This window comes from Thalassophryne amazonica, chromosome 17 (assembly GCF_902500255.1).
Source record: "Thalassophryne amazonica chromosome 17, fThaAma1.1, whole genome shotgun sequence".
Lineage (NCBI taxonomy): Eukaryota > Metazoa > Chordata > Actinopteri > Batrachoidiformes > Batrachoididae > Thalassophryne > Thalassophryne amazonica.
This window is the reverse complement of record NC_047119.1, coordinates 59336646-59408734: the sequence shown is the minus strand read 5'-3', so window position 1 is coordinate 59408734 and position 72089 is coordinate 59336646. Positions and strand designations below refer to the sequence as shown.

General features: G+C 41.3%; 1 protein-coding gene across 1 annotated transcript; it reads left to right on the top strand.

The window, feature by feature from the left end:
• The first annotated feature begins 24110 nt into the window (after nucleotides 1–24110).
• tacr1b (tachykinin receptor 1b) lies at nucleotides 24111–53752 on the top strand. The gene is made up of 7 exons (XM_034192167.1): nucleotides 24111–24371; nucleotides 30963–31138; nucleotides 32848–33042; nucleotides 44905–45055; nucleotides 49777–49973; nucleotides 50156–50252; nucleotides 53451–53752. Exons 1-7 carry the CDS (start codon nucleotides 24147–24149, stop codon nucleotides 53595–53597), a joined length of 1188 nt encoding a protein of 395 aa, XP_034048058.1. The 5' UTR covers nucleotides 24111–24146; the 3' UTR covers nucleotides 53598–53752.
• The last annotated feature ends 18337 nt before the right edge of the window (nucleotides 53753–72089 follow it).

The following is a 72089-nucleotide window of genomic DNA, read 5'->3' as shown; positions in this document are numbered from 1 at the left end:
TGTGCATCAGATCGCCTTGGGAATTCCATGAGTAATTCTGCCTGAAAAGGACGTGGGGAGATGCGCCAGCACACGGTCAATATTACGCCTTCCAAATACATTTGAAGAAAATGTCTAAGTCGCCAATTCAGTGCCAGACGCTGCACTGAATGCATGTGTAAAATAATTAATTAATTTTTAAAAATTTATAATTCCCCATGGAAAAGTTGTTGTGGGTCAACCGCTGCATTTACAGAACTTGGGGGAAAACGAGCACACACTGACATCATCACCCACCCATTGCGTGCATTGCATTGCAAGTTTTGAATGCAGATTTTTGGAAATTGGCCCAAAAAAAATGAGATTTTTGCCAGTCATTTTTTGTAAGCGCAAGCTAACTCCACCAGGGGGCAATAAACAAAATGGTGGCCAAAATCAATGTTATGCCATTTATCACTTCTATGTGACCTAGATGTAACCCACTTAATACAAATGGTTATTGATTTGAATTTGATGATGTTGTATTAAAAGAAAATAGTTAAATACATGCTCTTATTGTGAAAAGGAATTGTAGCGTGTATTTGGTTGGAAGGGAAGTAGATGAGTTTTATTTGGAAAATCTCAGGAAAGGAGGGAAGGTGAACTCCGCCCCCTTTGTGCAGGAGAGGAGAAAAGGAGGGAAATGCGATTGAGAGGAAGATTCCATTTAAACAAGGTGAGAGCAGGATGAACAAAGATGGTGCTTCAGAAAAGAAAAAAAAACAAAACACTGACAACTACCAGTGAGATGAGCATTGCTCTGAGGTTTTGTTTGTTTGTTTGTTTTTTGAGTCGTTGGTGAGTTGAACTCATTCTGAGACCACAAATTGTGATGTGAATTCATGACGATGCAGTAATGGCTACAATGAGCAGTGCTCATGGAAATGTTAAGCTTGTAACCATTTTGTGAACTTTTGGTTATATGTAATATGTGTGAAATACCATGTGGTGTATTTCTGTGCACCTACACAGCAGTGAGGTGTGTTGCTATCCACTAAAAGAAATGCTTCTTCTGTAGTGTGTCTGTGTCACATGGACGCCATTTTGAGGCCTCAGGAGAGCCCTGTTTCATGAACCTTTGGTAAGAAGCAGATTTTTGCAATTTTTTTTTTTTTTTTTTTTTTTTGTACTCTGAAAAACGTTAATGTATGATGTTCCCATACAAACTGGTACCTTACTTACGTTTACTGTCTGGTCTTATTATTCACCCATTCTGCTCCAGTAGCTGAACCTATAGTCTCTGAATTGAAATTGTCTCTTCAAAGAAAAAGTTTCCTTCTGTTTGTGGAAGGAGGTATTACATAAAATATTAATGTTGGTGTCTAAATCTATGTTTTTGGGGTCAAAGAATTCAAATATGACCATACAAGTAGAGAAGCTTGAATCTTCGACTGGACTGGGTTGCTTGACGCGAGGACGTTTCGCTTCAAATCGCAGAAGCTTCCTCAGCTAAAATTCTTGCTCTGGTAGTCTGACTTCTGTCTTGACTCTTGTGGAGAAGAATAAAACAGAAGCCAACAAAAGCTGGAGTTTTAAACCTAACCAGACCCCTCCTACCGAGAGGCCAACTGCTACAGGCTAGTGACTAAACAATAGCTCTAATTAGCACCTATTGTGCTCTAGTTAGCACCCTCCTAATGACAGGGCAGCTGTCCCTCCTAATGATGGCACGGAAGCCTCTCCTAATGACTCCCTTGATGACTCTCCTGATGACATGATTGATTCATTACCATGAACAAAGACAGAAACTGCTTTGACCTGAGTACCCCATTGTAAACAGGAGACAAAGCATGTCTCAGAGCCCCTCCCCGGGTTAAGGCTGGGTTTCAACCGTTTCACAAAGAATGCCTCCTTGACCCCTCTCTCAAACCATTTCTTCTCTCTGGCTAAGATTTTAACTTCCTTGTCCTCAAATGTGTGGTTAGTGTCTTTAAGGTGGAGATGAACTGCAGACTGAGGTCCACTGTCGCCCACTCTGCAGTGCTGGTATAGCCTTTTGTGTAAAGGATGCTTAGTCTCACCTATGTAGTGTTCATTACAGTTTTCCTGACATCTGATAGAATACACTACATTGCTCTGTTTGTAACTAGGGATCCTGTCCTTAGGGTGAACTAATTTCTGTCTCAAGATGTTAACCGGTTTAAAGTAAACTGGGATTTTGTGATGTCTGAAGATCCTCTGTAGTTTTTCCCCTACTCCTCCTAAATAAGGGAGAGACACTCCTCTTTTTCTTTTCTCCGTCTCCTGTCTATCTGGTCTCTTTGTTTTCTGGGACTTCTGCACTTTGTCCAGGGACCATTGTGGGTACCCACATACTGTGAGGGCTTTCCGTACAAGTTGTTGTTCTTTAGCCCTTCCCTCTGCAGTTGTGGGCACCTGTAGGGCTCTGTGTTGAAGATTCCTTATCACCCCGAGCTTGTGTTCAAGGGGGTGGTTTGAGCCAAAGAGCAGATATTGGTCAGTGCGAGTGGGTTTTCTGTAAACCCCTGTCTGGAGCTGCCTGTTCTCTCCAATCGTAACATCACAGTCCAAGAAGGCTAAATGGTTGTTTCTGGCATCCTCATGTGTGAACTTGATATTGGAGTCCACCGAGTTGATGTGTTCTGTAAAGTCCTCAACCTCCTGTTGCTTGATTTTAACCCATGTGTCATCGACATATCTGAACCAGTGACTGGGAGAGATGCCTGTGAAAGACATCAAGGCTGTCTTCTCCACTCACTCTGTTGGGTATTTTCTCCTCCAAACATTCTTAAAACCTTTAGCAAGACAAACAGAGTCAAGAACACCAGTGAGACAGAATATTAATTGAAGCTCGCGAGGAGTGCAGACAGTCCGTACACGTAGTACCACTGAGAGCACTGTGGATTGCTGCACGCTCACTCTTTTTATTAGGAGAAGCCCTACCCACATTGTGAAACTTGTCCTAAAGGTGGGGGGGGGACATCGCATGACAAGTTTCCTCCCGTAATACAAAACATCTTATGGCACATATACTAATGATTGCAGCTGTGTGGAGAAACAGTTTCGCTTCCTTTTGTTTAATCTTATCATTGAAGGTCAGCACATCCTGTTCTTGCAGGCTCGTCTGTTGCACTCCTCTGGGGACTCCTATCGCATCAATATATGTTGGATCTCCCACTCCTTTCCAATCTCTTTTACTCTATGCCAATTTTCAGGCACCACAGACTGTAGGTGCGACAGCAAGTCCTTAGCTAAAATGGGAATGACTTTGAATGAATGGGAGGAGTAGGGACACTAAGGCACAGTAGCCCGACACATTCCTAGGCAATCTATCAAAAAGCCTATTATCTCCACACCACCACCACACGTCACTTCTGCTTACTGGCTTAAAGGGCATGTTGGTTTGAATGGTGTTTTGGCACCAGGTACTGTAATTCAACAAACCCAACTGTTTTCCCGTTCCTGGGAGGTTTACACACGTATAATTTCCTAGTGCCACTTTTTCAGAGAACAGCGGTTTGCTTCGTGACATGGCAGACAGTGGATAGATCTTATCCCACTTTGAGCAATTATGTTCGGGTCTAATTGATGTACTAGTCATTACCAGTAGTACACAGCTTTGTTCTAAGGCTGCTGGTATGACTTGCAATATAGGTCTTGGACCCATGCATACTATGCAGTCCTGTTTTGTGGAATTTCCTGCTTGCTCTGCCATCAGGAGCCAATTATTATTCTGTCCGCTAATTCCAGTGGTTACTAGGAACCAGTCGTCTGCCGATAGCGGCCCTTTGTGCAGACGAGCCTGCTTTGCTCTTACTGACCCTGGTCCTGGCAGAAGATCGCCCGGTACTGTTTGATCGAAGGTGTTTCTTGAAACGTTGGTGTTCGGTGTTTTTGGACACAGCACAATCTTCCAGCAGGGATCATATCCCGCTTTGTAGGCGCACAGTGCAAATGTGTGGCAGACATGCACTGGGTTACTTATCGGGACTGCTAATGAATTTATTGTGAATGTCACTGTTTTGGTTCGGCCGCTGACTGTTAAATTTGATATGATATTTTTCCACTTAACTGCATCATCTGTCCACCCATACGAGTTTTGCGCCCAGTGGCCATTTGTTAGAAAGGTATTTCCCCACCAATGACTGGCTCGGGGAAAACCTGTAGTCATATAAAAATCATAATGCAGCCATTGTTCCGGGTCGCTAACCCAGCTGCTCTGCCTGAGGGCCAAAAAGGGTATCTGTACAACATAATAGATTCTGGGCGTGGTGTAACAGGCATAAACCCATTGGTAGGATGTTTCCTGGTCCTCGCAAGGATTTAGGCCGCATAGTATCTGCCTCCCATGATTGTAGCAGGTTACTCCATTTGAGGTAACCACATATCGTCTACCGCGGTGGATTGCATTACCAATTGTAATTTCATCTGTTCTGGTTGTGGTGTTCTCTACGTTCCCATTGTCAATTCCCTTTTTCCACACATGCATTCCCCATATAGTGACCGTTATGGCTCCCAACGCTAACGCCCAGCAGCACAATGCTGTTTTCATCCATAATGGTGTATGGCGCCCCATAGTCAGGATCTCCCTAAAGTCAGTGTCCTAAGTTTCTGGTCAGTGGCTTGTAATTGCTTCTGCTGATTTTCGTGTCTGCTCTGGATCTTAACACCCGAGCCACACACTATTATCAGACTTGCTCACCTTCCGTACTTACACTGGGTTTACAGAGATCACTTTCTTACAATGTGTTAAATGTATCCACGTTTGTCTTTCTCCTATTTTCAAGGCTGTGGGTGTTGTGAGTAGTACTTGATGGGGCCCTTCCCACTTAAGTGAATGCCAGTGTTTTCTCTTGATGCTTCTTATCAACACCCAGTCTCCAGGTACCACTTTAGGGTCATCCTGTGGAGAAATGGGATCATCAGTGTTTGAAACTCTCCCTTGTTGTCTTTCTAACATCTTCCTCATGTAATCTGCCAAATTGGCTTCCTCAGGTACATCCCAAATATGCCCATAATATGGTAGTCGATATTTTCTTCCAAACAATGTTTCATAAGGTGTCAAACCCGTGGTACAAGTTATGTTTATGTACATCTTCACCAAATCTATACAATGTGTCCATGGTCTGCCTGTTTCCTCCATTATCTTTCTAAGTCTGTTTTTTACTGTCCCATTCATCCTTTCCACTAATCCGGCACTTTGTGGATGATAAGCACAGTGATTTTTGAGATTAATCTGTAGCGCTTCTCATATGCATCAAACCCATAAAGACAAAAAATAGATTGTAATTGCAATATCATACCCCCTGATGAGACATGCGTCACGCCATGGCTCATGATAGCTGCCCATTTAAACATATTTTTTGGCAATATGGGTTTCTTTTGTGGTCATGAGTACAAATCATTTGCGAATGTAGCTCCTTTGTTTAACCACATTTGTTTTTCCTTTTCAGGTGCCTGTTGTTGCATGTCAGCAAGCAGGGTGTGACCTAAATGCAAATCTGGAGTGGTTTCCTGTACAACAAAAACAGAAGAAGCTGCTGCTGCCTTTGCGGTTTTGTCAGCGAAATCATTTCCTTTTGAAACGACATCAGAGCCTTTGGTGTGAGCCGCACATTTGCATATAGCAATCTGTTTTGGCAATTTGACAGCTTTCAGTAGTGCAGTTAGAAGAGTGGCATGAGTCACCGGTTTTCCAGACGACGTCACCATCCCACGCTCTTCCCACAATTTTGCAAACACATGCACTGTGCTGAAAGCGTACTGGCTGTCCGTATAGATTGTCACAGCTTTTCCTTTAAACAAATGACAAGCTGCAGTTAAAGCAACTAATTCAGCTGCTTGCGCTGAAAATGACGATGGCAATGAAGTAGAATCCAATACTTCTGAATTTGTGACAACAGCATATCCAGATTGTGTTTGTCCATAAGCATTTTTAGTGGAGGAACCATCCACATACACAATTGTACTGTGTGGGATGGGCGTATCCAGTAGATCAGCGCGGGCCTTCATACAAACTGTTGCTACATCGAGACAATTGTGCGGTTCACCATCCTCAGGTAAAGGCATCAATGTCGACGGATTCAATGTTGTACACCGTTCTACAGTAAGATGTGGTTGTGATAATAGTAACGACATACACGAAAGATGTCTTGCTGGAGATAAGGTCATGTTTGTTTGCAACAGAAGTGCTGAATCTGCATGTGGAACTTTCAATGTCAGCTGATGGAATAGAACAACATTACTGCTACTTTGAACAGCCATGGAGGCTGCAATAACAGCTTGCACACATGGTGGTAGAGCACTTGCCACTGCATCCAGTTTAGATGAGTAGTAGGCGACTGGCCTTAATTTTAAACCATATGCTTATACCAAAACACTAGTCATGAACTTATTCTTACAATCTACTGTTTGAATGAATGGTTTACTATAATCCGGTAGTGCCAAAACTGTGGATGACACTAATGTTTGTTTCACTTTCACAAAAGCTTCCTCAGCATCTTTGTTCCATTCCAACACGGTTGACATTGAAATATCATCTTTGTACATCAAATCAGAAAGTGGACTAGTCAGTTCTGCATAGCAGGGATCCATGCCCTGCAGTAATTAGTCAGTCCAAGAAATGACATCATCTGTTTTTTGGTTTGTGGTTTTGGAGCATGTAAAATCGCTTCCTTCCTGTCAGACAGGATAGTACGCCCTGTGGCTGATAATTCATGTCCTAAATATTTTACTTTATCCCTACACAACTGAACTTTGTTTTTACTCACTTTGTGGCCATTATCAAATAAGAAACACAATAATGCTACTGTGTCAGTTATGCAGTTTTCTCGTGTGTCAGAGGCAATCAAAATGTCATCAACATACACTAATAGTTGGCTATCTGCCGGTGGAACGAAATTGGCTAAACATGCTGACATGACTTGAGAATAAATAGTTGGACTTTCTGCATAACCCTGCGGTAATCTGGTAAATGTATATCGTTGTCCTTTAAAGGTAAAAGCAAACCAGAATTAACTATCTGGGTCCACCGGTACAGAGAAAAATGCATTACTGATATCTATTACAGAAAAACAACTAGAATTTGGTCTCAATGAATTTAACAGTGTGTGCGGATCTGGAACACATGGAGCTCTTTTCACTACAGCAGCATTTACAGCTTGGAGATCCTGTATCATTCTCCATCCTACTGAGGGCGGAGCCTTTTTTACAGGAAATATGGGTGTGTTACATGGTGAATCTGGACATGGCACTATTACTCCTGCTGTTAACAAATCCTCTATTACTGGTCTGATTCCTTCAATTGCATCAGGTTTCAACGGATACTGTCTTACACATGGTCTGTATTCTGTTTTTGGTCTTATAACTACAGGTTGTGCATTTTTAATCAGTCCTACGTCTGAAGGACCTGTTGTCCACAATCCTGATGGTACTGAAGAAAGAAGATCATCTTCTTCAGGACTCAACTGAAACACTCAGGACTGAAGTGGACACATTAATATGTGTTCCTGCCTTCAATAACAGACACATTAACTGGGATTTTGTACAATTTTGTTGAAGGGCTGTACTCAGTGTGTGGTCCCACTTTGTCCCAATCAGTTACTGATAGTGCTGTCATGGTCATTACACCTAAATCTTGCCACTCAGCCAAATATGGTTTACAAAGTGACACATGTAGTAGCATGCCTGTGAGTCTTAATTTTAGGATATCTTCAGTGGCACCTGTTACAGTTATGACAGCTGTTGAATTGCCATCATGAATCAAATCTGTCATTGTCAGCTTCACAGGTGAAATGTCTTTCAGTTTGTTTTCATAGTCACCATCAGGACCTGGAGTGTCTTTGTGCCACATTGTGACATGCAGGTCAGGTGGCGACATCTTTTGTTCAGGATGTTTCAGTAGGGCTGTCGCTTGCAAGACGACATCTTTACCCCATCCTGCAGCATCTTCTTCAGAAATGTCAAATGTATAGTAATAGTGGAATGTGGGGTCATCGCTTTCTTCTCTCACCATGTTAATACCTCCTGTGCGCTTAACAACTAATTTCCCTTGTTCCACAATTATGGACAAGCCCAATGCAGTCAATCCGTCTCGTCCCAGAAGATTTATGGGACACTGTGGCATGTTCAGCAATGGCAGTGTACACGTCATTCCAAATGGATCTTCCAAGGTTATGGGTTTAGTAATAGGGACGTCTGATGTTTGTCCATTTGCAGAGCGAACCCTAAAGGTTTCGTTGCTTAATTTATGGACAGGTATGTTGTCATTACATGTGGTTCTACATGCTCCTGTGTCACAAAGAAATACCACTGGTCGTCCATTTACTAACAGTCACTTCCGGTTTTGGTACCGGATTTCCCAGTAAGGCACATAAATCCATATCGCACTCAGACTCACTGTCTGAAGTGGTGTCATGGATTATGGAATCTAGTCATTGTGGATACTGTGGTTGTGGAGGATTATTCCGTTGTGGAATTCTTCCTGCTGCTCCATCAGCAGGTGGATTCGGACAATTTCTAGACATATGTCCCTCTCTTCCACAGTTCCAACAAATCAGGGGACCACGTGGTGGCCCTCCCTGTCTGTGCTGCTGTTGTGGTTGCAATGGTCCTTGACGTTGTGGCTGTCCACCTTGTCTGTTTTGCCATGGCTTTTGGGGGCGTTTCCACTGCTTCTGCTGTCTTAAGTTACCTTGTTGGTAATATATTTCATCATCTCCTTGTGCTACATACACTCCTTTGTCGCTGTTTCCTGTCTTTTTCTGCTTTAAGACTTCTTCTGCATGACAACAGTAGGTGTGTGTTTCTTCCAATGTGCCTGTTGGCAGTCCAATCCAATGTTTCTGTATCCAAGCTTTTATATCCTTGTTGGAGTGCTGGATCAGAGCGTTTTTCAATTGTTGTTCATACACTGGTGTTCCTGGCAATATGCCACTATGGACCCTAAATACACTCTCAAATCTGCATCTAAACTCTGTCCATGGCTCTCCTTCTTTCTGAGTTGTCCTGGTAATTTCAGTATAATTTATTTTTGGTCCTAACACACCTTTTGCTCGTGTAATCATAGCTTCCACTCGTGTTTGCAAGACTGGATCATCATGTGGCAACGGTACGCCATCCTGGTCTGCAGGATTCCAGTCTCCGCGTACCTGACTCCATTTAGGGCCACATGCTTTCATCCATACCTGTTGGACTTCAGGTCCATTGAGGTGGTAAGAATTTCTAATATTTTCTATATCTTGCATGAATCCTTCAATATCGACATGTGGTGATGGTATCATGTCGACTGCTGCTTTGATATCATCAGCATTCCATGTTCGATATACGAGCATGGTTGGTCGGTGCCCTGAAGTTCCTGCACGAGGATTTGGTACTTCTATCAAAGGATAGGCACCTTCCTGGTCACTGTGTTCCTCCATGGGAGGAGCTGTAGGCACTTTTGTTTGACTGCGTGTTTGTGGCTTTTCTTGTTTTTCACTTTTTACTTTAGGTCGCACTGCCATATCATACTGCGGTGGCGGCACATCATCATCCTCCGGTAGAGGAGGGTACAAATGCGTTGTTGCCGACGGTCCAGCCGTCGGTGGTTTCTGAGGTTGTTCAGGTTCTTTATGTTGAATTATCACATCTTCCTCTGCCTTACCTACCCCTTTCTTTTTCCTTGCTTTCTCTAATCTTCGTTTCTCTGCTCCTTTCTGTTTGTTCTCTGCTTCTTCCTCCCAAAATGCCACTAAATCTGCCCCTACTTTCTGCTTCTTTTTCTCATCACCTTTATGTTCCTGTTCTAACTCCTCCTTCAGTTTCTGAATACTGGTCAGGTTCAGTCGTCCGTCAAAGTCATGTTTATTTATCCAGGTCTTCAATTTCTTTGTTGCTTTTGGATTTTTTGCTTCCATAAATTTCCGGTCGTCAGTTGATAAATTTTCGTTCTTTTTAGACGTCTTTCCCCCCATTTTTATTATTCTTTGTTATAATTTGGACTTCAGATGGGGGCACACCTAGGGTGTTCTAAATCTGAAGTTTTCACTTTCTTTGGACGTGACAATTAACAGTCCGTCGTGTGGTTGATTCCTTTCACCTCCCCGTAGGAAGCGGAATCACTTGCCTCTGCTTCCACACACGGTTGTCACTTACTTTGTCCAAAGAATTCCACTTTCACACTTTTATTCCCTACCGGTACACGTATATAAACAGAGGAGTCCGCACCCTCCTTTGGAATTTAACTATGTGCGTTCCTCGCCATCGTAGAGGAGTCCGACCTCCTCGCAGAATTTAACTGTGTTTCATTAACAGACGATTCAACGTCATCACTTGCGGAATTTAACTGTTTATGTGATCTGATCACCACTCACTCAGTACTGTTACAAAGAAATTCTACTCACTGACTCGACCTCCTGTCTGTCTTCTTCGGGAAAATCTCGTCAACCAGACGATGCCAACGGCGGTCGACAATTGCAGACACGATCAATCGATCGGACCTTGGCCAAGGATTTTCGTCTGGACTTGACGACCTCCGCCGGACACCTCCGGTGTTGTTGAGATCCCGGGACGAGCCCCCAGTCAATGTTAGGTATTTTCTCCTCCAAACATTCTTAAAACCTTTACCAAGACAAACAGAGTCAAGAACACCAGTGAGACAGAATATTAATTGAAGCTCGCGAGGAGTGCAGACAGTCCGTACACGTAGTACCACTGAGAGCACTGTGGATTGCTGCACGCTCACTCTTTTTATTAGGAGAAGCCCTACCCACATTGTGAAACTTGTCCTAAAGGTGGGGGGGGGACATCGCATGACAAGTTTCCTCCCGTAATACAAAACATCTTATGGCACATATACTAATGATTGCAGCTGCGTGGAGAAACAGTTTCGCTTCCTTTTGTTTAATCTTATCATTGAAGGTCAGCACATCCTGTTCTTGCAGGCTCGTCTGTTGCACTTATCATCTGTTCTGCATCTGCTTGGAGTGTCCTGTTTTGCGCAGCATAAGGTCATAAAGGTCACAACAGTCAAAATAAACAATGTAACAGATACCACACAACAGGCCTGTACAAATAAATGAACAAAAGAGAAAGGTACAAATGTTTAACAGTGATAACTTATATACAAAATCTTTAACACACTCCATGTACAAATTGGCCACAATGGGGGATACCGGAGACCCCATCGCACAACCATGGATCTGCCTGTAGTAATTCCCCCTGAACAGGAAAACGTGGTGTTAAGACAGATCTCCAAGAGTTGTCAGATGTGGTCTGGTGTGAGTTTGGTCCTTTCAAGTAGGGACACATCATCCAGCAGTCTCTGCCTCACAGCTGAGATGGCCTCAGCGGTGGGGATGAGAAGACGCGCGAAGCCTCCGCTCCTCTTTCCATGACAAAAACTCCTGTAACAGTGGAATGTGCCATTCATTTCTACACTGGACGCTGTGTTTTACTAGCACAGGAATTGTGAAAAGACGTGGACATCAGCACTTTTTCGGCACATTGAGACAGACGTGCAGAGGAATTCCGCGCGTCACGGCGGTGCCGCATGGCGCAAAGCAACGCCGTGATGAAGCCTCACAGGACATGTTCTGGAATGTCCAGGCACATCCACAATTTCTCGGATAATCACTCGATGGAAAAACCATTGACAGCTGTCTGAACACCATCTCAAAGCTGTCCTGTGAGACCAAAACGGAGGTGGTTTTGTCTCGCTCCAGTAGCGAATCCATCGTGACGCGCAAAGCCTCCGCTCGGCTTTCCATGACAAAATCTCTTGTTAAAAGTGAAATCTGCCGGAAAATGGTTTATGTCCAGCTCTTGTGATAACCAGAGAAATTGCACACGATGGTCACGGATCCATACAGCCATCCGTTTAGAAATGAAATGGTCGCTCAGCCTGCCGATGGCGGCTTCGGAGCGCGGCGCACCACCAGTCGCTCGGCCGTCCTTAAAGCGACAGTAACACTCCGTAATCTCTTTGAAGCCCATAAAATTTTCACCAAAAACCATCTGAATTTCTCGAATGGTGTCCACTTTGATGTCCCTCACAGTTTCTGAAAAAATTTTGATCAAGCAAAGCGGCAGTCTCTGAGCCATTCCTAAATAATGAAAAAAACGACGAGAGGGGTGGACCAGTCCTCACTCAAAGCCTGCTCACAGGCGAATGACGCAACCGACAGGCGTGAAAAAACTCACGCATGCGCACGAAGGTTCAAGCTTGGCTGCCGCAATCACGCGTGATTAAAATCTATATGTTTTTGAAAAAAATATTAAGGTCGGATACTTTTCTAATAGACCTCGTGTGTGTGTATACATATATATATATATATATATATATAAAACATAACAGTACTTCCAGTCCATTTGTTTAAATTACAAGAAAAGACCACATTTCACAAATAAATAATGTATTGAAACTTAACTTTACAGGAATGGTATCAGGCATATATCAAGTTGTGTGAGCTCAATGTTCTGACATAGTGAGTACATGTTGAGTACGTTGTAACTACAGTAAGTCAATCATCAAAATCTCCATTTCTTTATAACACACATCTCATCAAAATAGCAGCCAGAATTTTACAATATCAAGTTCCTTATTGGGTTAAATATGTTTAAGTTCTTGCATTTAAATCAACCATAATATGAACATGACATCGTCTATCTATAAAGCAAGACGCTTCTGTGTGAGTGCGAGTATGTGGCTCGCATATCTCTCTGACTATTTGTCAGATCGGGCTCAGCTTTCAGATATGGTTTGCGCATGGCACGATGATGTGCATCCTTTAATATGAAAATTTGGGGGGATTAATTTTCAAAACCTTTATTTTGATTAACATTGTAACATTCGTACTTCCAAGATGGCACGGCTCGCTGATGTCACTGGTAGCAAAGTTAAACATCAGATAGTTTATGTTGCTTGCACCATTTCACAATAAAATGTTTAATGCCAGCATCCTACTAAATACTTTCACTGTGAAAGGCATGTGTTCCTTGTGACTGAGTTTAACTTGACAATACTGAGGAGACAGCTTAAATCTGTTTTTTGATACCAATAAATTTCCCACAATTTGTACAACGTTTCAGTAAGTACATGAGCTGAATAAAATCTTATATTTTCCCACAATTTGTACAACATTTCAGTAAGTACATAATAAAATTTTTATATTTGATGTGAGTTCAAGTTTAAATAAACTATGTTCAGGAGGTGGGGTACTGTGTTTAAAAAAATTCTAAATGCTCTGTTTAATTTTGTCTGAGTCTCTTCCAAAAGCCTTTGTAATAAATATCTTTTTATTTTCATATAATTGATAATAAAACATATTTTTTTTAAAACAATATGAAGTACTATATTCAAATAATAATATGACATATCAAAATATAGACCCGAATGACGTAAAAAGTGCTTATTATCAACTCAATTCTTTGTTACAAAGTTTTTTTGGGATTTAATTTCAAGAACTTTGAAGACATTTTTGGAACTACCGTCAACACACACACACACACACTAATAATGTCTGTTGCACGATTCTTCTTCAAGCATCAACACTTAATTCAATAACATATTGTGTTTCATTTGAATTCAAGAAAGCATGAAATTATTTTGTCGTTATCTTTACAAAACACACTCAGGGCCGTTCACACATAACACGAAAGATGCAGAAACCGGAAGAAAATCTGAGTCCCGTGGGGTGACTTCCTGCATGGCAAGAACTTCATGGCACGATATTCACCAGCATTGCTGTGTGCTGACATGGTGTGTTTTAATTAATTTCCACCTGAGGACAGCATGCTGACATCCACGCCTCACAGTACAGTTATGTGAGGTTGGCTCAGTGCACGCAACGGGAGTTGCTGGCCAGCGATCAGTTGACAGACGCTTTGCTGTGCTGTGTGCGCTCAGATGTGTGATCATGTCTGTACATACAGTAGTGTTCAGAATAATAGTAGTGCCATGTGACTAAAAAGATTAATCCAGGTTTTGAGTATATTTCTTATTGTTACATGGAAAACAAGGTACCAGTAGAGTCTCACAAATCCAACAAGACCAAGCATTCATGATATGCACACTCTTAAGGCTATGAAATTGGCCTATTAATAAAAAAAAAAAAAAGTAGAAAAGGGGGTGTTCACAATAATAGTAGTGTGGCATTCAGTCAGTGAGTTCATCAATTTTGTGGAACAAACAGGTGTGAATCAGGTGTCCCCTATGTAAGGATGAAGCCAGCACCTGTTGAACATGCTTTTCTCTTTGAAAGCCTGAGGAAAATGGGACGTGCAAGACATTGTTCAGAAGAACAGCGTAGTTTGATTAAAAAGTTGATTGAAGAGGGGAAAACTTATACGCAGGTGCAAAAAGTATAGGCTGTTCATCTACAATGATCTCCAATGCTTTAAAATGGACAAAAAAAAAAACAGATGTGTGGAAGAAAACGGAAAACAACCATCAAAATGGATAGAAGAATAACCAGAATGGCAAAGGCTCACCCATTGATCAGCTCCAGGATGATCAAAGACAGTCTGAAGTTACCTGTAAGTGCTGTGACAGTTAGAAGATGCCTGTGTGAAGCTAATTTATTTGCAAGAATCCCCCGCAAAGTCCCTCTGTTAAATAAAAGACATGCAGAAGAGGTTACAATTTGCCAAAGAGCACATCAACTGGCCTAAAGAGAAATGGAGGAATATTTTGTGGAGTGATGAGAGGAAAATTGTTCTTTTTGGGTCCAAGGGCCGCAGACAGTTTGTGAAACGACCCCCAAACTCTTAATTCAAGCCACAGTTCACAGTGAAGACAGTGAAACATGGTGGTGCAAGCATCATGATATGGGCATGTTTCTCCTACTATGGTGTTGGGCCTATATATCACATACCAGGTATCATGGATCAGTTTGGATATGTCAAAATACTTGAAGAGGTCATGTTGCCTTATGCTGAAGAGGACATGCCCTTGAAATGGGTGTTTCAACAAGACAATGACCCCAAGCACACTAGTAAACCAAAAAATCTTGGTTCCAAACCAACAAAATTAATGCCTTGCAGATGTGAAGAAATCATGAAAACCTGTGGTTATACAACTAAATACTAGTTTAGTGATTCACAGGATTGCTAAAAAAGCAGTTTGAACATAATAGTTTTGAGTTTGTAGCGTCAACAGCAGATGCTACTATTATTGTGAACACCCCCTTTTCTACTTTTTTTTACTAATAGCCCAATTTCATAGCCTTAGGAGTGTGCATATCATGAATGCCTGGTCTTGTTGGATTTGTGAGAATCTACTGGTACCTTGTTTCCAATGTAACAATAAGAAATATACTCAAAACCTGGATTAATCTTTTTAGTTACATAGCACTACTATTATTCTGAACACTACTTATCAGCATATCATGAACACTACTGTACATATCAGCATATCATGCAAGTGTGCTCTCCCCGCATACCACATGTGTTCCGGGGGGTAGAGCAACAGATACACATGCCGCATGTGTTGCAGGGGGGCAGAGGGGTCTCGCCACATGCACACACGTGCGATACATACGCAGGCCATATGTGCTGAGGGGAGAGCTAACACTGGCATGCCACATGCTGTTGCTCGATTACACCACAATCGTGGGGCACTTTGACACTTTCCACAGACCAGTCGAATGTGGTTATCTGTTGTCTACTCTTGTACCAGTACTAGTGCAAATAGCCCCACTTTTTCTAAGTGTCCAGCGAGCAATGTTGGATGTTAGTGTGTGTCACCTGGAATTTGGCCGACACCTGCCGCGAGAGGGATCGAATGGGCTCTCACAGGGCACCCTCTGTCTTTCCGCCGCTGGTGTGCGCGAATAGCTGTAGCGACAGGTGTACAAGGCGTTTTTCACGAATGACATGCAATTGCTTCTTCGTGCACTAGTTGGCTTCAATCGTGTTATGTGTGAAGGGGCCCTTAGGAACATTACCTTACTCTATCGCCAACTCCTACCAAGTTAGATAGTTAATGATAATAACCTTGAACAGCATGAAATTAATCAAACATCATTTTAATTTGATATTCCAACACCAACTAATCCTGTTCTTTATTATTTTGCAGTGCAAGAGATATTTCTGTTGTGAAAGTGTCGTGACACGGACCCACAACAGGGGGCGTTAATGAACGGACAATGGATAAGCCAAAAAGTAATTTAATGTTGTGAATCGCACAACGAAGTACAAACAATAACAATACGGTGGAATGTCAATTATACACAAGGTGACGTGTGGGCAGGCTCGAAGATAGAAGACGTCTGGCGAGAGAAGAGCCGGATCCCACACAGCTTCCACCACCAACGGATCTGAAGAACACCGGAGCCGCCAAGCCCTGCTCCCCAGGTGGCCACTGTCTTCAGCAGTCAGACCCGGTACTGCTGGCAGAGAACAGAAACAGTATTGATGAGTGTGAGTTTGCACACTCAGTAATCCCACAGTCAGTGTTCAGTTAGAAGGGAGCACCTCCACCTCCAATCACACACTCGTACAGCTCCTTGTGAACCCACTTATCTGGTTGGGGTGTGAGGCGAAGCCGTCGCAGTCCACACCAAACGCCAACACAGCAGACAAGGACACGTCACAGGAAAACGGCTGTAAATGAGATCAGACTCTTGTTCAGTTTAAGCAGAGAAATTACCTGACTGGTAGCTGATTTCTCGGCGGGGAGGTGGAGTTGCAGTCCGGCCTTTATGGTGGTGGTGATGTGTAGTGGATGAGTGACAGCTGGTACGGATGATGAGTGACAGCTGTCACTCCCGGTCGCTCCGACGCCCTCTCGTGTTTGAAGCCCGCACTTCAAGCAGGGCGCCATCTTGTGGTGGTGGGCCAGCAGTACCTCCTCTTCAGCGGCCCACACAACAATTTCCCCATAAAAGTTAAAAAAAAAAAAAAAAAAAACTTCTTACGGTCACTGCACTAGTAACTGGAATTCACTCAGTCATCCTCTGTATTACTGTATTCATCGTTCCCATCACTTCCATTAGATGTTGGCATGTCATCTTCAGCTAGATTCCGAAGGGCCCCTAGCACGTCTCTGATAGACATGGCTTACTGCACCTCAGGGGGACACATTGCCATTGTCAAGTGTCCAGCCATTGTTGAGCGGAGATGGAACCAGGTCTTTCTTGTTGAAGAAGAGATGGGACTGATAGTTAACTCTCTGCACTTTCAGGTTGTGGGTGTCTCTGTTAATAATTGGTTAATGCTTTTTTTTTTGCCTTTTATGATGTGTTGAGGTAATGAAATTAAATTTGGGTTGTCATTTCATCAACTTTAATGAAAAAAATTATTAAATTTAGGCTGGGCATTTAATCAACTTTAATGAAAAAAAATAATTTCATTTAGTGTAGGCATTTAAGCAACTTTCATTAAAACAGGCTGTTAGGGTTAGCAGATGCTCGGGTGGGGGGGGGGGGGGGTGGTGGTGGGTGTTCCAATGCACGAGTGTGGTCATTTTTCATGACCACACCAAAGGAAAATCATTGTGAAAATCACTGCTTAGCCCCTCATTTGTCCTGCCCAGGTCATAAATGAGCTCACCCAAATCTACAACTCTTCACCCATATATGGACTACATACACACACACACACATACCCTTCTTGTACGGCTACCAAAGTGAGGTCTTGGAAAATGCCCATTGGGGAGTGAGGACCACCCTTTCTGCTACACTTAGAAATACATTGATACTGCATTTACACTCTAGATGTCTCTCTAAGTCAAGTTGTCACCTCGGATTTTGCAAAATCACTTTGAGAGGAGCATTTTTCTTCTTCTACAGAGGCATAAAGGTGATCAGCCACAGCATGAAGTTATGGGAAAGAGTAGTAGAAGCTTAGCTTAGAAAACAGGTGAAGATCTGTGAGCAGCAATATGGTTTCATGCTGAGAAAGAGCACTACAGATGCAATGTTTGCTCTGAGAATACTGTTGGAGAAGTACAAAGAAGGCCAGAAAGAGTTACACTGTGTGTTTGTGGACTTAGAAAAAGCTTATGATAGGGTGCCAAGAGAAGAGTTGTGGTATTGTATGAGGAATTCTGGAGTGGCAGAGAAGTATGTTAGGGTAGTGCAGGACATGTACAAGAATAGTGTGACAGCGGTGAGATGCGCAGTCGGAATGACAGACTCATTCAGGTGGAGGTGGGATTACACCAGGGATCAGCTCTGAGTCCTTTCTTGTTTGCAGTGGTGATGGACAGGTTGACGGAATGAGATCAGACAGTAGTCCCCATGGACTATGATGTTTGCAGATGACATTGTGATCTGTAGTGAGAGTAGAGAGCAAGTTGAGTCTAGTCTGGAGAAGTGGAGATATGCTTTGGAGAGAAGGGAATGAAAGTCAGTAGAACAAGACTGAGTACATGTGTGTGAATGAGAGGGAGCCCAGTGGAATAGTGCAGTTACAAGGAGTAGAAGTGGTGAAAGTAGATGAGTTTAAATATTTGGGGTCAACTGTTCAAAGTAATGGAGAGTGTGTAGAGAGGTGAAGAAGAGAGTGCAGGTAGGGTGGAGTGGGTGGAGAAAGGTGGCAGGAGTGATTTGTGACCGAAGAATATCAGCAAGAGTGAAGGAGAACGTTTACAAAACAGTAGTGAGACCAACTATGTTGTATGGTTTAGAGACGGTGGCACTAACAAAAGGCAGGAGGCGGAGCTGGAGGTGGCAGAGCTGAAGATGTTGAGATTCTCTTTTGGAGTGACAAGAATGGACAAGATTAGGAATGACCATATCAGAGGGACAGCTCAGGTGGGACGGTTTGGAGACAAAAGTCAGAGGCGAGATTGAGATGGTTTGGACTTGTCCAGAGGAGGGACCCAGGATATATAGGGAGAAGGATGCTGAGGATGGAGCCACCAGGCAGGAGGAGAAGAGGGAGGCCAAAGAGGAGGTTCATGGATGTGCTGAGAGAGGACATGCAGGTGGTTGGTGTGACAGAGGAAGATACAGAGGACAGGGTGAGATGGAAACTGATCTGCTGTGGCGACCCCTAACGGGAACAGCCGAAAGACAAAGAAGAAGAAGAACTTTGAGAGGACCATTTTTACAGCCACTGGAAGGCTTTTCAATAAAAATCTTGTGAGGACCAACCTAAATGTCCTCACTTTCCAAAATGGTCCTCACTAAACATGTACTCTTCTACCCATGATGATCCTCACAAACATAGCAGTACAAACACACACACAGAGCCAGACAAGGCACTAGGATTACATACGCGGTGAGACCAAATGTTGGCCCACAGAGTGAATTTTACTCTGCAACTTTTACTGAGTATGACAGCGGGTGGAGCTGTTCCTTCAGCGAGATCAGTTCCAGCTTCAGGTGGGGCTGGTGTGACTTGCTGTCTATAGTCTGTTAATCTGCGAAGGTAAATACAATGTGTGCAGAATTATTAAGCAAGTTATATGTCTGAGGGTGAATTTTACTTCTGAACACAATAAAATACTCTGTCAGTCTAAAATGTTCAGGAACCGCAACTGAATGATTAAAGGAAAAGTGAGTTTTGTTTTCTCAGGTGAATAGATAATGTGTGCAGAATTAAGCAACTAATTGAAAAATTAAATTCCACATATCACTTATTTATTGTCATAGGTATAACAAATAACTCAAAATTAATAAGCAACATCACTTTTCTTTTCACTAACTAAGTAAAGTTTCTTTTAACAACTGGCAGCAGGTTTGGGAGTTGATTTTAACACCATCTTCAACCCAAAGAGGTCCAACTACAGCTCATCCACCTTGCTGGTGTCTGACTCAAAGTGCTGTTTGTGCTTTAGTGATCCAGCGCAGCTTCGTCCATCTGGTCCAATATCATTTCATCTGTCCATAAAATCTTTGAAAAATCTGTCTTCAGATATTTCTTGGTGCAATCTTAATGTTTCAACTTGTGAGTCTTGTTCAGCGGTGGCCGTGTTTAATTTTTCACAAGTCTTTAATTTGTGATTTTTTTTTTTTTTCTTCTCCATGCATTTGAGTGTTGAATCATTCTGAAAGGACTTTTAACGTTTTAGACTTTTGAATGAATGAGTTTTATTCAGCACGCACATAAACAAAATACCAACATAAAAATCTCGTACTAACATAACAAATCAAAAAACAAAAGAAATACAACAATAACTCAAACGATTTCCCAATTGGGTTAGGCCGAAAGGGCATGGACTGAAGCAAAAGCTTATAAACACCCACCCCGTACACTCAAAACTACGTAACTATCAGAAAATAACGTAACTGAACAGAACAATCAATAATATGATGTGCAAATAAACAAGAACCACAAAAACAATTAGCCTAATATAACATACTATAGTAAGAAATTGTATTGTTTTTATAGAGCCTTTTAACACCTACCAATGTACCACATGATTTAATGCTATCAGAACAATTATTCCAAATTCTAACAACTTTTACAGAAACACGACTTTTAACAGTAGTTCAAATCTTCTTCTTTCAAATATCAATGTTTCTCGCAAATGATAACTGCACTCCCTCATTTTAAACAACTCCTGAATGTGTAGAGGCAAAAGATTATTTTTAACTTTGTACTTGATCTGTCAATCATGTACAACATGACCAATGAATGTTGGGGGAGAAAATAATGTGCTTTGTACAAAATTTAAATAACTTTTGAAATTTTAGATTTGACATAATTTATGTGTTTTCTCCAACTTAATTTAGTTTCAGATACAATTTCACTTTCAACAATTCAATGATAAGTTTCTATTTAATTCCTGGCTTATTTCCAATATAATACACTTAGTCTTACCAAAATGAAGTAACAATTTATTAGAATCAAACCAATATTTAAAATTTAATAATTCCTTCTCCATCCTTTCCAAAAGATGTCCCAAATTGTCCCCACTACCGAACACAGTCGTGTCATTGGCAAGCAAATACAACGCACAGACATTGACACCAAACTTATATCATTAACATACACAAAAACAGCAATGGCCCAAGGACTGACCCTGGGGCACCCACAATGTGATCCTCAAGAATTCTGATTTGTCCCTCCAAAATTAACACACTGATATCTAAATGTCCACCTATTTTGTCCACTGATACCTATTTTTTACTGTCTGTTAAATCTCTTTTTCAGCCTGTTTGCTTGAGGTAAAGAAAGTGCACACTGTACACACAATGCACATACAAGGACTGTTTCAGCATAATTCACCAAGTCAGACGTTCAGAAGGAAATGCAGCCACTTGCAATAACACTGGGTTTCCTGCCTTAAGCCGTGGTCACAACCTGCCGTACTTCACGTGCGTGCAGTCTACTTGCAAAAATGTGGGCTAAATTTGGAGATCCGTACTGCCTCAGTACGAATTAGGAGCACGCAGACACACCGTAGAGGTTTAGTGCATGCAGAACTTTCGCTGCGGTCAGGCTGCGGATTCAACGCAATACAGATGATGCACGTTGTGAGTACTTGCCTCAGTACAGATTCAAAGCAGCACATTTTCATTCAATTACTATTTTTCATTCAATTATTATTGAATTAACCAAACTGAGGCAGTATGCTACTCACCACATACTATGGAATTAAATTGTAGGTATCAGATCTTGAAGACTGTGATACACATATATAAATTACAATTAAGTTGAAATCTAAAAAGCTGGTAATCAAGTGTGTAGTGAATATATTCCTCTATCAGTGTTTCACACCTTGTGTGACTTTTCACTAACAGGCTGGACATGCTCATGCATCGCCAACGCCGAAAAAAACACCTGCCGCTCCGGTCCCGCTCATAAACACACATCAAAAGAAAAGCCGACCCCACACACACACAGCTTTATTGTCAACTCTTTATCGTGACACTCCTAGAGGCGTACGTTGAACGTACTCCCTCCCTCCTCTTGCTACTGCCTCCGTACTTTTTCACAAAAACGTAGTGGCCGTGGCATCCGCAGAAAACGTACGGTGAAAAAAAACGCACGGTGGGTTGTGACCGGTGCTTTACACAGGGACATGAGTCACACCTCTGTGGATCAAACCAGATCACACATTAATGTCCATTGCTGCTGTGTTTTTTATTTTCCGTGAATAAAGTGTGTTTGAATGTAGAGCTCGTCTCCTTTTATTGCTCCCAACTCAGTTTCGACAACACCTTGATACAGGGGCTTAATTACTTGAGGTCATACACTCCCTCATTACACAAATACATATCACTTGAGATTGTTTAAATCCAATAAACAGAGATGGAAACTATTATGGGTATCACAGATCACAAAACCCACAATTCAGAATGGACATTTTTTTATGCAGAAAAAGAAACCTACTACATTGCTTTGCATTTTTTAAAAATAACCTAATGAGGAATAAAAAAAGACCTTTGTCCTGTAGTCTTGAAGTCTCAGGCTGTGATTTTACTGCAACTGCATTGACGTTAACACAGTTATCACTTCAAAAATAAGTCATCATAATACAAAATCACACTCATGTAAACTTAGTAATTATTCCGTGGTTCATATCCGTGCCAAACTGGGGGATCTGTGCTGATCACAGATCAGCTATGATGTGGTAAAATGGGAGAAAATAGACATAGAAATTATGTTAAGGTCAGAATACCCACTTGCCCAATAAGTGTGCAGGCAGTGTACTTACTCGCTCATCATAGTTTTCAAAATCTTTATTTTAAGGCAGTGGATATTTGGCGGATACGGCAAACACACACCTAGCGATATTTGACCGGATCTCCTCGCTGATTGGCTAGTTCAAATTACGTCATCGTAGAAGGAATTTCAACATGGCGGTGCCCTTTGCATTGCTAATTTTTCATCTTTAAATGTCGTTTTGGGTGCCATAAAGTTGTTTGAATCGGAACAGAAAATCACCTACTGGCGGAGGGATTCTCGGATGCTAAAAGCAGCTCAAAAATGTGGCATAGCTGGGTCCGAAATTATTTCCCCCATGTGGCGAAAATTATTTCCACCGTGCCCAAAATTATTTCCACCGGCGCTTTTCACCATGTGGTGGAAATAATTTTGGGCATGGTGGAAATATTTTTTGCAGTCTTGGTAATTTTCTGTCTAGGGCGGGGATGATAAACAATTTTTTTTTTTTTGGCCTTAAGTGGCCTCAATTTGTGTAGCTAACATGATAAAACATTCAAAATGCCATGGTAAACAGAAATAATCTCTTAGATGTGTGATTTCCAAAGCCTGCAAATTCAAAACAATAAAAACGAAAATACAGAAGTCCACGTTGGCACGTGTGTTTATCCTGTTTTTCTCTGTCAGTGTCATGTCTGCAAAACCTTTGATCAGTCCACCCCTGAAAATAGTGAATGGTAAAATATGCCAATTTTCAATAATGAAAATCACCAATATCGACCTACTATCATGAATGTGAAATAAGGAGATCTTAAACTCAGATCACCTTTAAGTTCCCGCCTGACCACGGCCATTCTGTCGTGAATACATTTAGACGGCTGGCTAAACAGCGCAAGCCGCGTACAGCGAAATATCGTCCAGTTCAAATTTGCCAGAGCTGATTTCATCACAGGTTCTGGTACGGATGACGTCATTTGAATTATCCAATCAGATAGGAGATGACGACAAACATAGCTAGCAGTAAGTTTGCTGGTTCCAGCAAAATGTCCACTGTCTTATTTTAAACACTAAAGCTTGTAATTCTGCAGGCAGCAGCGCTCAACAATCAGCCTTGGTTATGCAAAACCTTTCCTGTATTTTATTACACTGTTGGTTAGTAGGGGAAGGTGTGGTGTTCTGTCTGGTTGGTTAGTTGCTGAAAAAAAATGTATAATTTGACCCCTTTAACCTCCTTTCTGTGGTTGATAACTGGAGACTATGTTTTTGTTTTTGGCATCATCAGCAGAAAATCCTGCTGAGATGATGTTCAGGATTATTTTATGACGCATTAATTCAGATAGTGGGTTCGGTGTGGCTGAGGAGGTGATGGTGTGGTTGCGTGTGTGTTTGTGTGTTTAAACCTCGTGAAGAACGTCAGTAGTCGGTCCGCCGGTGCGTCGTGCGTACTGGAGCGCACACGTTCCAGAGCGCGCAGACACTCCGCAACTCCGCATACACACTGCGCCCCTTTTAAACTTTATTTTTCTAAACCGATCCTTTAAAAAGATAATTTAAGAAAACATTTTTCTCAGCCAAAGGACACTCCCCTGTTTTTTATGATCGCAGACAGCCAAGAGACAGGTGCGTAAAAGATGGAACTCGTCACCAACACCGCGGATCTAAACGCCACCAACGAAACAAACATTTGCGCCAACTGCAGCGACAACTACAACCAGTTTGTGCAGCCGGCCTGGCAGATCACACTGTGGGCTGTGGCTTACTGCGGCATGGTGGCCGTGTCTGTGGTCGGGAACGTGATCGTCATCTGGATCATCGTGGCGCACAAACGCATGAGGACGGTCACCAACTACTTCCTGGTAAATATTCATTTTAAATCCACCTATAAGTCTGCCAAGCAGAGAAAACTAACATCTTACAAGTGAGTCTGCTTTATAACAAACTTCTGCTGCCTTTGATTTTCATTGTGATTTTAATTTCAAAAGTAAATTGTATCATTTTAACATTTTCGAACCATCACCTGTAATGTGACCAGTATAGTGAACAGACAGGCGGACTATGTGTATGTCAATGAAAATGGACCTCAAGCAGTTTTTAGTAGGTGTGTCAACTGGTGACCCGTGGGCCACACACGATGGCTTTAACCTTTATTAAGTGTGAAATTCCTTAAGGCTTTCTACACTTTGGTACTTTGTACAAAATGACAGAAAATTTTAAAATGAATTGGATTTATGCTTGTACAACACATGCACACACTCATCTTCAACCACCAAGATCAGGTTGCAGGTGACTGGAGCCTATCCCAAGCAGTCACAGGATGCTGTTCTGTGGCAGACAACCATAAGTAATAAACTAAAAAATATTAAGAACGTTGTATTTTATTTTAAGTTAAACACTTTTCAAAATGCTTATTTCGGGGACACAAGAAGCGCATTCAGTGGATTAAAACTTTGGAAGTGGCTATTCGCATGGCAAGACTCTGGTGGTAAAACTTAGAACTACTTGTATAAACAAACATACTGCATTAAATGAGTGTTATGGACACAGCCGCCGTTCCAACAGGGTCGGCCTTTTGCCACCAGAGTCTTGCTGTGCGAATAGTGAAATGAGAGTTATGGACACAGCCGAATAAAAAAACAAAATCATGAAAATCGAAAAATATAAATGGAGTTATGACATCTTGAATGCAGTATGTTTGTTTATACAAGTAGTTCCAAGTTTTGCCACCAGAGTCTTGCCGTGCGAATAGCCAAATGAGAGTTATGGACACGGCGGCTGTGCAAATAGCCACACCTAAAATTTTATGCTGTTACTAAAAAATGCAAAAAACAACAAAAAAAACAAACAAACTTAAAAGCAACAAATTAAAAAACCTGGCATTTTGCCCAACACACAAATACAAAGAAAACCCATAAAAAATAATCACACATGCACACACACAAATGATATATATATTTTTTTTTTTTTATGTAAAGCCCTTCCAGAAGTGCCATCAGTGGAAATCAACAAAACTACACTTTAGAAGACTAAAAGACACTCTGTTATTCTTGTTGATTCACCCACAAAGAAAGTTGGATTGTCATAAAATATAATGATGGGCTCATTTTGTTTCAGAGAAGAGACGCTTTTTTGAAGATATTCATATATTGCTATTTTGTTGAGAAATAGTAATGATCAAATATTGTATGCACAGCCCAGTCTCGTTTTTTTTTTTTTTTTTCATCCTCCCGTCACAAAATGATTCAAATTTTCATGACGGGGTATTTTTTTTTAAACTCACTATTACTAACCCTACTCCTACCCCCAACCCTAACCATAACCACCCGACCCTCCCACTGCATGTTTAATTCCATGCACCCGTCATGGAATGAATTAGAATAAATTTGTGCTCCCATGACAAAAATTTTGCACTTTTCGTCACAATATGACAAACCAATAGATTAATGTATATTTTTGTGCTGCTGAATCATGACATGCCGTGAGACTGGGTTGTGTGTGCACTGCTCTACTAGGGTGCTCTGCTCGTCCAAACATCCAGTACACTTTTAAGGTCAATCAATCCTCAAATGTTGTCAGATAGTGACCCTTCATTGTATTTGCCACAGCTGCAGAGCCGTCATGGTGAAGCAAATATTAGAACATGCAAACATCAGAAATACAAGGTTTTTTTTTGTTTGTTTGTTTGTACAGCGGCATCATTTCACTCTGATAAGGAATATTCAGCTACCCTTGGATTATGGTTATTGCCATGGTTAAGGTTAGGGATAGAGTTAGGGTTGGTGTTTCAATAAAATGCAATGTCTAAGATGCAAAGGGGCTGCCCAGTTCGTCATTTGTTGTGGTACCTGCGCGCCCTATGTTCTAGTTTCTACACAGTTGAATGTTTGTGTAGTATCTAAGTTTGCAATTGTCCTGGATCAAGACTAAAATCTACACTTTTAATGATTTCCTGGACTCAGCCATCAGAATTGTATTTGTATTTGGTGAAAATGTTGAACTTGCAGAGACATTCACTGATCTCAGCAGTGACCTACATCTCTCTTGGTTCTTGGCCACAACAGATTGAGAGAAGAGCTTATAAAAATATAATGCAATGCTAAAATACCCATTGTCTTCTTTATAATTTGCAGGTTTTTTTGGTATCCCAGTGCAAAGTGTGTATATATATATATATATATATATATATATATATATATATATATATATTTATTTTTTTATTTTTATTTTTTTGCCCTTTGTAATATTCTTTGTATATCTTTGTAATATTGTCAAGGAATGTGGCAAAACTGTGGGAACTCAGTGCACGGACATTATGGACCTTTTTAAAACAAGGGTTGTGTCAAAAGCCAGGAAAATTATGGCCGATTCTGCACACCCTCTGCACTCACAATTTAAGTTTCTGCCCTCGGGCAGATGCCAGGTAATGCCCAGAACCAACAGACTAAAAAACTCTTTTATTCCCACAGCCATTGCTCTCCTAAATAACACCTAAGGACTCACTGTTGCACTTAAGTCTATACTGACTCGCACCTTATTTCTGGGCTCTTGTTTTATATATTTATTCTGCTGTGTTTTTATGTTTTTTTTATGTTTTTATGTTTTTTGTGAATTTGTATGATGTGGTTTTATGAATGTAATGTAATTTTTACTGCTGACTGCACCTGAATTGCCCCCATGGGGACTAAATAAATGATCAAATCAAAATCAAATCAAATATATATGCGCGCGCACACACACACACACACACACACACACACACACACACACACACACACACACACAGTGGCTTGCAAAAGTATTCAGCCCCTTGGTATTTCATGCAATTTAATTTGTTTATGGCATTTCAAATACAAAAAGTAAATCAGGCTTCTCAATATAAACATTTCTAAAATTATCTTCCTTAGACTCAAACTGAAAGTAAATCTCTACAACCTGACATAAATTAATTAAAAATATAAAAGCCAAGATGATGGGTTGCATAAGTAATCAACCCCTTTGGTATAATACCTGTAAATAATCAGTTTAATTGCCAGTTTTCTTCAGACAAGTCAGGGGATGGATACATGAACATTTCCAAGTCACTGAATATGTCTTGAATTTTATTTACATCAGTTATGAAGAAATACAAACGGTATGGCACTGTATGGTAAATCTGTGTGGAGTAGACAGTTCTCAAAAACTGTGTGACTGTGCAAGAAGAAGAGTGAGGAAAGCCAGCAAGACACCCAGACAACCCACAAGAGGTTTTAGGCTTCTGTGGCTGTGATTGAAAAAATTGTGTACAGTGCACGTTTTGCGTTTTGTATGTTATACAGCTTCATGATGAAGTGGTACAGAGGAGGGGTTTCTTTCACCAAAACATCAGATCTATGCTTGCATCTCAGATGTACCTTCTGGTAAATTGTAGCTGAACTTTCAGGTCTTCTTTTTAAGAAAACCCTCCTCTGTATGTACATATGTACATTTATTGTTATTTACAGTAATTAAGATCCTATTGTCTTACGTACATTTTGTACATGTTCATTAAAGCCCCTCTATCATTCAATAGATCAATCAATTATAAACAATATTTACATTTCAACAGCAAGAGGGTGTGTGTGTGCATACATGAGGTTTTGACAAGAGTGGAAGTTAGCTTTGAGTTAGCGTAAGTTAGCGTGCATGCTGACATCCATGAAATGTCTTGTAAATCACTCCAGAGGTGTTATCAGGTTAAAAAAACAGCATCTTCAGGTTTGGAAGTGTTTATTTCTCGCTAGCTTTTACATAATATATGACAAAGAGATTATATTTATATACAAACAAAACTGAGTTTGCAGCTAGGCTGCTTTAAAAATTCCACAAAGATCCAGTATAAGTAATTAGGGAGCAGGCGATTTATTTTATGTGGCTGCTTCTTCAAAGTTTGCAAAGATATGGACCACTGATGGATGTAGATCTCACCATGTCAAACCCTATAAATTTGCCATTGTTATTGCTGCTCAACAAATCAGTCAAATAATACAATTAATTTGTGTGGTGAACGGGTTTATTTATTGTCATCTTTGTAAGCTGTGGCCTGTGGGTGACTGATGATAACCATGGAAAATAAAACTGCTTCATCACTGTTGAATACCAGGTGTATTAGACAGTTATACTTCTCATTGTTTCCTTACAAAATCTTGAAATTATGTACACTTTAAGTTGTGGCTATAATCATATTTGACAAGTATGGTTTTATTGAATTTGAGTTTACTTTGAGTAGGTTATGGTTATTTCATCTAGTTTGTGAAATTTGCATGCTGTAATTTTAAGATAGTACATCCACCTGCAGGCCTGCAGGTGGAGCTGTTGAGTTGGGAAAGTGTGTGGAAGTTCGGCTGGCCGTGGAGTCACATGATTTTCATACTGTGTCCTGTCCTTACCTGATGGCCATCAGGTGTTGCGAAGACTTTGCGTCCATCCGTCCGTCCGTCTGTCTGTGCTCAGCATCAGTATGGTCCAATTACAGCCAGAGTCTTCAAATTCAGAGGAACATTCTTGGGACCCAAACCTTGGACAAGTTCAAAGATGACTAACCTCGACCTATTTTAAGAGGTTAAAAAAATCGCATTCTGGCACTGCAAATTTCCACCCAGCTCTCGGGTTCAAATTGCTGTGCCACCCAGCACAGAATTTCTGAAAAATGAACTGAAATGTTGCTGAAAATGTACCAATTTGATAGTATTTCAAGCTTATAGAATCATAGTTTTGCAATTTTAAACCAGTAATTAGTAATAAGAAATATATTTCTCATTTTCTTCATATCAAATCGCAAATAGCAGAGATCAGAGAGTCAGTGCGTTGTGTGTACATCTTTTCAGTCCTGCTTTTTGCATGCACAGTATTATTAAATGAGGCTCCAGATGTGTTAATTTGTATTATACCAGCAACACCACCAGGTCTTAATGATTGTCAATGCTTCTAATGTATTTTTTTAATGCATTTATTTTAATTTGTTATGATATGTCATATACATTTTGTATATTTTTATTTTACACTATAAAATTAATTATGTCACACAAAAATACAATGTTGAATGTGGCTGATTCACGAGAATGGAAGAAAGGTTAGGATTTGAAGGGTTTGCAGAGTTATGCACTCTGTTGAAGAATCTATTCTTACTGTTTGAGCTCATCTTAGAAACAAAATCATTTAAGGTTTATGTATAGGCACTTTGGGAGAAAAAAAAAATGTTACAGCTGCAGTTGATTGGAATTTTGAATCTGCATTGTATGTTTCCTTCAAACTTGTGCATCTTCACTGTGACAAACTATACTCAACAAAAATATAAACGCAACACTTTTGGTTTTGCTCCCATTTTGTATGAGATGAACTCAAACATCTAAAACTTTTTCCACATACACAATATCACCATTTCCCTCAAATATTGTTCACAAACCAGTCGAAATCTGTGATAGTGAGCACTTCTCCTTTGCTGAGATAATCCATCCCACCTCACAGGTGTGCCTTAGACTGCCCACAATAAAAGGCCACTCTGAAAGGTGCAGTTTTGTTTTATTGGGGGGGGATACCAGTCAGTATCTGGTGTGACCACCATTTGCCTCATGCAGTGCAACACATCTCCTTCGCATCATCCGTGAAGAGAACACCTCTCCAACGTGCCGAACGCCAGCGAATGTGAGCATTTGCCCACTCAAGTCGGTTACGACGCCGAACTGGAGTCAGGTCGAGACCCCGATGAGGACGACGAGCATGCAGATGAGCTTCCCTGAGACGGTTTCTGACAGTTTGTGCAAAAATTCTTTAGTTATGCAAAGCGATTGTTCCAGCAGCTGTCGGAGTGGCTGGTCTCAGACGATCTTGGAGGTGAACATGCTGGATGTGGAGGTCCTGGGCTGGTGTGGTTACACGTGGTCTGCAGTTGTGAGGCTGGTTGGATGTACTGCCAAATTCTCTGAAACGACTTTGGAGACGGCTTATGGTAGAGAAATGAACATTCAATACACGAGCAACAGCTCTGGTTGACATTCGTGCTGTCAGCATGCCAATTGCACGCTCCCTCAAATCTTGCGACATCTCTGGCATTGTGCTGTGTGATAAAACTGCACTTTTCAGAGTGGCCTTTTATTGTGGGCAGTCTAAGGCACACCTGTGCACTAATCATGGTGTCTAATCAGCATCCTGATATGGCACACCTGTGAGGTGGGATGGATTATCTCAGCAAAGGAGAAGTGCTCAGTATCACAGATTTAGACTGGTCTGTGAACAATATTTGAGGGAAATGGTGATATTGTGTATGTGGAAAAAGTTTTAGATCTTTGAGTTCATCTCATACAAAATGGGAGCAAAACCAAAAGTGTTGCGTTTATATTTTTGTTGAGTGTAATTCTGGTGTTTAACTGTTGAGTTGAGCCCTTAAACATGTTTGGTTTGAACTGACCGGCTGGCCGTGTTTCGCTCTGTTGCAGGTGAACCTGGCTTTTGCAGAGGCGTCCATGTCAGCATTCAACACAGTGATCAACTTTGTGTACGCTGTCCACAACGAGTGGTACTTTGGCCTTGTTTACTGTCAGTTCCACAACTTCTTTCCTATTGCAGCCATATTCACCAGCATTTACTCCATGACTGCTATAGCACTGGACAGGTGTGTGTGTGTGTGCCTTTTCTGCAGCAAATGTACTCTTTCAGTCAGCCCAGGCCAGAAATATTTATGTCCCAACGTGACTTTGAAGTCAAACTGACAGTGTAGCGAAGAGATATACCTTGAGGCTGGAGAGGCGCTAAACCACTGCAGCCAAATGGAAACTCTAAAGGGTTTTTTTTCCCTCACAGCATTCACTTGAATGTTGCGATGAAAGAATGATTTTGAAATTGCAGAGCTGATGCGGAATATGCCAACAGACCAGAGTCCAGGAATGTGTGACAAGCCTCGAAATTAAATATCTCTTAGGGTTTCAGACAAAACTGGCTGGACACAAAGGCAGGACTCGGACACAAAAAGGTACATTCAGAGGCTTTACTCGTTTACCAGGCAGGGTTCGGTACGCAGGATAGCAAATCGAGATAAGCAAAAGTGTCCAAAACATAAGGCGACAGGTGAGGCCAAAAAGCAGAGCGGAAAAACGGTACACAGCAGGGCATAAGACAAGAAAATGTGGACACTGTGGATAAAGGCTGGAAACGCAATACAGTACCGTGGTAACCGAAGTGTGGGAAAGCCCCGCTCCCCCCAAAACCCCTTAAAGGTCCACTTTTGTAGCAATTTTAAATACATTTCTTGCACATACTAATAATCAGATTCTAATACTTTGAAAAAAAAAATAGATATTATTTAATAATATATTACTATTATCTGACTTACTATTTGTAATATTTAAGAACAAAACAATTTTTGCCTAAAACCGAAGAGCTTCATACAGTAAACACTATAAGTATGTAGTGTATTATTTGAGAATGACTGTATGAATTAAACATACATATCGAGGTGAAATCCTAGAGAGATTTCACGTGACATCACTATACACAGCAGAGCTGCACGGTGCCATGACAGACCGCCCGCACTGTTGTTATAATGCAGACAAGTAGACAGTTAAAGTAAATTGGATTTGAATAAGATTTTAGTGCTACATTATAGTTTTATGCTTTCTTGTTTGACCCATTGTTCCCAAATACATGTACAAAGTACTCACTGATTATAGCACCATTTCCATTTATGTTGTTGAACAAAAAAGGAAAAAATATTTGCGGTCACTGGGACTCACTAAGTTAAATCTGCACTGCAACTTTTGTATTCTGTTGTTAGTAATATTGCACTGTTTTGTTTTGCTTGAACGTAGAACCTTTTTGTTATTCATATTGTGGGAGTAGTCAGGACTTCTAAAAATCTGAACAGGAAATCTGTTTTTTTATTTATTTATTTATTTTTTCATTGTTACTTTATGTTTGACCAAAAATTTAACTTTTATAAGGTCCATTAATGTTTGGTGTGTGTGTGTGTGTGTGTGTGTGTGTGTGTGTGTGTGTGTGTGTGTGTGTGTGTGTGTGTGTGTGTAGGGGCACTTTGAGTGACAGCTCATGTTGTCACAGCTTTTTTTTTTTAGCATTTTATTACAAATATCTGTAATAATATGGCTTGTTGGTTTGTTAAATCTTGTAACAGATCATTAAAGGTGTGTGTGTGTGTGTGTGTGTGTGTGTGTGTGTGTGTGTGTGTGTGTGTGTGTGTGTGTGTGTGTGTGTGTGTGTGTGTGTGCGCAGAAGGGGTTTTTGGCAGGCCCCCAGGCAGCCGGGGGGCGGCACAAGCACTTAAGAATAAAATAACTAATCAGTGTACTGTGTGTGTGAATTTGTCAGATACATGGCCATCATCCATCCCCTGCAGCAGAGGTTGTCTTCAACAGAGACACGGGTGCTGATCGGTGTGTTCTGGGCGCTGGCTTTGCTTTTCGCCTTCCCTCAGTACTACTACTCCTCCATCACCGTGCTGCCGGGTCGCACAGTCTGCTACATAGACTGGCCCGAATACTCTACTGTGGACTTCAAGAAGGTGTGAGTATTGGAAAGGCTCACAGTCCGATCAACCCACACAAGCATCTATATCAAGTCCCTGCTCGTGCAGGTGTGTCACTCCATGCAGTAATCACTCCCACCAAGAATACGTTAAAGAAATTAATAAAATTGTAAAAGACCTTGGGCCTGAAATGGTTTCTGTTAGTTCTTATGTAATTCATTGGTTCACAAAGGGTTCTAGCTATTTTTTATCTACAAGGGTAGGCTGAAAAGTTCTAAGGCTGACTATGATGCAGTGGCGAATTGAACAAATTTAGGGTTATTTTTCTACATAGTCTCCCTGTAACTCCACACACTTCTTCCAGCGGTGCTTGAGTGCTTTCATTCCCTTGGCATAGAAGCTTTCATCTTGAGAGTCAAAATAGTCCTCAATGGCAGCCATCACCTCATCATTGCTCCGATAGTGCTTCCCAGCCAAGTTTTTTTTCAGGTTTGGGAACAGATGAAAGTCCGAGGGTGCCAAGTCAGGGGAGTATGGTGGGTGATCTACCAGTTTGAATCCACACTCGTGGATAGTGGCCATGGCCACTGTTGACTTGTGAGCTGGGGCATTGTCTTGTTTCGTCAGCATTCCTGGTCACTTCTTTTTGATAGCCTCGCGTAACTGTCTCAGTAGGTTAGAATAGTACTGTCCATTTATGGTTTGTCCCTTTTCAAGATAGTCTACAAACACAATGCCCTTGGCATCCCAGAAAACCATGACCTTCCCCGCAGACGAAATGACCTTGGCCTTCTTTGGAGGTGGTGACCTTGGGTGTTTCCACTGCACTGATTGTTTTTTTGTCTCTGGTTCAAGGTGGTGAACCCAACACTCATCCTGGGTAAGGAAACGTTCCATGTAATTGGCTGGATCCTCTTCAAATTGCACCAAGTTTGCCTTCGACATGACTAGCCTGGTGCGTTTCTGATCAGGCATCAGAAGACGTGGCACCCACCGAGCCGACACCTTTGACATTCCAAATTCTTCATGCAGAATGTGTTCAATTCTCTCACGGGATATTCCCATAGCATCTGCTAGCTGATTAATCATCGATCGTCTGTCGTCCATCACCATTTCATGAACAAGGTCAATGTTTTTCTGGGTTGTGGCTGTTGCAGGCCGCCCAGACCTTGGGTCGTCTTCAAGGCTCTCTCTGCCCCTCTTAAATTCAGCTGCCCACTTCTGCACTGTAGATATGGAGGGAGCTTCATCCCCTAATGTGGCAACCATATCCGCATGAATATCCTTGGGCTTTAACCCCTTTTTATGCAGGTACTTAATCACACCGCAATGCCAGATTTTGTCCATTTTTGCCGTTTCCCTCTACCACAAACTTTCAAACTTGGCTATGATCCACGAACTACCTCACAACCTGGAAGAAAAAACACAGTTAGTCATCAGAAGAGTTGAACTTAATGCATGCCAAGATTTATTGAAATGGCATTTCTCCTCCTTGGTGAGCCTTAGAACTTTTCAGCCTACCCTCGTATTTCCTTCTGGTTAAATAATTCGGTACTTCAATGTTTCCCATAATCCACCAGCGCTTTCCCAGAATGCACCGCGTCACCAGCAGAGTTCCTGCATTTCAAAGCCATGCAAGTGATGGCTAGCGAGGATGTGGACGGCACCATTCCGCGAGTTCACGAGCGATTATGATGATGACGCGTTCTCCCAAGTTGAGAGGGTTATCTAGAGGAGGTGTAGCACCTGTGATGGACTTCTGCCATGCCTCGGTGTTGTCTTATCGTCCATACTTCACGAGATGTGTTTACATTGTGCCTTAAACCGGAACTCTGCTGAAACTGACCTCTCGCGTGTGTCACGGACAACGAGATGGCGCGACATTCACTACTGCAAAACAGTGAATGAGACTGCCCACCTAAAAAAGGGAATCAAACATCCAAATTCAAATTAGCCTCAAATATAATAATAATAATAATAAGAATAATAAGAATAATAATAAGAATAACCTTTACTTAACCAGGTAGAATTCCATTGACATCAAAACCTCTTTTGCAAGGATGACCTGGCCAACAAAGACAGCAGCACACATCATCGTGGACAAGTTAACATCAACATGACAACGCTGGTGGTGAAGAAAATACAATCAACCTGGTCATAATTACATTGCACATGAAGTAAAGTCTCCAGCAGGTTTGGATTAGAAACATAGGCAGTGAGCAAAAGAATCCCATTCATGATCTCATAAAATAGGCCGGAAGGTGTTCAATATTAATTCCTTAATATTGTATTTCTCAGCCAGGCCAACAAATCCTGTTTCAGTCAGTTTAATTAATATTAATTTGTTCAGTCAAAACTTATGACAGAGGAAGAGTCCAGAAATCTGTTCCGGACGGATTGTCCTGAGTGTAACGTGGTCACTTCAATGAAGTAGCCAATTACCAAGTACAATGCCAATTTCAGGCAAGGTGATTTTATGACAAGTAAGTCTTTTTTAGTTTTTTTTTTTTATTATTATTATTATTATTATTATTTCTATTATTGTTGTTGTTGTTTGTTTGTTATTTTGAAATTGTAAATGAGCTCACAAGATCTTGGTGGAACCTTGGGTGGAATAATTTTGTATCAAACAAGCAGTTACTTAGGGAGGCTCTGATGAGAAATGTCACTTACATTGTAAGGGATTATGAATGAATGAATGAATTTTTTTTTCTGCACACAATTCAACAATAACAAAAAAAAAAACTCATAACAAAACAACTACAATTAACCCGTGTGGCCGAAAGGGCGAGGGCTGAAGCAAAACTTAGAAATGCCCACCCCTTATACTATAAAAATAAGAAATACATACTGTATATACACACACATATATACATGCATGCACACATAAACACAATTTAATAAATACATATCTACACATATCTACACATATCTATATATATATCTATATATATATAGATATAGATATATATATATATACACTCAACAAAAATATAAACGCAACACTTTTGGTTTTGCTCCCATTTTGTATGAGATGAACTCAAAGATCTAAAACTTTTTCCACATACACAATATCACCATTTCCCTCAAATATTGTTCACAAACCAGTCTAAATCTGTGATAGTGAGCACTTCTCCTTTGCTGAGATAATCCATCCCACCTCACAGGTGTGCCATATCAAGATGCTGATTAGACACCATGATTAGTGCACAGGTGTGCCTTAGACTGGCCACAATAAAAGGCCACTCTGAAAGGTGCAGTTTTGTTTTATTGGGGGGGATACCAGTCAGTATCTGGTGTGACCACCATTTGCCTCATGCAGTGCAACACATCTCCTTCGCATAGAGTTGATCAGGTTGTCAATTGTGGCCTGTGGAATGTTGGTCCACTCCTCTTCAATGGCTGTGCAAAGTTGCTGGATATTAGCAGGAACTGGTACACGCTGTCGTATACGCCGGTCCAGAGCATCCCAAACATGCTCAATGGGTGACATGTCCGGTGAGTATGCCGGCCATGCAAGAACTGGGACATTTTCAGCTTCCAAGAATTGTGTACAGATCCTTGCAACATGGGGCCGTGCATTATCCTGCTGCAACATGAGGTGATGTTCTTGGATGTATGGCACAACAATGGGCCTCAGGATCTCGTCATGGTATCTCTGTGCATTCAAAATGCCATCAATAAAATGCACCTGTGTTCTTCGTCCATAACAGACGCCTGCCCATACCATAACCCCACCGCCACCATGGGCCACTCGATCCACAACATTGACATCAGAAAACCGCTCACCCACACGACGCCACACACACTGTCTGTCATCTGCCCTGAACAGTGTGAACTGGGATTCATCCGTGAAGAGAACACCTCTCCAACGTGCCAAACGCCAGCGAATGTGAGCATTTGCCCACTCAAGTCGGTTACGACGACGAACTGGAGTCAGGTCGAGACCCTGATGAGGATGACGAGCATGCAGATGAGCTTCCCTGAGACGGTTTCTGACAGTTTGTGCAGAAATTCTTTGGTTATGCAAACCAATTGTTTCAGCAGCTGTCCGAGTGGCTGGTCTCAGACGATCTTGGAGGTGAACATGCTGGATATGGAGGTCCTGGGCTGGTGTGGTTACACGTGGTCTGCGGTTGTGAGGCTGGTTGGATGTACTGCCAAATTCTCTGAAACACCTTTGGAGACGGCTTATGGTAGAGAAATGAAGATTCAATACACGAGCAACAGCTCTGGTTGACATTCCTGCTGTCAGCATGCCAATTGCACGCTCCCTCAAATCTTGTGACATCTGTGGCATTGTGCTGTGTGATAAAACTGCACCTTTCAGAGTGGCCTTTTATTATGGACAGTCTAAGGCACACCTGTGCACTAATCATGGTGTCTAATTAGCATCTTGATATGGCACACCTGTGAGGTGGGATGGATTATCTCAGCAAAGGAGAAGTGCTCACTATCACAGATTTAGACTGGTTTGTGAACAATATTTGAGGGAAATGGTGATATTGTGTATGTGTAAAAAGTTTTAGATCTTTGAGTTCATCTCATACAAAATGGGAGCAAAACCAAAAGTGTTGCGTTTATATTTTTGTTGAGTGTATATACGAGGGCTGTCCGTAAAGTATAGGTCCTTTTTATTTTTTTCAAAAACTATATGGATTTCATTCATATGTTTTTACGTCAGACATGCTTGAACCCTCGTGCGCATGCGTGAGTTTTTCCACGCCTGTCGGTGACGTCATTCGCCTGTGAGCACTCCTTGTGGGAGGAGTCGTCCAGCCCCTCGTCGGAATTCCTTTGTCTGAGAAGTTGCTGAGAGACTGGCGCTTTGTTTGATCAAAATTTTTTCTAAACCTGTGAGACACATCGAAGTGGACATGGTTCGAAAAATTAAGCTGGTTTTCAGTGAACATTTTAACAGCTGATGAGAGATTTTGAGGTGATTCTGTCGTTTTAAGGACTTTTCACGGTGCGAGACGTCGTGCAGCGCTCTCAGGCAGCGTCATCAGCCTGTTTCAAGCTTAAAACCTCCACATTTCAGGCTCTATTGATCCAGGACGTCGTGAGAGAACAGAGACGTTTCAGAAGAAGTCGGTTTCAGCATTTTATCCGGATATTCCACTGTTAAAGGAGATTTTTTTAATGAAAGACGTGCGGACGGGTCCGCGCGTCGGGACGCAGCCGACGCGGCGCGGCGGCACAGGAAAAACACCTCCGTGTTGATAACCATTTGTTAAAATCCAGTTGGCTTTTGATGGCTTTCATTGGAGTGAGTATATGAGAAATTGTTTATCAGCTGGAGATGTTCTAACTTGTCCTCAAGGCTTCCAACAGAGGTGTTTTTCCTGTGGCGGAGCGTCGCGGCGGCTGCGAGCCGACGCTGCAATCCGCCCGCACGTCTTTCATTAAAAAAATCTCCTTTAACAGTGGAATATATATATATATACATATATATATATACATATACACATATATATACATATATATACATATATATATATATATATATATATATGTACACACACACACACAGTGGGGAAAATAAGTATTTGACCCCCTGTCAGTTTTGCAGGTGTTCCCACCTACAAAAAATGGAGAGGTCTGTAATTTTTATTGTAGGTACACTTCAACTGTGAGAGACAGAATCTAAAAAAAATCCAGAAAATCACATTGTATGATTTTTAAATAATTAATTTGGATTTTATTGCATAAAATAAGTATTTGATCCCCTACCAACCAGCAAGAATTCTGGCTCTGACAGACCTGTTAGTTTTTCTTTAAGAAGCCCTCTTATTCTGCACTCTTTACCTGTATTAACTGCACCTGTTTGAACTTGTTATGTATAAAAGACACCTGTTCACACACTCAATCAATCACACCACCATAGCCAAAACCAAAGAGCTGTCTAAGGACACCAGGGACAAAACTGTAGACCTGCACAAGGCTGGGATGGACTACAGGACAACAGGCAAGCAGCTTGGTAGAAGACAGCAACATTTATGATTATTTATTAAAAAGTGGAAGAAACAAAAGATGACTGTCAATCTCCCTTGGTTTGGGATTCCATGGAAGATCTCACTTTGTGGGGTAAGAATGATTCTGAGAAAGCTCAGAACTACACAGGAGGACCTGGTCAATGACCTGAAGAGAGCTGGGACCACAGTCACAAAGATTACATTAGTAACACATGATGCTGTCATGGTTTAAAATCCTGCAGGGCAGCAAGGTCTCACTGCTCAAGCCAGCACATGTCTAGGCCCGTTTGAAGTTCACCAGTGACCATCTGGATGATCCAGAGGAGGCATGGGAGAAGGTCATGTGGTCAGATGAGACCAGAATAGAGCTTTTTGGAATCAACTCCACTTACCATGTTTAGAGGATGAGAACAACACCAAGAAAACCATCCCAACCGTGAAGCATGGGGGTGGAAACATCACACTCTGGGGGTGCTCTTCTGCAAAGGGGACAGGACGACTGCACCATATTGAAGGGAGGATGGATGGGGTCATGTATTGCAAGATTTTGGCAAACAACCTCCTTCCCTCAGTAAGAGCATTGAAGATGGGTCATGGCTGGGTCTTCCAGCATGACAATGACCCCAAACACACAGCCAGGGCAACTCCGTAAGAAGCATTTCAAGGTCCTGGAGTGGCCTGGCCAGTCTCCAGACCTGAACTCAAGAGAAAATCTTTGGAGAGAGCTGAAACTCCAAACCTGAAAGATTTGGAGAAGATCTGTATGGAGGAGTGGGCCAAAATCCCTGTTGCAGTGTGTGAAAACTTGGTCAAGAACTACAGGAAACGTCTGACCTCTGTAATGGCAGACAAATGTTTTGTTAAGCTCTGTTTTTCTAGGGGGTCAAATACTTATTTTATGCAATAAAAAGCAAATTAATTATTTAAAAATCATACAATGTGATTTTCTGGATTATTTTTTTTTTAGATTCTGTCTCTCACAGTTGAAGTGTACCTATGACAAAAATTACAGACCTCTCCATTCTTTGTGGGTGGGAAAACCTGCAAAACTGACAGGGGGTCAAATACACTCAACAAAAATATAAACGCAACACTTTTGGTTTTGCTCCCATTTTGTATGAGATGAACTCAAAGATCTAAAACTTTTTCCACATACACAATATCACCATTTCCCTCAAATATTGTTCACAAACCAGTCTAAATCTGTGATAGTGAGCACTTCTCCTTTGCTGAGATAATCCATCCCACCTCACAGGTGTGCCATATCAAGATGCTGATTAGACACCATGATTAGTGCACAGGTGTGCCTTAGACTGCCCACAATAAAAGGCCACTCTGAAAGGTGCAGTTTTATCACACAGCACAATGCCACAGATGTCGCAAGATTTGAGGGAGCGTGCAGTTGGCATGCTGACAGTAGGAATGTCAACCAGAGCTGTTGCTCGTGTATTGAATGTTCATTTCTCTACCATAAGCCATCTCCAAAGGCGTTTCAGAGGATTTGGCAGTACATCCAACCAACCTCACAACTGCAGACCACGTGTACCCACACCAGCCCAGGACCTCCACATCCAGCATGTTCACCTCCAAGATCGTCTGAGACCAGCCACTCGGACAGCTGCTGAAACAATCGGTTTTCATGACCAAAGAATTTCTGCACAAACTGTCAGAAACCGTCTCAGGGAAGCTCATCTGCATGCTCGTCGTCCTCATCGGGGTCTCGACCTGACTCCAGTTGGTCGTCGTAACCGACTTGAGTGGGCAAATGCTCACATTCGCTGGCGTTTGGCACGTTGGAGAGGTGTTCTCTTCACGGATGATGCGAAGGAGATGTGTTGCACTGCATGAGGCAAATGGTGGTCACACCAGATACTGACTGGTATCCCCCCCAATAAAACAAAACTGCACCTTTCAGAGTGGCTTTTTATTGTGGGCAGTCTAAGGCACACCTGTGCACTAATCATGGTGTCTAATCAGCATCTTGTTATGGCACACCTGTGAGGTGGGATGGATTATCTCAGCAAAGGAGAACTGCTCACTATCACAGATTTCGACTGGTTTGTGAACAATATTTGAGGGAAATGGTGATATTGTGTATGTGGAAAAAGTTTTAGATCTTTGAGTTCATCTCATACAAAATGGGAGCAAAACCAAAAGTGTTGCGTTTATATTTTTGTTGAGTATACTTATTTTCCCCACTGTATATACACACCCATGATGACTAAAAAATAAATACCAAATACTATAAAAAAAAAATGTGCAAAATTAATCAGTGAACTCACAATGGCTCACAACACACAATACTGAAAGCAATAACAAAATCAAGTCTTCAAACTATAGCAAGCAATTTTATTACTCTTGTAATGCCTACTAAAGTACCAAGTACATTAATATTGTCAGAACAGTTGTTCCAGATGTTGACACCTTTAACAGAAGCACAGAGACTTTTTGCAGTAGTTTAGATCCTTAATTTCTCAAAAAATAAAATTCCTCTCAAATTATAACTGGAGTTCGCCAGTTTAAACAGATGCTGGACATGTGCCAACAGTTTATTTTTTAACTTTATACATGATTTGTATTGTGATGTACTCAACCAAGTCCCAGAATTTTAGAATATGTAAACAAGCAAACAATGGATTTGTTGGCTCGCAGTATAATTTGTTACAGATCATTCGTATAGCTTTCTTTTGCAACAAAATACTGGATTAGAATTAGTTTTATAAGTATTTCCCCAAACCTCAATGCAATAGGTCATATACAGTAGTGTTCAGAATAATAGTAGTGCTATGTGACTAAAAAGATTAATCCAGGTTTTGAGTATATTTCTTATTGTTACATGAGAAACAAGGTACCAGTAGATTCAGTAGATTCTCCCAAATCCAACAAGACCAAGCATTCATGATATGCACACTCTTAATGATATGAAATTTGGCTATTAGTAAAAAAGTAGAAAAGGGGGTATTCACAGTAATAGTAGCATCTGCTGTTGATGCTACAAACTCAAAACTGTTGTGTTCAAACTGCTTTTTTAGCAATCCTGTGAATCACTAAACTAGTATTTAGTTATAAAACCACAGTTTTTCATGATTTCTTCACATTTGCGAGGCATGGAGTCAACCAACTTGTGGCACCTTTCAGCTGTTATTCCACTCCAAGATTCTTTAACAACATTCCAGAATTCATTCACATTTCTTGGTTTTGCTTCAGAAACAGCTTTTTTGATGTCACCCCACAAGTTCTCAATTGGATTTAGGTCCGGGGATTGGGCAGGCCACTCCAAAACATTAATTTTGTTGGTTTGGAACCAAGATTTTACTCGTTTACTCGTGTGCTTAGGGTCATTGTCTTGTTGAAACACCCATTTCAAGGGCATGTCCTCTTCAGCATAAGGCAATATGACCTCTTCAAGTATTTTGACATATCCAAACTGATCCATGATACCTGGTATGCGATATATAGGCCCAACACCATAGTAGGAGAAACATGCCCATATCATGATGCTTGCACCACCATGCTTCACTGTCTTCACTGTGAACTGTGGCTTGAATTCAGACTTTGGGGGTCATCTCACAAACTGTCTGCGGCCCTTGGACCCAAAAAGAACAATTTTACTTTCATCAGTCCACAAAATATTCCTGAGCCTTTGCCATTCTGGTTATTCTTCTATCCATTTTGATGGTTGTTTTCCGTTTTCTTCCACGCGTCTCTGTTTTGTTTTTTGTTTTTGTTTTTTTGTCCATTTTAAAGCATTGGAAATCATTGTAGATGAACAGCCTATAATTTTTTGCACCTGCGTATAAGTTTTCCCCTCTCCAATCAACTTTTTAATCAAACTACGCTGTTCTTCTGAACAATGTCTTGAATGTCCCATTGTCCTTAGGCTTTCAAAGAGAAAAGCATGTTCAACAGGTGCTGGCTTCATCCTTAAATAGGGGACACCTGATTCACACCTGTTTGTTCCACAAAATTGACGAACTTACTGACTGAATGCCACACTACTATTATTGTGAACACCCCCTTTTCTACGTTTTTTACTAATAGCCCAATTTCATAGCCTTAAGAGTGTGCATATCATGAATGCTTGGTCTTGTTGGATTTGTGAGAATCTACTGAATCTACTGGTACCTTGTTTCCCATGTAACAATAAGAAATATACTCAAAACCTGGATTAATCTTTTTAATTAATCTTTTTAGTAATGAATGAATTATAATGTGAGTTACAACATTTTGGCCATGTGATGCACTTTTCAGGATGCATTTGAAGATGACCCAAGTTATAACAGAAAGCCACTAGTAATTATAATGACTATTTATATAGAACGTCCCAAGAATCAAAGCGTGAAACAAAATAAACTCCAATAATAAAAGAACAAATACCAGTAATAAAACATACACTACAACACTGCACAAAAATCCCAAATTAAAGAGCTCATAACACAGAGTGATGAGCTCGTAACACTGCAGTGATGCGGTCGCTGTATCGGACCATCGTGGTGAAGAGAGAGCTGAGTAGGAGGCCAAAGCTCTCGATTTACTGATCGATCTACGTTCCAACCCTCACCTATGGTCGTGAGATTTGGCTCATGACGGAAGGAATGAGATCGCGAGTAGAAGCGGCCAAAATGAGTTTCCTCCGCAGGGTGGCTGGGCGCTCCCTTAGAGATAAGGTGAGGAGCTCTGTCACTCGGGAGGAGCTCGGAGTCGAGCCGCTGCTCCTCCACGTCGAAAGGAGCCAGCTGAGGTGGCTCGGGCATCTTTTCCAGATGCCCCCTGGACGCCTCGCTGGAGAGGTGTTCCGGGCATGTCCCATTGGGAGGGGTCCCCGGGGAAGACCCAGGACACGCTGGAGGGACTACGTCTCTCGGCTGACTTGGGAACGCCTCGGGGTTCCCCCGGAGGAGCTGGGGGAGGTGTGTGTGAATCAGGAGGTCTGGGCGGCTTTGCTTGAGCTGCTGCCCCGTGACCCGACTCCGGATAAAATGGATGGATGAATGGATGGATAACGCAGAGTTAGGGAATAACCCTGTTGTGTCTGATGATTTGCTGATGTTAATGCTGGATTTTAATTGAGTTTTGCCGGCGACACGTTAACGGAGCTGGTAAAAAGGAGTTTTAGTAAAACGGCTATTTGTGACCATAATCCAGCATTAGCATCCGCAAATCAGACACAGGGGGCTTATTCCCATTCTAATCCAATTCCAACATTTGCACAGATCCATGTCCACCACTGAAGGCTACATCTTAATTCACATAATATATTTCGGTAAAAATGTTATGCAGACAAAGGGTGTGATTAAAGCTTACCATGGCAACAGTGTCTTCATGCCAAACTGGAAATTCTCTGAGCAGAATCCACATCACTACTTTCGTATGGTAGCTTAAATGAATCCATTTCGCTGTCGTCACGCCAGCAGTTTCTCTGCATTACTGTCATCTGCGTAGCAATGCACGCAGACAGGGCATGGAGTAACACATCAAATGTGAAACAGTTTTAATATTTCTCCACCATTTACACGATATTTTATTGTCTGAAATCTCACACAATTAACCAATTAGATTTGCAGAAAAAAATGTAATGCAACTTATACTCCAGTGCAACTTATATATGTTTTTTCCTCTTCAAGAGGAATTTTTTTGACAGGTGCGACTTGTACTCTGGAAAATACGATAACTTAAAACAGAAGACACTGTGACATGTTTTATTTTATGTGCATCTTTAACTCTATTGTATATTGGTTTTATTTTTTATGAATTCTATGTCTTTGATTTTATTGTAAAGTGCTTTGAACACCATCTGGCTGTTCTAAAGGGCTATAGAAATAAATGATTGATTGATTGATTTCATTATCACTAAATCAGTTTTTTCCGTTCTTTTCATCCATTTCTGTCTCACCTCTACTCTGGATCCACACTGACATCCTGTAGATACTATGTTAGTGTGACAGTGCTGAACTATTTCCTGCCGCTGTGTATTATGGGTTGTGCGTACATAACCGTGGGCATCTCCCTCTGGGCAAGTGAGATCCCCGGAGACTCGTCTGAACTCTACAAAGAGCAACTTATTGCCAAACGCAAGGTGATGCAAACTCTCACACACTGACACAAGACCTTCTGTTCGTGGTGGTCTGAAACTCATATTACTGCACTGACACTGATCAGATGCCAGTCTGTGTATTTTACAATGGCTCTGCCTTATAAGCCGTACTTTGATTTAGGCCAGTGTTTCTCATAGTTTTTCAGACCAACGAACACTTAACCAATAAGAAAAACATCTTGCAGACCACCTAACTCCCCAAATATACAAATACAATACGTCTGCTGAGCACTCCAACAGTATATTACAATCTGTTAGTCTTTGTAGTACTTTTTAAACAGTTTGAGAAACACCTTTAAGTTAGAATGTACAGCAGGTAAAATAAGTATTGACCACGTCACCATTTTTCTCAGTAAATATATTTCTAAAGGTGCTATTGACATGAAATTTTAATCAGATGTCAGTAACAACCCAAGTAATCCACACATACAAAGACACCAAACCATAGATGTCCATAAATTGTCATGTGTAGTAATGTGAAATGACAAGAAAAAAGTATTGAACACCTGAAGAAAGGGAGGTGCAAGCCAAGACACCAGCTGAAATCTATCAGTAATTAGAAAGCAATCTTGCCCCTTGTCAGTGCAAATTAATATCAGCTAGTTCAGTCCCAACTGATGGCCTATAAAAAGGTGTCTCATTACCAAGGTGTCACACTAGAAACATCTCATGATGGGTCACAGCAAAGAGCTCTCTCAAGATCTTCCCATCCTCACTGCAAAACATACTGATGGCATTGGTTACAGAAGGATTTCTAAACATCTGAATGTTCCAGTGAGCACTGTAGGGGCCATAATCTGAAAGTGGAAAAAACATAATTTCACCATAAACCGGCCACGGCCAGGTGCTCCTCCTAAGATTTCTGACAGAGGACTGAAAATAATTATTAGAAGAGTTATCCAAGAGCCAAGGGCTGCTTCAGAAAGACCTGGAGTTAGCGGGTACAATTGAAAATACTAAACCACTGTGGCCTGTATGCACGCTCACCATGGAAGACTCCATTGAAGAAAAAGCATGTTAAAGCTCATTTAAATTTTGCTGCACAAGATTTAGACAAGCCTGTGAAATACTTGGAGAATATAGTGTGGCCAGATGAGACCAAAATTTAGCAATTTGGATGCCATAATACACACCATAAATGGCGCTGCCCATCAGCCCAAAAACACCATACCAACAGTGAAGTTTGGAGTTGAGAACATCATGGTGCAGGGCTGTTTTTCACCATCCAGCACTGACAAACTTCATTATAATTGATACATTATAATTGATGTCTCGGTACATTGAACATGTACCGAGACATTCTTGCTAAAAATCTACCAGGATGATGAAGATGAATTGGGGGTGGACATTTCAGCAAGACAGTGATCCCAAACACACAGCCAAGGAAACTCTCAGTTGGTTTTTGATAATGAAAATAAAGACTCTAGAATGGGCCAGCCAGCCACGTGACTCCAATCTAATAGAAAATCTGTGGAAAGAACTAAGGGCCCTGTCCCACTGGCGTTTAGGAGGATTTGCGCATGAAGTGAGGAGACAAAAGCTGAGCGTCCGCAACAAAGGTGGGCAGAAATGACAAATGTCCCGGGGTGGATCAGTGAATACATGAGGAAGAAAAGCGGATATAACAGGGAACAGAAGCTAAGGCGACCACGGAGGCGCCCCCATGAGGGGCACAGCGGCCGTGATGCACTCGCTCCATCTGTGCCCACTCTGTCTGCATGCGCAACATACCATTTGCGATCGTGATGTGGCCGTGCTGGGCACGCGTCATATCTGTTTTGCATGCTGTCCCGGTCCGCCGCCAAGCCGCGCCAACCCGTCGGTTGCGGATATCAGCGGATGACAGGGGATATGCGACGCGTTGGTTGTGTATGTCCTGCGTATGTCTTCAGTATGTGTTCAGGCAGTGATGCGGATCTCAAAAATCCTGGCTGCGGACATGCGTGCCTCTGTGGATGATCACGGACGTGTTCGGATGGCGGCCGACTCATACAGGAATGTTACACGGTTATTGCGGTTGTTTGGCGGATGTGGGCCACTTTTGTGCGCATTCCATCTGCAAATCCTCCTAAACGCCAGTGGGACAGGGCCCTAAGGATTCAGAGTTCATAGAAGAGGTCCACAGAACCTTCAAGGTTTGAAGACTGTTTGTGTGGAACAATGCACCAAAATCACACCTGAGCAAAGGATGTGACAAATTTCTCCATACAGGAAGAGTCTTAAAGCTTCATTACCAACACAGACTTTTGAAGAAAGTATTAAATCATTTTCAGTAAACGTGTTCAGTATTTTTTTTTTCCTTGTGTCATTCTATTTTATTACACATAACTTAATTTCTGTACATATTTGTTTTGGATTCATTGCATGTATGGAATACTTGGGTTGTTATCAACATCTGGTAAAAATTTCATGTCTATGGGGCAGCGCAGTCTTGTTTGAATCCCTGCGTGATATTGCGGGATTTGGCCACTTCTGCGGACAGCCTGCCAGTGCTAACCACTAAGCCAACAAATGCATTTGGGTGCAGATTCTCTTTTTCATGTGTGGAGTTTAAAAAGGAGGGTGGAGACTACGCTAGCAAGGATAACTCAGTATCAACAATAGCTTTCTATGCTAGCATGGCTAGTTAGCACACAACTGAGTCCAAAAGTAGGCTGTTCAGAAACTGTCCACTAGTCCTAGGATCCAGTAGTCCTAGGGTCCACTAGCCCTAGTACTAAGGAGAGCAGATTGAAGTTGTTTTTTTTTTCTTTTACATTTATGGTAGGCTATATGTTGCACTAAAGTGGGTTAAGTAATGTTACAAAAGTGTGACAAATAAAACAATTATGGTGAATTACCATTATTTGTTGATTTTCAATTCGACAGATTTACAGACAACAGTACAAATAAAGGTGATTAATGGTGTATGTCAACAGAATTATATGTTATATTTTTGTAAATTGAACAAAACTGGATCTGGTTTGTTATTTGAAAGTATTACATTTATTTGTGAACTTTAAAGTCAGTTTGGGGTTGTAATTTACACCTTCAAATAATATAAAGAGCTTAACACCAGTGGACCCTCCTCAACTCTTCAGTTTATTTGTAAGCAAATCGTGTTCATTTAATGTGTTCACCAGGTAATGCCAGGCCCCTGCTTACTTGGTGATTGTGTTGAAGACTGTAGATAAAAGGCTGGTTAGGCCTGGTGGTGGGTCAATAAAACTCAGAGGATAGCTTAATACCAAAACTGCTTGATGCTTAACACAAAATTTGATGTTGCCCATTTTTCTCATTATTTTACGGTTTGCTGATGCGCAATTTCAATGGGGTATGATAAACCCTGCTTTTTGACTTTGTAATTCGCTTGCATTATTACCAGGTCAAAAAAAAAAAATCATAAATATGTTTCAAATTGAGAAGTAAATGAAATGCATTGTTCAAATAATAAACATTCTTCTAAAGGGCTCATAAAGAACACAAGGAGCACAAAAATATTATCACAATAATAAAGACTCCAATTTAGTAGTGCTGAAAGACTATGCCAACAAGATGAATCAAGCTTTTTTCGGAAATGTTTGTTATGGTTCGGCGTGGATGAAGGACGAACCCAAAAGCAGGGAGCAGAAAAGGTGCGTAAGAAAAGAGATTTATTTACAATGAGTTCAAGTACTGAGATTAATGAGTCAAGTGTGCGGCAATCTAGCCGCGTGGAGACCGGCCCGCTCAGCGGTGGAACCACAGGAGCCGCAGCCCAGATGTCTTCAGTTCAGTTGCTTCTTAGTGTTTGTTGTCAGGAAAAGTTCATAGTTTAGTTTGTATGATATTCCAAGCAGAGTTCAGTGTGAAGCGGCTCATGTGAGCAGAGGTGAACAAACACTTAGTAGAAGCAGAGTGTGAGAGCTCTGCGCACAGGCTGCAGGTCAAGCTGGTCTCGGTGCGGCAGCAACGAGGATGAAGTCAGCTCTAAGCTGAGGCTCAGACAGGTGGTGTGTGGAAACACCCAAAAAGTCAGCAAAATTCTATTTCTGGAAAAATAGAGAGGCCAAGCTTACCGTGGAAGAACTTTGAAAAGTTATTTTTTTAGTTACTTTTTAGTTGCTTTATACAGTTACTTTATGCAGTTACTTCATTAGCAGCTTTATGGAATTACTTTATTAGAAGCTGCCGAAAACTTAGAAAGATACTAAAGATATTAGAAAAACAAAAAATTTCACTGATAAACAATCGGTTAACAGTTATTATGGATTCAGAACCAGTGTTGCCACAGTTACTTTGAAAAGTTACTTTATGCAGTTACTTCATTCACAGCTTTATGCAGTTCCTTTATTCGCAGTTGCCAACAGCTTGTAAGTAATAAGTAATGTAACTAATAAGGTAACTAGTAATATAACTTGGTTACTTTTAAGATTGAGCAATCAGCAAAGTAACTAATAAGTTACTTTTCTGAGTACTAAATTTTAAAATAACCAAGTTAGATTATGAGTTACTTTGTTAATTACATTCAGCAGCTGCTGACAAGTAGCTGCTAATGAAGTAACAGTAAAATATAACTGTATATACTAACTAATGAAGTAACTTTTGTTGTGGGGGGGGGGGGCGTTACTATGTAGTTGCAAAACAGTGTTATTTCATTTAATGGATGTTTTTAAAATCTGAAAATCAAACCAATAATTCATATTAATTTCAACCCACTCTTCATCCTCGTTTGTCCACGGCAGGTGGTGAAGATGATGATCGTGGTTGTGTGCACGTTTGCTATCTGCTGGCTGCCGTATCACATCTACTTCTTGTTGCACCAGTTCTTTCCTGATTTGTTTGAACAGCGTTACATCCAACAAGTGTACCTGGCGGTTATGTGGCTCGCCATGAGCTCCACTATGTATAACCCAATCATCTACTACTGTCTCAACAGCAGGTATGCTTCTTCTTTCATGTCTGACTGTTCGCTTCATATTTTTCTGTTAAAATGACCAGTTGTTGGCCTGTATTTATCTCTTTGTGTAGGTGATGTGCTCTGTAATCTGCATTTGTGTTGCTAATCCACTGTGCCATTTCTAATCCTCCCTGTTATGAAATATTGAATTTTTTTCCCCACAGGTTCAGAGCAGGTTTCCAGCAGGTGTTTTGTTGCTGTGCTCCTAAAGTCACCAAAGAAGAGCTTGAGCTGAAATTGCCGTGTTACCTACAGACCCAGGTGTGTCTTAGAAAGGCAACTGGTCACATCAGACTACAGCTGAGGCACTTACTTGGCAATAAATTTGATTGTGATTCTGATTGGTTAACATACACCCTGACTAAACACATTCACAAGAGCAAACTGAGATTTCTGATGTCCACTAATCCAGATCCGGATCACCTCCAAATTGCAGTGGCGTCTTCCATGGCCTACAGTTGTATGCAAAAGTTTGGGCATCCCTGATGGTTTCCATGATTTTCCTTTATAAATCATTGGTTGTCTGGATCAGCAATTTCAGTAAAATTTATCATATAACAGACAAAGAGAAATGAGAAGTGAAATGAAGTTTATAAGATTTACAGAAAGTGCGCAATAATTCTTTAAACAAAATTAGGCAGATGCATAAATTTGGGCACCCCAACAGAAAAATACATCAATATTTAGTAGATCCTCCTTTTGCAGAAATAACAGCCTCTAAATTCTTCCTATAGCTTCCAATGAGAGTCTGGATTCTGGTTGAAGATAGTTTGGACAATTCCTCTAGATAAAACATCTCAGGTTTGTTGGTTTCCGAGCATGGACAGGTCGCTTAAAGTAGACCTGCATTGAAATAAATGTGGTCAGATTTCAGAAAGAAATAGCTGATATGTATTTATAAGACCCTTGTGAATGCAGTAAAGTAAATCTGTAAGCCCAAATTTGTAATTCAGCAGAGAAATCTTTGTTTAAAAATGACAAATTTGCAGCTAAAATTTAGCCCTCTGTGAAAACAGTTTGTACAGCCGTATCATTTCCATGATGTCAGGGACAAGACGACGCGCTCCCGCCTTCAGTCTGATCCCGCATTGAAATTGATTTTATCTGTTAGTAATGTTACTTATACACGTCCTTGTTTCACCATCCAAAAGTAAGCTACAATGAATGTGAGATACAGATCTGTGTGCTCAGATCAGCAACGACATCGACAGTGGGCGCCATTCTTCCTCTCCCGCTCTCTGCCTCCGCTGCGCTTATTAAGTCTGCGGGCTCATTAACGAGCTCGTTAACCGCCGACGCGGGCCACTCACACCGCCCGTGTCTGCTTTGCAGCCGGTGTTGTGCCAGATTCAGCGCACAACAACGGCATCACCTCTCTGTCTACTGAATGGAGCTGCAGCACACTTGGCACAAGTCCTGAGATTACGCTCGCTGTGTTAATGCGAAGCGTCCGGTACACCTGTTGCTGCAAGGACAGACTTCTTGCGGCAAAATCCACAGCACCGCACGTCTCGGCAATCGGAGCCCCAGAGCTCCATGGACGCTGAGAGAGGTTTATATATTTTTAATGACTGGGATTCTTTGCGGGTCTCACCTCCATATCCCGCGATGGTACCGGAGGTGAAAGACAGTAGATTTTCATTGCAACACCACTCAATCAAACGGGCGTATGAAAAAGTCCCCCAAAATAATTTTCAAGCACAAATAAAAGAAATGTGTACTCACCAAATGTGTCGCAAGACAATATGAAGTTTTAAAAAAAGTAGATCCTTCTGTATAAGACAAGAAAAAGGTGCAGATGCAAACTGACGTACATCCACAAATTACAATTGGCGCAATACAAAAAATTTGCGGAGGGCTAAATGTTAGCTGTAAATTTGTCATTTTCAAATGAAGATTTCTCCGTTGAATGAAAGATCTGGGCTTGCAGATTTACTTTACTACATTCAGAAGGATCTCATGTGTAAATGTAAGTCATTTTTTGTTCAAAAAATCTGACTGCATTTTTTTCAATGCAGGTCTCCTTTAAAATCACACCACAGATTTTCAATAATATTCAGGTCTGGGGACTGAGATGGCCATTCCAGAACATTGTACTTGTTCCTCTGCATGAATGCCTTAGTAGATTTTGAAGAGTGTTTAGGGTTGTTGTCTTGTTGAAAGATCCTGCACAAAAATTGAGTAAAACAGTGCTCCTACCATGAAAATGGTATAAATGCATTAAAACCATAAATAAATAAATGACTACATCATTAGAAAAGTACAGAATCAAACCATTCATGAACATTGTTCTCAAGAATCTGCTGATATTGACTGGAATCCATGTGACCCTCAACTTTAACAAGATTCCCAGTATCTGCACTGGCCACATAGCCAGACAGCATGATGGAACCACCTCCAAATTTTACTGTAGGCAGCAACTGTTTTTCTTGGAAAACTGTGTTCTTTTTCAGCCATGCATGCCGCCTCTTGTTATGTCCAAATAACAAAATTTTTGTTTCATCAGTCCACAGCACCATATTCCAAAACGAAGCTGGCTTGTCCATATGTGCTTTGGCATACCTCAAGCGACTCTGTTTGTGGCGTGTATGCAGAAAAGGCTTCCTCTGCATTACAGCATCATACAGCATCTCTTTGCGCAAAGTGCGCTGTATAGTTGAATGATGCACAGAGACACTAGCTGCAGCAAGATCATGTTGTAGGTCTATGGAGCAGGTCTGTGGGTTGACTATGACTGTTCTCACCATCCTTCACTTCAGCTTATCTGAGATTTTTCTTGGCCTGCCACTGCAGGCCTTAACTAGTACTGTGCCTGCGGTCTTCAATTTCCTCACTATGTTCCTCACAGTGGAAACTGACAGCTGAAATCTCTGAGATAGCTTTTTGTATCCTTCCCCTAAACCATGATGTAAAAACAATCGTTATTTTCAGGCCATTGGAGAGTTGTTTAGAGGCTCCCATGTTGCCACCCTTTCTCATGATTCCATTCACCTGTGTAAGGATGTCAAGGGTCAGTGAGCTCACAAACTAATTTTGTGTTCCAATAATTAGTGCTAAATGTATTCAAATCAGTAAAATGACAAGGGTGCCCAAATTTATGCACCTGCCCAATTTTGTTTAAAGAATTATTGCACACTTTCTGTAAATACTAGAAACTTCATTTCACTTCTCAAATATCACTGTGTTTGTCTGGTATATGATATATTTAACTGAAATTTCGGATCCAGACAACCAATGATTTATAAAGGAAAATCATCAGGTGTGCCCAAACTTTTGCATACAACTGTACATGAGCTGTGTATGACCATAAAAAAGGTCTGAAGCCACCGTGGCTAAAAGCAGCCAAATTTTGTTCGGTACATCATGTCATTTATCTTAGCATTTAGCTATGTCGCTAATGGGTAGTGCTACCCCACTCAATTGTATGTATGATTTGTCATCCATTTTCACTGATTCCAGGTAAGCATTTATAGAGCCACTCGGATGGAGACTGTTGTTACCTCCACCATCCAACCCAAAGGAGTGGAGCAACAGAAGGAGGAAATACCATCGTACACTGCTTACAGTTGGTCCCAAAGCGAGATCACATCCAACGGCTCAGGATAGGAGACCTTCACCAAGACCTCTAACAGTCCATCAGATAGAACAAGCTCCACCAAGACAAATGTGGTTTTAAAATAATGTCCAGCACTGGCTAGCTTTTAAGCTAGCAGGATGCGGGCTTAAAATAGCGTCCGGCACTGGCTAGCTTTTAAGCTAGCAGGATGCAGGTTTAAAATAGCGTCTGGCACTGGCTAGCTTTCAAACTAGCAGGATGCGGGTTTAAATAAACATCTGGCACTGGCTAGCTTTTAAGCTAGCAGCATGTGTCATAAAAAAGCAAAGTGATCTTGCAAGAATGTAGCGAGATTATGGAGAAAATCAACCTGCCAGACAGTTTTCATCACAACGTCATAAAAAAGATTTTCAAGGAACTCTCAATGCAACTTTGCACTTCAGTTGTTCAGTGACTGTTAATGCGTTTTGTCTGTCGCCTCTCAGCTTGTGTTTCATGACAGAACAAGTGTTTTTAGTGCCTCCTCTTGTGTTCCTTTAAATGTTTACTCGTATGGATTTAATTCAGCTTCATAATAATGAAGATTATTTTGGTTTTGCAGTACTGTAGATAATCAAGTAATTGTTTTAGTGTTGCTGTGACTTTCAAACTCCACTTGGTGTGGAACATCAGTTAGTGCATTGTGTCATATGCAACTCCTATGAACATAATGATTTGTAATTAGAGCTGTTAGAATTGAAAGGATCAGTATGGGACTCATACTAACACTTTTCCCAGTAATTGGTTATGGACTATATGAAGGCCAATCCATATTTCGTCCTTTGTGTTTTACTTTAGCTGCTCATGGTAACGTCAATCACTCCATTATGGCTTCAATACAGCCAGTTTTTAAGGGGGTTTTTTTAGCATTTCAGTCAGTCTTGGAACTTACAGTGCCCTCCAAAAGTATTGGTATTTCACACATTTTAATTTGTTTATGTCATTTCAAATACAAAAGGTAAATCAGGTTTCTCAATATAAATATTTCTAAAATTATCTTCCTTAAACTCAAACTCAAAGCAAATCTCCACAACTTGATATAAATTAATTAAAAATATGAAGCCAAGATGATGGGTTGCATGAGTAATGGGTCTCTTTTAGTATAATACCTGTAAATAATCAGTTTTATTGCCAGTGTTTGACAGACAATTCAGGGGATGGATACATGAACATTTCCAAGTTACTGGATATGTCTGCAGCCAGTCACTTTTCTGCAATGTCATGCTTACAGTGCTTTTGGAGGCACTGTAAGCATGACATTGTGGCACGACCACTTTTTCCACCCTGAATGTGTTATTGCATATAGATGCAATACAATCTACCTGGTAATGATAAAGATTTTACATTTCCACTTGAGTTTTCACAAAATTGAAGTTTGCTCCCACATGTTTATGATACAGCCTGTGACATTATGTGATTAATAAGTGTAAAGCAATGTGAGAAAGAGAACTGATTTTTGGAGAAATAGAAATCCTGAACCTGATGTGCAGGAATAGGACATGTAGTAAAATGTGATAGACCAGAACAGATTAATATAATACTGTCCGGTTATGTATTCATGTATGTGTCCACACACATACGTGTTTCTGCTAGACATTTTTAAAGTCAATAGAAGTAAGTCCTATATAGGTCCAATGGTGCCACTACCAATCTCCAGATTCCATAGCATGAAGTAGATGAGAGTCTACAATTCCACCTGGCCAGGTAAAGCAAGTCACTTTTCCGGCGGAGCCCAGTACCCATTGTGTAGACTGACACAATGTAGATTAAGTATTTTGTCCAAGGACACAGACAGATACCAAGATTTGAACCAAGGTTTACATATTGGCAGCGCAGCTTTTCATCCACTTAGTAACCTGCTCTTTAAAGTCAATAGATGTCATCATTATGATTACACACTTGTGTGTCACAAAAATTGCCACAGGATGATGGTATAATGCTGTTTGACCCACCCCAGAGTATTCGCACCACGAGATGAAAAATACAACCCCAATTCCAATGAAGTTGGGACGTTGTGTGAAATGTAAATAAAAACAGAATCCAATGATTTGAAAATCCTCTTCAACCTATATTCAATTGAATACACCACAAAGACAAGATATTTAATGTTTAATGATTTTAATGTTTTTGACTGTTTGACTGTTGGAACAACTGAAGTCATACATCAAGCAAGAATGGGAATTAATTCCACCTACAAAGCTTCAACAATTAGTGTCTTCAGTTCCCAAACACTTATTGAGTGTTGTTGGAAGGAAAGGTGATGTAACACAGTGGTAAACATACCACTGTCCCAGCTTTTTTGAAATGTGTTGCACAGACATCCATTTCAAAATGAGCAAATATTGGCACAAAAACAATAAAGTTTATCAGTCTGAACATTTTATATCTTGTCTTCGTGGTGTATTCAATTGACTATAGGTTGAAGAGGATTTGCAAATCATTGTATTCTGTTTTTATTTACATTTTACACAATGTCCCAACTTCATTGGAATTGAGGTTTGTATCATTTTAGTAGGAGAAAATAAAGTGCAGGTTGTACAGGACAGTTCATGCATTTCAAAAGTCCATTAAGCTCTACCTGTACACAATACTTGTCTTGGGCACCATCTACCCAATGAGCCAAGCTGCAGCACTACTCTAACTTGGACTAGCCTTCTGAAGTATGAATTGCTCCAAGTAATGTTAGCCCATATACTGTCTGTCCCTATTCTTCCACAGCAAATGACCAAAGGGTTAGAGTAACTCTCACTGCTTGTACCTGCAATGTAATTCTTTTGGTCATGACCCAAACCTCATGACCATAGGTGAGAGTAGGAACGAAGATTAGATCGAGAGCTTCGCCTTTTGGATCAGCTCCCTTTTCATCACAACAGTACAGTAGAGTGAATGCAACACCGGCTCTGTTGCATCAATTCGCTGGACAATCTCACGTTCCATTGTCCCCTCACTCGTGAACAAGACCCCAAGGCACTTGAACTACTTCACTTGGGGCAAGACCTCATTCCCTACCCAGAGTAGGCAATCCATTGGTTTCCCACTAAGAACTATGGCGTCAGATTTAGAGGTGCTGATTCTCATCCCAGCCGCTTCACACTTGGCTATGAACCAATCCAGTGACTGTTGGAGGTCACAGGCCAATGAAGCCAACAGGACCTCATCATCTGCAAAAAACAGTGATGAGAACCTGAGCCCACCAAACTGAAGACCCTCTTCCCCCTGACTACACCTCAATATCCTGTCCATGAATATCACAAACAGGATTGGTGACAAGGTGCAGACCTGGCGGAGGCCAACCCCCACCAGAAATGAGTCCAACTTACTGCCGAGCACCCGAACACAGCTCTTGCTTTGAGAATACAGAGATTGGATGACCTTGAGAAGGGACCCCTTCACTCCATACTCCCGCAGCACCCCTCACAGTATCTCCTGGGGTATCCGATAATACGCCTTCTCCAAGTCCACAAAACACATGTAGACTGGATGGGTATACTCCCAGGCACCCTCCAGAATCCTTATAAGAGTAAAGAGCTGATCGGTTCTTCCATTTGTGCAGTTGACCGCACAGCCTCGGTTCCGGAACCACTCTCCTTGATAGGGTTAGAGTAACAATTCAACATATTCTCGTTACACGTTTCATATGATATGAAAAAGTTAGGTCAATGTTTTATGCATATTTCTACGAATGTCCATGTGCTTGCGTAACACGTTTTGCATTTAATGTTCAGAAAAGGTTAAAGGCCCCATCGCACTTACATGAAGAGCATGGAGAAAGAGCTGTGTCCTGAAGGGAAGTGGTCTAAATAGAAAAATGAGCCAAATCCATACTTTGTCCTGATTACAGTCATGCCATGTTCTCACAGTGTCTAACATGTTTCCACTAAATTTTTAGCATGCGCCTGATCATGTGTGTACCACTTGCGATTAATTCTTACAACAATATTACTCCAAACAATTACATTGTACATATGTACCTCCTTCTCACTCCAGGTGTCTTTCCTTTCTTATCAGTACTGCTCCACAAGCTGCACTTTCTCATTTGTTCTGCAAGTTTTCTTGTGTCCACATGTAGGTTCAACAATAAAATACAATCAGAAAAACCACTCTGATGCCAAACGTGCCTCTCTCTATTAAGCACACGCTCAAATATGCTCTGTGCGTGTGAGCAGGCATACGTGTGTGCAGTGCTTGCCTTTGAAGCTACCCTCAAATAAAGCAGTCCACAGATATCTTGTGGAAGAGGCTGTTTGTGAAACACCTACACTAAGTCATTGAAGTCCCTATTATGTTTTAATTACATTGTTAATATGTCAGGGCAATGGGATACTACATCACAATCTGGTTGTTATTGTGTTCCAATTTGACCAAGTCCTCACTGTGATTTTTTTGAAAATTCCATCCTCCATGTTCATAGTTTTTTGCCGACATTGTGTAAATGTGGCAGAGTGCGATGTGGTTAATACTAGGTTTAGGGCCAGAATAACAATAATAAGAAGACAATTTACTCAATTTTTTTTTCCTCAGTGGAGAAATATATGTCATATGTAAGAATTCGTCTGAAAAATACAAATGAATATGTATGACTTTTTTCTGCGTTACTTTTCATACATTTTTTTCATTCATTCAGTCATTTTCTATACCCACCTGTTTCAATGAAAGGGCGAACCTATCCTAACAGTCATGGGCTGAGAGGCGGGATTTATGATGGACTGGCTGGCAGTCTATTGCAGGGCTTTGTACATTTTTGGACAGATTTTTCATGAGAATTGGCTGAATTGCTATTGTTTGGAAGGGAAATGGGGCAGTGCTCCTCTAACCTGACCTACTGGGTCTGACTGCCTTCCACTTTCTGTTGCTCCACACATGCACGCAGTAATGCCTCAGCTCAGCTCAGTGATGCAGAAGGCGCCCAGCAAATTGTTCCAAATATTCAGCTGTGACAGTATAACGTAACAGTATAATGTAACTCTTATTGCAGTACAATGCAGAGCAGGTACCTCAGGGGTCAGAGGAGCTGGGATATCATTATGTAGACCTGGGTTCAGTTCCTGGTCATACTGTCTGTGTCCTTGAACAAAACACTGTCTTGTTCCAGTCCACCCAGCTGTACTACCCTTTCTTGAGGAAGTAACTTGTGTCAGACTGATGTTTACGGGATTTCTTTTACTTACCTCTGCAATGTCCAGGTTGTTTTTCAAGAAGTGAATGTCACATCTCTCTGTGCACGTAAAAAAGTGAATATGAAGGCAGCATTTTGTGTATAGTGTGTACGTAATGGAAAAAAGAAAATAATATATACAATTTAATTTTGCAACAATCTGTTGGTGTTTGTTTTTCTCACTGTGATTTTGACACACATAGAGAACAACAGTGTTGTGAAAAGTAACTTTGACAAGTTACTTTTTTAGTTGCTTTATGCAGTTACTTCATTAGCAGCATTATGCAATTACTTTATTAGAATCTGCCGAAACCTTGCAACTAATAAGTAATATAACTAATAAGGTAACGAGTAATGTAACTTGGTTACTCGTAAGATTGAGCAATCAGCAAAGTAACTCATCAGCAAAGTAACTAATAGTTACTTTTCTGAGTACTAAATCTTAACAATAACCAAATTAGATTATGAGTAACTTTATTAATTACATTCAGCAGCTGCCGACAAGGTGGCCGCAGCTGCTAATGAACTAACTGTATGAAGTAACTGTAAAATATAACTGTATAAATTAACTAATGAAGTAACTTTCCAAAGTTACTTTCCCCAACACTGGAGAACAATAAATAATGACTATAATTGTAACAATAACAGTACCAGAAAATGTTCATAATAAATACTGATGTCCAACACTCAACAAAAATATAAACGCAACACTTTTGCTTTTGCTTCCATTTTGTATGAGATGAACTCAAAGATCTAAAACTTTTTCCACATACACAATATCACCATTTCCCTCAAATATTGTTCACAAACCAGTCTAAATCAATTGGCATGCTGACAGCAGGAATGTCAACCAGAGCTGTTGCTCGTGTATTGAATCTTCATTTCTCTACCATAAGTCGTCTCCAAAGGCGTTTCAGAGAATTTAGCAGTACATCCAACCAGCCTCACAACCGCAGACCACGTGTAACCACACCAGCCCAGGACCTCCACATCCAGCATGTTCACCTCCAAGATCGTCTGAGACCAGCCACTTGGACAGCTGCTGAAACAATCGGTTTGCATAACCAAAGAATTTCTGCACAAACTGTCAGAAACCGTCTCAGGGAAGCTCATCTGCATGCTCGTCGTCCTCATCGGGGTCTCGACCTGACTCCAGTTCGTCGTCATAACCGACTTGAGTGGGCAAATGCTCACATTCGCTGGCATTTGGCACATTGGAGAGGTGTTCTCTTCACGGATGAATCCCGGTTCACACTGTCCAGGGCAGATGGCAGACAGCGTGTGTGGCGTCGTGTGGGTGAGCGGTTTTCTGATGCCAATGTTGTGGATCGAGTGTCCCATGGTGGCGGTGGGGTTATGGTATGGGCAGGCGTCTGTTATGGACGAAGAACACAGGTGCATTTTATTGATGGCATTTTGAATGCACAGAGATACCGTGACGAGATCCTGAGGCCCATTGTTGTGCCATACATCCAAGAACATCACCTCATGTTGCAGCAGGATAATGCACGGCCCCATGTTGCAAGGATCTGTACACAATTCTTGGAAGCTGAAAATGTCCCAGTTCTTGCATGGCCGGCATACTCACCGGACATGTCACCCATTGAGCATGTTTGGGATGCTCTGGACCGGCGTATACAACAGCGTGTACCAGTTGCTGCCAATATCCAGCAACTTCGCACAGCCACTGAAGAGGAGTGGACCAACATTCCACAGGCCACAATTGACAACCTGATCAACTCTATGCGAAGGAGATGTGTTGCACTGCATGAGGCAAATGGTGGTCACACCAGATACTGACTGGTATCCCCCCCAATAAAACAAAACTGCACCTTTCAGAGTGGCCTTTTATTGTGGACAGTCTAAGGCACACCTGTGCACTAATCATGGTGTCTAATCAGCATCTTGATATGGCACACCTGTGAGGTGGGATGGATTATCTCAGCAAAGGAGAAGTGCTCACTATCACAGATTTAGACTGGTTTGTGAACAATATTTGAGGGAAATGTTTCTGTGTAGGCTCTCAGTTGTCCAGGTGGTTTCCATAGTAGAGAAGCTTGAATCTTCGACTGGACTGGGTTGCTTGACGTGACGACGTTTCGCTTCAAATCACAGAAACTTCCTCAGCTAAAATTCTTGCTCTGGTAGTCTGACTTCTGTCTTGACTCTTGTGGAGAAGAATAAACCAGAAGCCAACAAAAGCTGGAGTTTTTAACCTAACCAGACCCCTCCTACCGAGAGGCTGACTGCTATATGCTAGTGACTAAACAATAGCTCTAATTAGCACCTATTGTGCTCTAGTTAGCACTCTCCTAATGCTGGGATGGAAGCCTCCCCTGATGGCTCCCTTGACGACTCTCCTGATGACGTGAATGACTCATTACCATGAACAAAAGACTGAAACTGCTTTGACCTGAGTACCCCATTGTAAACAGGGGACAAAGCGTGTCTGAGACCCGCTAAGGCTGGGTTTCAACTGTTTTACAAACAATGCTTCCTTGATTCCTCTCTCAAACCATTTCTTCTCTCTGGCTAAGATTTTAACTTCCTTGTCCTCAAACGTGTGGTTAGTGTCTTTCAGGTGGAGATGAACTGCAGACTGAGGTCCACTGGCGACCTCTCTGCGATGCTGGTATAGCCTTTTGTTTAAAGGTTGCTTAGTCTCACCTATGTAGTGTTCATTACAGTTTTCCTGACATCTGATATAATACACTACATTGCTCTGTTTGTAACTAGGGATCCTGTCCTTTGGGTGAACTAATTTCTGTCTCAAGGTGTTAACCGCTTTAAAGTAAACTGGGATTTTGTGCTGTCTGAAGATCCTCTGTAGTTTTTCCCCTACTCCTGCTAAATAAGGGAGAGACACTCCTCTTCTTCTTGTCTCCGTCTCCTGTCTATCTGGTCTGATTTTTTTCTGGGACTTCTGCACTTTGTCCAGGGACCATCGTGGGTACCCACATACTGTGAGGGCTTTCCATACAAGTTGTTGTTCTTTAGCCCTTCCCTCTGCAGTTGTGGGCACCTGTAGGGCTCTGTGTTGAAGAGTCCTGATCACCCCGAGCTTGTGTTCAAGGGGGTGGTTTGAGCCAAAGAGCAGACATTGGTCAGTGTGAGTGGGTTTTCTGTAAACCTCTGTCTGGAGCTGCCTGTTCTCTCCAATCGTAACATCACAGTCCAAGAAGGCTAAATGGTTGTTTCTGGCATCCTCACGTGTGAACTTGATATTGCAATCCACTGAATTGATGTGTTCTGTAAAGTCCTCGACCTCCTGTTGCTTGATTTTAACCCATGTGTCATCGACATATCTGAACCAGTGACTGGGAGAGATGCCCCTGAACGCTAATCCAATAACCAATAATTATCAAAGCTAATGTTTTTGCTCACAGATTTGCTTTTCAGATAACTTTTAAAACCATCATCGGACCAATTATGTTCCACTAAATTTAGTTCCGATAACTTTCAGTCCGATAACATTTTTTGCTTGTAAAGTGAGCAAAGTTTAACATCAAAAACGTTTGTAAACCCTAAAATCAAACATTTTATTCTATCTGTTGTGTGTTTGTAGCTGTCACTTACTGAAGACATCATCATTAAGCGCAAAACGTGATTGGCCGGTCGACGCAGGGACCATTGTGGGTAGTGTAGTTCAGGTTCACTTGTAACGTTACAGTGAGTGTTAACGTCTGCTCGACGCAGAAACAAAACGGACTAATTTTAACTTTATTTTATTACTTTGTGGTTGATGGCATAATTTAATCGCCAAGACTCGGTGGGAGAGAGGAGATCTCACGGCACAGCTGTGTTACAGAGGGACTTTTCTTAGACACCATTTTGGATAATCAGGACGCTTTATGTGGATTATTTCTTCAGAATTTAATGAACTAAAACTAACCCACTGAAACTAACAGGTAAGAATTTATATTTACTATGTGTATTTTACTCTGCCAATCAATGCATTAATGGACGTATTTCGGTTGTTTAAGCCACAGGATTCAAAGCACGTGAAAAAAGCAGCAGCTTTTAGTTCATAAATGACGGTGTATCTAATACCGAGGAACTGTGACTTCTAATACTGTGTTTTACTGCTTTTGAAAGATGATGACAGTGTTTGGGGTTTTGTTTTTTATTCATTCATTTGTCGTGCGTCCTTTTTGTGTTTGTCATCCTTGAATTTACCCAGCAGCCCCTGCAGCGCTTAAAGTGAAACTGGTTTATTAGAAGCCGACAGTGTAATCTGATGTGGCCGCGTCTGAATCAATACTAAAAGTTATCGGTTATCTGTAATAAAGATACATTTTTTAGCAGTTTATCGGTTTAGCATCATAACCGATAACTTTTCAATTATCAGATTAATGGTTATCGGAGCTAACTTTTTGGTTATCTGTGCCCACCACTGGTTATATTCCTTTAACAAGTTAGCAAAGCCCAGTAATATACCCAGTAGATGGGAAAGCGCAGGCTTTGGCTGGGAAACCATCACAGTGTTGATGTGCCACACGAGCTCAACACGTGCGACACACTGGCACCTGACCCTGAGCATTCTTGGTCTGACTGTGGATAACGTGACCCACTGCTACCCTTGGCAGTACGTGGTGTCACGTCCTGTTGGGTTTGTGACACTGTTTGTGTGGAGAGGAAATGGGCAGACGTTCTGTGTATTTATATAGAGCAAGCACCTGTTGGAGGCCATTAGCCCCTTGTTTGAACAATATGTACGGGTAGGTTCAGCCTGCAGCTGCCAGGTCACAGGTCAGCTAAATATAGATTATGGTTACAGGGCGAGGGGAAGACAATTATAGGAAGATTGTCTAAGTAGAACAGGACAGAAAACAACAGAAGGACAGCCACATTGAGATGCCTCTGTGGGTCAATCATTTTTCTCTACAAGATTGGACAAGTATGGTACTGGTCAAGAATGATGCTGTTTCATTGCAGCTGTACAAACCTACACAAAGGCAGCCCACGAGAAATTCAAACTGCTCTGTTTACTATATTGACTAAAAATAAAGTGACGACTCAATAAATTGGTCATGTGATCCAAAGACGTTTCGTCATTCAGCCATCTGGTATAATGACAGAAAGTGCTTTACAAATAACCCACCCATGTGCTACTTTCGCAGTACAATGGCACGCAGCCATTTGGATCCTCACTCCTGCTGATCAAACGGTAAATGGCAGTGGCAGATCTGGGGCAGAGGAGAAGTGGGTGAGGAGGTCGCCCCAAGGTGTGATAAATATGGGAATGGTTGGGAATTAATTAGGGGTGACTGATGAATGCTGCAGAATCAGTTACTGCAGTGCACAGCTCATCTATACATTAAAGGCCAAGTGGCCTCTGTGTACATGTGTGTGTAACTTCGATCATGGAGAAACCGGGGAGAGCTAACATGACGCTTAAGTATTTTGGTTCAAGGATGAACGCTCTGAAAACAGAAAGTGGATAGCACTAATATTTTTGGAGAAATTAGGGATATTAGGTAACAACAGTGAAGAATGGATGTTGGTAAGTAAATTCTGGACTGACATGCAATTCCAGCAGGGGGCGGTAAATCATGTATATATTAAAAGCCAAGTGGCCTCTGTGTATGAATGTGTAACTTCGATCATGGAGAAACCGGGGAGAGCTGACCTTTGCAGTTTGGTATACTTTTGTATTTTGGGGCAAGGATGAACACCGTGAAAACGGAAAGTTGATAGGACAAATATTGTTGGAGAAATTAGGGATATTAGGTAACAACAGTGAACAATGGATGTTGATAATTAAATTCTGGACTCACCATTCCAGCAGGGGGCAGTAAATCATCTATGTATTAAAAACCAAGTGGCCTTTGTGTACGAATGTGTAACTTCGATCACGGAGAAACCGGGGAGAGCTGACATTTGCCGTTTAGTATGTTTACGTATTTTGGTTCAAGGATGAACGCCATGAAAACAGAAAGTGGAAGGGACTAATATTTTTGGAGAAATTATGGATAATAGGTAACAACAGTGAACAATGGATGTTGGCAATTAAATTCTGGACTGATATGCAATTCCAGCAGGGGGCGGTAAATCATCTATAAAAAACCAAGTGGCCTTTGTGTACGAATGTGTAACTTCGATCACGGAGAAACTGGGGAGAGCTGACATTTGCCATTTGGTATATTTATGTATTTTGGTTCAAGGATGAATGCCATGAAAACAGAAAGTGGATGGGACTAATATTTTGGAGAAATTATGGATAATAGGTAACAATGGATGTTGGTAATTAAATTCTGGACTGACATGCAATTCCAGCAGGGGGCTGTAAATCTTGTATATATTAAAAGCCAAGTGGCCTCTGTGTATGAATGTGTAACTTCGATCATGGAGAAACCGGGGAGAGCTGACCTTTGCAGTTTGATATGCTTTTGTATTTTGGGGCAAGGATGAACGCAGTGAAAACAGACAGTTGATAGGACAAATATTGTTGGAGAAATTAGGGATATTAGGTAACAACAGTGAACAATGAACATGGTAAGTAAATTCTGGACTCACAGCATTCCAGCAGGAGGCGGTAAATCATCTATATATTAAAAGCAAAGTGGCTTCTGTGTACAAATGTGTAACTTCAATCATGGAGAAACCAGGGAGAGCTGACATTTGTCGTGTGGTACGCTTAAGTATTTTGGGTCAAGGATGAATGCTCTGAAAACAGAAAGTGAATAGCACTAATATTTTTGGAGAAATTAGAGATATTAGGTAACAACAGCAGCAGCATGGTGGCTTAGTGGTTAGCACTGTTGCCTCACAGCGAGAAGGTCATGGGTTCAATTCCCGTGGCCTTTCTGTGTGGAGTTTGCATGTTCTCCCCGTGTTTGCGTGGGTTTCCTCCGGGTGCTCCGGTTTCCGCTCACATCCAAAGACATGCAGGTTAGGTGGATTGGAATCCTTAATAAAATTGTCCTTAGGTGTGTGTGTGGGTGTGTCTGAGTTTGTTTGTCTGTTTGTGGCCCTGCGACAGACTGGCGTCCTGTCCTGGGTGTACCCTGGATGAAAACCTGTTGTACCCTGCCTCGCGCCCTATGACTGCGCCCTATGACTGCGCCCTATGACTGCTGGGATAGGCAGTCTACTAAGCGGTAGAAGATGAATGAATGAATGAAGGTAACAACAGTGAACAATGGATGTTGGTAATTCAATTCTGGACTCACATGTGAAAGAAAAAACCCTCAGTGTCACAAACTCTTCCCTCTTCAAAAGTAAAAGATTAAATTTATGCATCCACTGCAATTTTTCCTGTTTCACTTGAGCTGTGCTTTTGTTGCCATTTAAATTTTTCCTGAAAGCATTATTCTGATAACCTGAGATAACGTGCCAGGCTAATCCGCTGTATTCTACGCAAACTGCGTAATCCGTTTACTGATGCACAAATGTTATTTTTGTTGTGATGTAGCCGCGAGGTAGCAGGCTGCTTCAGCTTTCTGCAACACAGACGCTGGTATTTATTTGTCCCCCAGATGAAGCATTATGTGCTCACACACACACATGCCACCTCTTGGATAAGAATGGAATGGAGCATAATACTGATCAGTCTGATGCAGCAGTCATAACAGATACTGTAGCACAGGCGGCTCTGAGGCAGGGGGATGGGAGTCAAACCCCATCAGAACAATAACTTCCAAAATTCAATGTATTCAACTTCAGTGTTTCACATTCTCTGAATGAACTGATGAAAGGAGAGCAATCAGCAATCATCACAGAGCAAATCATCCCCACAGGAGAGGACAGGTGTAAGGACGGGGCATTTACCTTGTGCCAAAATGCAACTATGGTGACCAAAGACTAGGCACCCAAGGAAAGAGTCAATTCAACTTACTTATGCAGCACTAACTCACGGCATACAGTGCATCCAGAAAAGTATTCACAGCACTTCATTTTTTCCCCACATTTTGTTATGTTACAGCCTTACTCCAAAATGGAGTAAATTAACTTTTCCCCTCAAAATTCTACTCACAACACCCCATAATGACAACATGAATTTTTTTTTTATTTTTGCAGATTTCTTACAAATTTTAAAAAACTACAAAATCACATCTATTCACACCTTTTGCTCAGTACTTTGTTGATGCACCTTTGGCAGCAGTTACAGCTTCCAGTCTTCTTCCCACAAGCTTGGTGCACCTATCTTTGGCCAGTTTTGTCCATTCCTCTTTGTAGCAACTCTCAAGCTCCATCAGGTTGGATGGGGAGCGTCTGTGCACAGCCATTTTCAGATCTCTCCAGAGATGTTTGATCAGATTCAAGTCTGGGCTCTGGCTGGGCCACTCAAGGACATTCACAGAGTTGTCCTGAAGCCACTCCTTTGATATCTTGGCTGTGTGTTTAGGGTCATTGTCCTGCTGAAAGTTGGACCGTCACCCCAGTCTGAGGTCAAGAGAACTCTGGAGCAGGTTTTCATCCAGGATGTCTCTATACATTGCTGCATTTATCTTTCCCTCAATCCTGACTCATCTCCCAGTTCCTGCTGCTGATAAACATCCCCACAGCATGATGCTGTCACCACCATGCTTCACTGTAGGGATGGTGCCTGGTTTCCTCCAAACTAGACCTCTGACAGAGTGACCATCAGGTTCTTGGTCACCTCCCTGACTAAGGCCCTTCTTGTTGTAATACAGTAATTTCACCAATGAGTGGCACTGTTGCTTCTAACTGTAATGTAATGTTGCTGCTGTGTGATGCAGAGAAGAAGAAACAAAGAAGGGCACAGTTACGTGAAAAAAAAACCTTGCAATAGGTTATGGGACCAGGCAAATGCTAAATAAAAAAAACTCTTTTTGTGTGTGAGATAAACAGTGTTGTGGGATTTCACAAAGGATGACAGACTGTTTATTGACAAGTTGAGTGGATCAGAGAACTGGACAACATAGAATTTGCAGATTGCATGTAAATGACCACTCCAGTGGTGCTACGTCAGGTGGTGCATCAGCCATGTCGTCACAATTTATGGAAAATATGCAGGATAACCCCAAGTCCATGGAAGCAGAAAGATCAAGCACATGGAGATGTTATAAATGTGGTATAGAAAATCACATTAAGTGTGATTGTCCAAGCTGGTTAAATAAAACTAAAAGGAAAACCCACAAGGCCAAAAACATGGTGTGTGACAGTGCAGACGATTTGTCTGAAAGTGCTTTTGCTATCAAAGAGGTAAACCCAACTGACTCACCAAAATGGTCGATTTATTCAGGAGCATCAAACACATGACCTTTGACAGAGAAAGTCTTCAAGAGTCTCGGACGGCTAGATGGTTGACACCCTAAGAGTTGGGAATGTCAACATCAAAATGACTTTCAAAATGAGTGAGGCTAGAAATGCTACAATGTATGATGTTCCAAAGCTATCTGGGAATCTCAGTAGAAGGTGCTGCCAAAAAGGGAAATACACTGCCGTTCAGGAAGTCTCTGTGCTACATACGTGGAAAAGTTGGATCTCTCAGAGGCATGGGAACACAACGAGCTGATGGGCTCTATCAGCTAGATGGTGAAGGAAGTTCATCTGTCTGTTACAGTGCATCAGTAGCAGCTAGCCTTTGGAACCAGCGTTTGGATCACATATCCAAGCTAAAGGAACTGAAAGATCTGGTGACCCGAGTGGACCTCTCTGCAGAGAGTGATGTTTCTTTCTGTGAAGGATGTGCAGGCAAGCTGGATGTCTGTGGTCCCATGCAGACTGAATCTACGGAGCTGAAAATGTCTCTCAAGAAGTGCTACAAGATGAAAGACATGGGTGAGCTGTCCTATATCCTGGGCATCTCTGTAGTCCAAGACAAAGAAAAAGACTATCTTTCTTCATCAAAACATGACATTGAAGCCATACTTCAGAAATATAGAATGAATAATGCAAATCTAGTATGTATTAACGCCTACTGATGCCAATGTCAAGTTGAAGAAAAATGATGGTGTCAGTAAGCCGGTGGACCAACATCCTTACCAGTCAGTAGTAGCATTTGGCTTACGTGATTACTAAGTGATCTTAGAATGGAGGATACATCAACAGCAATTCTGGGAGACAATCAAGGAGCCATCGCAATGGTGAAGAATGCCGTAGACCACTCCAGGACCAAACACATAGACATTTGCTACCACTACATCCGTGAGTGTGCGCGGAATGGACAAATAGAACTGCAATACTGTCCAACAAATGACATGAAAGTGGACATTTTGACAGAGAGATTTGAATACCTCAGGAGAGAAGTTGGACTTTTCCCTGTTTAAAATCAGACTTGTAGGATGGTTGTTTGTGCTTGATGGATGAATGCTGAACACGACCGATCAAGCAAGTCTGTAGACATGAAAAAAGATTAAAAAGGGAGTTGGTCGTTTAAACATTGTTCTTAAAAGGGTTTTTTAACGTTTTGAGAAAAAGACCACGGCTCTGTAATATTATTTAAAGTATTTTGGCACCTTTGTAAAATTAAGTGGGAGTGTTGTAATACAGTGATTTCACCAATGGGTGGCACTGTTACTTCTAACTGCAATGTAATTTTGACGCTGTGTGATGCCGAGAAGAAGAAATGAAGGGCACAGTTTGGTGATGGAAAATTCGATTCCTTTTACTGACACGAGTTTGTATGAGTCACTCATGAATGTGAATTGGGTTTTTGAGTCACTTGAGTCAGTCACCCAGAGTGTGCACCACGGAATGTACAAAGAAGTTCCAAACCACTCCAGTCCCCAAATTATTGTGAAAAAGACTAAAAATCAAGAAGTCGCCAAGGCAAAATATTTTTTTTGTCTTTCTTTCTGTCTAAATGAATGCAAATAACCCAAACAGGCAATAAATTAGCATTTAGTACAAAACAGAAAAAAAATAAGTTTAAATACCCTAAGCAATAGTGCAAAAATAATAATAGTACCAAACATCGTGTGTGCTTTGTGTGCTTAAAATGGCAGGGAGTCAAGGGGGCTCTGGTTGGGGCTGAAGGGTTTGAGCCATGCTAATGCTTCCCAGAACCATTTTACTGAAAAAAGTCTGAAGGACCTAAATGCCATGGTGAGGAGCTTCCAGGCATGTGAGAGGCAAATAAAGAAAAATGCTTAAAATGCCAGGGGGAGATGTGCTTGCCCCCCAGAAGCTGAAGGGTTTTAACCATGCTAATGCTCCCCAGAACCATTTTACTGAAAAAGTCTGAAGGACCTAAATGACATGGTGAGATGGTGAGGATCTTCGCTCATTAATGACGGCAACATAAACGTATTATTTACTGTTGTTGTAAATTACATTGATCATTCAATAAATCTACTGATCTCAAGAATACAGAACTTTCTGTTCTTGATATTGTACTTAGCAGTGATATTTTCATGAATACCTTTAATAAACCCACATGTATGTACCATTAAAGCCTACAATAGTTTTTCATTAACAAATCGTGTCAGTCTATTTAAAGTACTTTCATCTCAAGACCTTCATACACCCAAGCAAGTTTGAATTATGGTGTATCACATAAAATCGACACGATATATTCACGTCAACCGATGTCGATGTTTGGTCAAGGCTTTGCCTTAGTTATATTAATAGTAAGATAATGATAACAATAATAATAAGAAAGCAGCGAGTTGGCGAGTGTCTTGGGTAAGGGAAGGGCTCTACGAGTTGGGGGGGAGCATGTGAGCTGGTTCAGTCAATCATACTTTTCTGTATCAGCCTGTGATACAGCTCAGCGTGGGACAGAAAGGAGGGGAGACAGGGCAGCTGAGTTGAAATAATGACCAGAGCCGTTGCTTCAGCCACAGAGCTAATACAGCAATTAGCTTGATACATTTATGCAACTGCTGTTGGAATACAGTTGTATGTAAAGGTTTGGGCACCCCTGATGATTTCCATGATTTTCCTTTATAAATCATTGGTTGTTTGGCTCAGCAATTTCAGTTAAATATAACAGACAAACAGTGATATTTGAGAAGTGAAATGAACTTTATAGCGTGTACAGAAAGTGTGCAATAATTCTTTAAACAAAATTAGGCAGGTGCATAAATTTGGGCACCTAAATAGAAAAAATACATCAATATTTAGTAGATCCTCCTTTTGCAGAAATAACAGCCTCTAAATGCTTCCTATAGCTTCCAATGAGAGTCTGGATTCTGGTTGAAGGTATTTTGGACCATTCTTCTTCACAAAACATCTCAGGTTTGGTGGTTTCTGAGCATGGACAACCCACTTAAAATCACACCACAGATTTTCAATAATATTTAGGTCTGGGGACTGAGATGGCCAATCCAGAATGTTGTACTTGTTCCTCTGTATGAATGCCTTAGTAGATTTTGAGCAGTGTTTAGGGTTGTTATCTTGCTGAAAGATCCAGCCCCGGCGCAACAATGACAAGGGTGTCCAAATTTATGCACCTGGCTAATTTTGTTTAAATAATTATTGAGGTGTTTTGTAAAGAAGGTGAATCCAATCATGTGAATCCAATCATGAGAAAGAGTATTTAAGGTAGCCATTTACAAATGTTTCCCCTCTTTGCATCCCTTCTAATGAGTAGCAACATGGGAGCCTCTAAACAACTCTCAAATGACCTGAAAACAAAGACTGTTCAAGATCATGGTTTAGGGGAAGGATACAAAAAGCTATCTCAGAGATTTCAGCTGTCAGTGTCCACTGTGAGGAACATAGTGAGGAAATTGAAGACCACAGACACAGTACTAGACAAGGCACGAAGTGGCAGGCCAAGAAAAATCTCAGATAAGCTGAAGCGAAGGATGGTGAAACAGTCAGTCAACACACAGACCTGCTCCAAAGACTTACAACATGATCTTGCTGCAGATAGTGTGCATTGTTCAACTATATAGAGCACTTTGCACAAAGAGATGCTGTATGATGCTGTAATGCAGAGGAAGCCTTTTCTGCATACACGCCACAAACACAGTCGCTTGAGGTATGCTAAAGCACATATGGATAAGCCAGCTTCATTTTGGAACAAGGTGCTGTGGACTGATGAAACTAAAATTGAGTTATTTGGACATAACAAGGGGCGGTATGCATGGCTGAAAAAGAACACAGCATTCCAAGAAAAACAGTTGCTACCTACAGTAAAATTTGGAGGTGGTTCCATCATGCTGTGTGGCTGTGTGGCCAGTCCAGTTACTGGGAATCTTGTTAAAGTTGAGGGTCACATGGATTCCAGTCAATATCAGCAGATTCTTGAGAACAATGTTCATGAATCAGTGACAAAGTTGAAGTTGTGCCGGGGCTGGATCTTTCAACAAGACAATGACCCTAAACACTGCTCAAAATCTACTAAGGCATTCACACAGAGGAACAAGTGGAATGTCCCCATCTTAGTCCCCAGATCTGATTATTATTGAAAATCTGTGGTGTGATTTTAAGT

Bases quoted from the DNA above. Each gene is read 5' to 3' on its own strand.
- tacr1b (XM_034192167.1), top strand. From the start codon at position 24,147: ATGGAACTCGTCACCAACACCGCGGATCTAAACGCCACCAACGAAACA. The intron at 24,372-30,962 runs GTAAATATTCAT...GCTCTGTTGCAG, and splicing joins CGGTCACCAACTACTTCCTG to GTGAACCTGGCTTTTGCAGA. The intron at 50,253-53,450 runs GTGTGTCTTAGA...CACTGATTCCAG, and splicing joins CGTGTTACCTACAGACCCAG to GTAAGCATTTATAGAGCCAC.